This window comes from Stegostoma tigrinum, chromosome 39 (genome assembly GCF_030684315.1).
Source record: "Stegostoma tigrinum isolate sSteTig4 chromosome 39, sSteTig4.hap1, whole genome shotgun sequence".
NCBI classification, from domain to species: Eukaryota; Metazoa; Chordata; class Chondrichthyes; order Orectolobiformes; family Stegostomatidae; genus Stegostoma; species Stegostoma tigrinum.
In genome coordinates this window covers 14,026,248-14,098,336 of record NC_081392.1, presented here as the reverse complement: position 1 = coordinate 14,098,336, position 72,089 = coordinate 14,026,248, and the positions used below count along the sequence as shown (strand labels likewise).

Here is a 72,089-nt window from a genome sequence, read left to right as displayed (position 1 = left end):
GGACAGCACTGTGTGTAAAATTATCTCTCATATACCCCACAGTGTGAACAGGTACAGCACTGTGTGTAAAATTATCTCTCATATACCCCACAGTGTGAGGAGGGACAGCACTGTGTGTAAAATTATCTCTCATCTATACCCCAGTGTGAGGAGGTACAGCTCTGTGTGTAAAATGATCTCTCATATATCCCACAGTGTGAGGAGGGACAGCACTGTGTGTAAAATTATCTCTCATATATTCCACAGTGTGAGGAGGGACAGCACTGTGTGTAAAATTATCTCTCATATAACCCACAGTGTGAACAGGTACAGCACTGTGTGTAAAAGTATCTCTCATATACCCCACAGTGTGAGGAGGGACAGCACTGTGTGTAAAATTATCTCTCATATACCCCACAGTTTGAGCAGGGACAGCTCTCTGTGCAAAATTATCTCTCATATACCCCACAGTGTTAGGAGGTACAGCTCTGTGTGTAAAATTATCTCTCATACATCCCACAGTGCGAGCAGGTACAGCACTGTGTGTAAAATAATCTCTCATATTTCCCACAGTGTGAGGAGGTACAGCACTGTGTGTAAAATTATCTCTCATATACCCCACAGTGTGAGGAGGTACAGCTCTGTGTATAAAATTATCTCTCATATTATACCCCAGTGTGAGGAGGTACAGCTCTGTGTGTAAAATTATCTCTCATATATCCCACAGTGTGAGGAGGGACAGCACTGTGTGTAAAATTATCTCTCATATACCCCACAGTGTGAGGAGGGACAGCTCTGTGTGTAAAATTATCTCTCATATACCCCCCAGTGTGAGGAGGGACAGCACTGTGTGTAAAATTATCTCTCATATACCCCACAGTGTGAGTAGGTACAGCACTGTGTGTAAAATTATCTCTCATATACCCCACAGTGTGAGGAGGGACAGCTCTGTGTGTAAAATTATCTCTCATATACCCCCCAGTGTGAGGAGGGACAGCACTGTTTGTAAAATTATCTCTCATATATCCCACAGTGTGAGGAGGGACAGCTCTGTGTGTAAAATTATCTCTCATATACCCCCCAGTGTGAGGAGGGACAGCACTGTGTGTAAAATTATCTCTCATATACCCCACAGTGTGAGGAGGGACAGCTCTGTGTGTAAAATTATCTCTCATATATCCCACAGTGTGAGGAGGGACAGCTCTGTGTGTAAAATTACCTCTCATATACCCCACAGTGTGAGGAGGGACAGCTCTGTGTGTAAAATTATCTCTCATATACCCCACAGTGTGAGGAAGGACAGCACTGTGTGTAAAATTAACTCTCATATACCCCACAGTGTGAACAGGTACGGCACTGTGTGTAAAATTATCTCTCATATACCCCACAGTGTGAGGAGGGACAGCTCTGTGTGTAAAATTATCTCTCATATACCCCACAGTGTGAGGAGGGACAGCTGTGTGTGTAAAATTATCTCTCATATACCCCACAGTGTGAGTAGGGACAGCACTGTGTGTAAAATTATCTCTCATATACCCCACAGTGTGAACAGGTACAGCACTGTGTGTAAAATTATCTCTCATATACTCCACAGTGTGAGGAGGGACTGCACTGTGTGTAAAATTATCTCTCATCTATACCCCAGTGTGAGGAGGTACAGCTCTGTGTGTAAAATTATCTCTCATATATTCCACAGTGTGAGGAGGGACAGCACTGTGTGTAAAATTATCTCTCATATACCCCACAGTGTGAAAGGGAAAAAACTGTGTGTAAAATTATCTCTCATATACCCCACAGTGTGAGGAGGTACAGCACTGTGTGTAAAATTATCTCTCATATACCCCACAGTGTGAGGAGGTACAGCTCTGTGTGTAAAATTATCTCTCATACATCCCACAGTGCGAGCAGGTACAGCACTGTGTGTAAAATAATCTCTCATATATCCCACAGTGTGAGGAGGTACAGCACTGTGTGTAAAATTATCTCTCATATACCCCACAGTGTGAGGAGGTACAGCTCTGTGTGTAAAATTATCTCTCATATACCCTACAGTGTGAGGAGGGACAGCTCTGTGTGTAAAATTATCTCTCATATACCCCACAGTGTGAGGAGGGACAGCTGTGTGTGTAAAATTATCTCTCATATACCCCACAGTGTGAGTAGGGACAGCACTGTGTGTAAAATTATCTCTCATATACCCCACAGTGTGAACAGGTACACCACTGTGTGTAAAATTATCTCACATATACCCCACAGTGTGAGGAGGGACAGCTCTGTGTAAAATTATCTCTCATATACCCCACAGTGTGAGTAGGGACAGCACTGTGTGTAAAATTATCTCTCATATACCCCACAGTGTGAACAGGTACAGCACTGTGTGTAAAATTATCTCTCATATACCCCCCAGTGTGAGGAGGGACAGCTCTGTGTGTAAAATTATCTCTCATATACCCCACAGTGTGAGCAGGGACAGCTCTGTGTGTAAAATTATCTCTCATATATCCCACAGTGTGAGGAGGGACAGCACTGTGTGTAAAATTAACTCTCATATACCCCACAGTGTGAGGAGGGACAGCACTGTGTGTAAAATTATCTCGCATATACCCCACAGTGTGAGGAGGGACAGCTCTGTGTGTAAAATTATCTCTCATCTACCCCCCAGTGTGAGGAGGGACAGCACTGTGTGTAAAATTATCTCTCATATACCCCCCTGTGTGAGGAGGGACAGCACTGTGTGTAAAATTATCTCTCATATACCCCCCAGTGTGAGGAGGGACAGCTCTGTGTGTAAAATTATCTCTCATATACCCCCCAGTGTGAGGAGGGACAGCACTGTGTGTAAAATTATCTCTCATATACCCCCCAGTGTGAGGAGGGACAGCTCTGTGTGTAAAATTATCTCTCATATACCCCCCAGTGTGAGGAGGGACAGCACTGTGTGTAAAATTATCTCTCATATACCCCACAGTGTGAGGAGGTACTGCTCTGTGTGTAAAATTATCTCTCATATATCCCCCAGTGTGAGGAGGTACCGCACTGTGTGTAAAATAATCTCTCATATATTCCCCCCGTGTGAGGAGGTACAGCTCTGTGTGTAAAATTATCTCTCATATATCCCACAGTGTGAGCAGGTTCAGCACTGTGTGTAAAATTATCTCTCATGTATACCCCAGTGTGAGGAGGGACAGCACTGTGTGTAAAATTATCTCTCATACATCCCACAGTGTGAGGAGGTACAGCACTGTGTGTAAAATAATCTCTCATATATCCCCCAGTATGAGCAGGGACAGCACTGTGTGTAAAATAATCTCTCATATATACCACAGTGTGAGCAGGGACAGCACTGTGTGTAAAATTATCTCTCATACATCCCACAGTGTGAGCAGGGTCAGCACTGTGTGTAAAATTATCTCTCATACATCCCATAGTGTGAGCAGGGACAGCTCTGTGTGTAAAATTATCTCTCATATACCCCCCAGTGTGAGGAGGTACAGCTCTGTGTGTAAAATTATCTCTCATATACCCCACAGTGTGAGGAGGGACAGCTCTGTGTGTAAAATTATCTCTCATATACCCCACAGTGTGAGGAGGGACAGCACTGTGTGTAAAATTAACTCTCATATACCCCACAGTGTGAACAGGTACAGCACTGTGTGTAAAATTATCTCTCATATACCCCACAGTGTGAGGAGGGACAGCTCTGTGTGTAAAATTACCTCTCATATACCCCACAGTGTGAGGAGGGACAGCTCTGTGTGTAAAATTATCTCTCATATACCCCACAGTGTGAGGAGGGACAGCTGTGTGTGTAAAATTATCTCTCATATACCCCACAGTGTGAGTAGGGACAGCACTGTGTGTAAAATTATCTCTCATACACCCCACAGTGTGAACAGGTGCACCACTGTGTGTAAAATTATCTCTCATATACCCCACAGTGTGAGGAGGGACAGATCTGTGTGTAAAATTATCTCTCATATACCCCACAGTGTGAGTAGGGACAGCACTGTGTGTAAAATTATCTCTCATATACCCCACAGTGTGAACAGGTACAGCACTGTGTGTAAAATTACCTCTCATATACCCCACAGTGTGAGGAGGGACAGCTCTGTGTGTAAAATTATCTCTCATATACCCCACAGTGTGAGCAGGGACAGCTCTGTGTGTAAAATTATCTCTCATATATCCCACAGTGTGAGGAGGGACAGCACTGTGTGTAAAATTATCTCTCATATACCCCACAGTGTGAGGAGGGACAGCACTGTGTGTAAAATTATCTCTCATATACCCCACAGTGTGAGGAGGGACAGCTCTGTGTGTAAAATTATCTCTCATCTACCCCCCAGTGTGAGGAGGGACAGCACTGTGTGTAAAATTATCTCTCATATACCCCCCAGTGTGAGGAGGGACAGCACTGTGTGTAAAATTATCTCTCATATACCCCACAGTGTGAGGAGGGACAGCTCTGTGTGTAAAATTATCTCTCATATACCCCACAGTGTGAGGAGGGACAGCACTGTGTGTAAAATTATCTCTCATATACCCCACAGTGTGAGGAGGGACAGCTCTGTGTGTAAAATTATCTCTCATATACCCCCCAGTGTGAGGAGGGACAGCACTGTGTGTAAAATTATCTCTCATATACCCCACAGTGTGAGGAGGGACAGCTCTGTGTGTAAAATTATCTCTCATATATTCCACAGTGTGAGGAGGGACAGCTCTGTGTGTAAAATTATCTCTCATATACCCCCCAGTGTGAGGAGGTACAGCTCTGTGTGTAAAATTATCTCTCATATACCCCACAGTGTGAGGAGGGACAGCTCTGTGTGTAAAATTATCTCTCATATATCCCACAGTGTGAGGAGGGACAGCTCTGTGTGTAAAATTATCTCTCATATACCCCCCAGTGTGAGGAGGGACAGCACTGTGTGTAAAATTATCTCTCATATACCCCCCAGTGTGAGGAGGGACAGCTCTGTGTGTAAAATTATCTCTCATATACCCCCCAGTGTGAGGAGGTACAGCTCTGTGTGTAAAATTATCTCTCATATACCCCACAGTGTGAGGAGGGACAGCTCTGTGTGTAAAATTACCTCTCATATACCCCACAGTGTGAGGAGGGACAGCACTGTGTGTAAAATTAACTCTCATATACCCCACAGTGTGAACAGGTACAGCACTGTGTGTAAAATTATCTCTCATATACCCCACAGTGTGAGGAGGGACAGCTCTGTGTGTAAAATTATCTCTCATATACCCCACAGTGTGAGGAGGGACAGCTGTGTGTGTAAAATTATCTCTCATATACCCCACAGTGTGAGTAGGGACAGCACTGTGTGTAAAATTATCTCTCATATACCCCACAGTGTGAACAGGTACAGCACTGTGTGTAAAATTATCTCTCATATACCCCACAGTGTGAGTAGGGACAGCTCTGTGTGTAAAATTATCTCTCATATACCCCACAGTGTGAGTAGGTACAGCACTGTGTGGAAAATTATCTCTCATATACCCCACAGTGTGAACAGGTACAGCACTGTGTGTAAAATTATCTCTCATATACCCCACAGTGTGAGGAGGGACAGCTCTGTGTGTAAAATTATCTCTCATATACCGCACAGTGTGAGCAGGGACAGCTCTGTGTGTAAAATTATCTCTCATATATCCCACAGTGTGAGGAGGGACAGCACTGTGTGTAAAATTATCTCTTATATACCCGACAGTGTGAGGAGGGACAGCACTGTGTGTAAAATTATCTCTCATATACCCCACAGTGTGAGGAGGGACAGCTCTGTGTGTAAAATTATCTCTCATATACCCCCCAGTGTGAGGAGGGACAGCACTGTGTGTAAAATTATCTCTCATATACCCCACAGTGTGAGGAGGTACAGCACTGTGTGTAAAATTATCTCTCATATACCCCCCAGTGTGAGGAGGGACAGCACTGTGTGTAAAATTATCTCTCATATACCCCCCAGTGTGAGGAGGGACAGCTCTGTGTGTAAAATTATCTCTCATATACCCCCCAGTGTGAGGAGGGACAGCACTGTGTGTAAAATTATCTCTCATATACCCCACAGTGTGAGGAGGGACAGGTCTGTGTGTAAAATTACCTCTCATATATCCCACAGTGTGAGGAGGGACAGCTCTGTGTGTAAAATTATCTCTCATATACCCCCCAGTGTGAGGAGGTACAGCTCTGTGTGTAAAATTATCTCTCATATACCCCACAGTGTGAGGAGGGACAGCTCTGTGTGTAAAATTATCTCTCATATACCCCACAGTGTGAGGAGGGACAGCACTGTGTGTAAAATTAACTCTCATATACCCCACAGTGTGAACAGGTACAGCACTGTGTGTAAAATTATCTCTCATATACCCCACAGTGTGAGGAGGGACAGCACTATGTGTAAAATTATCTCTCATCTATACCCCAGTGTGAGGAGGTACAGCTCTGTGTGTAAAGTTATCTCTCATATATTCCACAGTGTGAGGAGGGACAGCACTGTGTGTAAAATTATCTCTCATATACCCCACAGTGTGAAAGGGAAAAAACTGTGTGTAAAATTATCTCTCATATACCCCACAGTGTGAGGACGGACAGCACTGTGTGTAAAATTATCTCTCATATACCCCACAGTGTGAGGAGGTACAGCTCTGTGTGTAAAATTATCTCTCGTACATCCCACAGTGCGAGCAGGTACAGCACTGTGTGTAAAATAATCTCTCATATATCCCACAGTGTGAGGAGGTACAGCACTGTGTTGTAAAATTATCTCTCATATACCCCACAGTGTGAGCAGGTACAGCTCTGTGTGTAAAATTATCTCTCATATACCCTACAGTGTGAGGAGGGACAGCTCTGTGTGTAAAATTATCTCTCATATACCCCACAGTGTGAGGAGGGACAGCTCTGTGTGTAAAATTATCTCTCATATACCCCACAGTGTGAACAGGTACAGCACTGTGTGTAAAATTATCTCTCATATACCCCACAGTGTGAGGAGGGACAGCTCTGTGTGTAAAATTATCTCTCATATACCCCACAGTGTGAGGAGGGACAGCTCTGTGTGTAAAATTATCTCTCATATACCCCACAGTGTGAGGAGGGACAGCTCTGTGTGTAAAATTATCTCTCATATACCCCACAGTGTGAGGAGGGACAGCTCTGTGTGTAAAATTATCTCTCATATACCCCACAGTGTGAGGAGGGACAGCTCTGTGTGTAAAATTATCTCTCATATACCCTACAGTGTGAGGAGGGACAGCTCTGTGTGTAAAATTATCTCTCATATACCCCACAGTGTGAGCAGGTACAGCACTGTGTGTAAAATTATCTCTCATATACCCCACAGTGTGAGGAGGGACAGCTCTGTGTGTAAAATTATCACTCATGTACCCCACAGTGTGAACAGGTACAGCACTGTGTGTGAAATTATCTCTCATATACCCCACAGTGTGAGGAGGGACAGCACTGTGTGTAAAATTATCTCTCATCTATACCCCAGTGTGAGGAAGTACAGCTCTGTGTGTAAAATTATCTCTCATATATTCCACAGTGTGAGGAGGGACAGCTCTGTGTGTAAAATTATCTCTCATATACTCCACAGTGTGAACAGGTACAGCACTGTGTGTAAAATTATCTCTCATATACCCCACAGTGTGAGGACGGACAGCACTGTGTGTAAAATTATCTCTCATATACCCCACAGTGTGAGGAGGTACAGCTCTGTGTGTAAAATTATCTCTCGTACATCCCACAGTGCGAGCAGGTACAGCACTGTGTGTAAAATAATCTCTCATATATCCCACAGTGTGAGGAGGTACAGCACTGTGTGTAAAATTATCTCTCATATACCCCACAGTGTGAGCAGGTACAGCTCTGTGTGTAAAATTATCTCTCATATACCCTACAGTGTGAGGAGGGACAGCTCTGTGTGTAAAATTATCTCTCATATACCCCACAGTGTGAGGAGGGACAGCTCTGTGTGTAAAATTATCTCTCATATACCCCACAGTGTGAACAGGTACAGCACTGTGTGTAAAATTATCTCTCATATACCCCACAGTGTGAGGAGGGACAGCTCTGTGTGTAAAATTATCTCTCATATACCCCACAGTGTGAGGAGGGACAGCTCTGTGTGTAAAATTATCTCTCATATACCCCACAGTGTGAGGAGGGACAGCTCTGTGTGTAAAATTATCTCTCATATACCCCACAGTGTGAGGAGGGACAGCTCTGTGTGTAAAATTATCTCTCATATACCCCACAGTGTGAGGAGGGACAGCTCTGTGTGTAAAATTATCTCTCATATACCCTACAGTGTGAGGAGGGACAGCTCTGTGTGTAAAATTATCTCTCATATACCCCACAGTGAGAGCAGGTACAGCACTGTGTGTAAAATTATCTCTCATATACCCCACAGTGTGAGGAGGGACAGCTCTGTGTGTAAAATTATCTCTCATGTACCCCACAGTGTGAACAGGTACAGCACTGTGTGTAAAATTATCTCTCATATACCCCACAGTGTGAGGAGGGACAGCACTGTGTGTAAAATTATCTCTCATCTATACCCCAGTGTGAGGAAGTACAGCTCTGTGTGTAAAATTATCTCTCATATATTCCACAGTGTGAGGAGGGACAGCACTGTGTGTAAAATTATCTCTCATATACTCCACAATGTGAACAGGTACAGCACTGTGTGTAAAATTATCTCTCATATACCCCACAGTGTGAGGAGGGACAGCACTGTGTGTAAAATTATCTCTCATATACCCCACAGTGTGAGGAGGTACAGCTCTGTGTGTAAAATTATCTCTCATACATCCCACAGTGCGAGCAGGTACAGCACTGTGTGTAAAATAATCTCTCATATATCCCACAGTGTGAGGAGGTACAGCACTGTGTGTAAAATTATCTCTCATATACCCCACAGTGTGAGCAGGTACAGCTCTGTGTGTAAAATTACCTCTCATATACCCTACAGTGTGAGGAGGGAAAGCTCTGTGTGTAAAATTATCTCTCATATACCCCACAGTGTGAGGAGGGACAGCTCTGTGTGTAAAATTATCTCTCATATACCCCACAGTGTGAGGAGGGACAGCTCTGTGTGTAAAATTATCTCTCATATACCCCGCAGTGTGAGGAGGGACAGCTCTGTGTGTAAAATTATCTCTCATATACCCCACAGTGTGAGGAGGGACAGCTCTGTGTGTAAAATTATCTCTCATATACCCCACAGTGTGAGGAGGGACAGCTCTGTGTGTAAAATTATCTCTCATATACCCTACAGTGTGAGGAGGGACAGCTCTGTGTGTAAAATTATCTCTCATATACCCCACAGTGTGAGCAGGTACAGCACTGTGTGTAAAATTATCTCTCATATACCCCACAGTGTGAGGAGGGACAGCTCTGTGTGTAAAATTATCTCTCATGTACCCCACAGTGTGAACAGGTACAGCACTGTGTGTAAAATTATCTCTCATATACCCCACAGTGTGAGGAGGGACAGCACTGTGTGTAAAATTATCTCTCATCTATACCCCAGTGTGAGGAAGTACAGCTCTGTGTGTAAAATAATCTCTCATATATTCCACAGTGTGAGGAGGGACAGCACTGTGTGTAAAATTATCTCTCATATACTCCACAGTGTGAACAGGTACAGCACTGTGTGTAAAATTATCTCTCATATGCCCCACAGTGTGAGGACGGACAGCACTGTGTGTAAAATTATCTCTCATATACCCCACAGTGTGAGGAGGTACAGCTCTGTGTGTAAAATTATCTCTCGTACATCCCACAGTGCGAGCAGGTACAGCACTGTGTGTAAAATAATCTCTCATATATCCCACACTGTGAGGAGGTACAGCACTGTGTGTAAAATTATCTCTCATATACCCCACAGTGTGAGCAGGTACAGCTCTGTGTGTAAAATTATCTCTCATATACCCTACAGTGTGAGGAGGGACAGCTCTGTGTGTAAAATTATCTCTCATATACCCCACAGTGTGAGGAGGGACAGCTCTGTGTGTAAAATTATCTCTCATATACCCCACAGTGTGAACAGGTACAGCACTGTGTGTAAAATTATCTCTCATATACCCCACAGTGTGAGGAGGGACAGCTCTGTGTGTAAAATTATCTCTCATATACCCCACAGTGTGAGGAGGGACAGCTCTGTGTGTAAAATTATCTCTCATATACCCCACAGTGTGAGGAGGGACAGCTCTGTGTGTAAAATTATCTCTCATATACCCCACAGTGTGAGCAGGGACAGCTCTGTGTGTAAAATTATCTCTCATATACCCCACAGTGTGAGGAGGGACAGCTCTGTGTGTAAAATTATCTCTCATATACCCTACAGTGTGAGGAGGGACAGCTCTGTGTGTAAAATTATCTCTCATATACCCCACAGTGTGAGCAGGTACAGCACTGTGTGTAAAATTATCTCTCATATACCCCACAGTGTGAGGAGGGACAGCTCTATGTGTAAAATTATCTCTCCTGTACCCCACAGTGTGAACAGGTACAGCACTGTGTGTAAAATTATCTCTCATATACCCCACAGTGTGAGGAGGGACAGCACTGTGTGTAAAATTATCTCTCATCTATACCCCAGTGTGAGGAAGTACAGCTCTGTGTGTAAAATTATCTCTCATATATTCCACAGTGTGAGGAGGGACAGCACTGTGTGTAAAATTATCTCTCATATACTCCACAGTGTGAACAGGTACAGCACTGTGTGTAAAATTATCTCTCATATACCCCACAGTGTGAGGAGGGACAGCACTGTGTGTAAAATTATCTCTCATATACCCCACAGTGTGAGGAGGTACAGCTCTGTGTGTAAAATTATCTCTCATACATCCCACAGTGCGAGCGGGTACAGCACTGTGTGTAAAATAATCTCTCATATATCCCACAGTGTGAGGAGGTACAGCACTGTGTGTAAAATTATCTCTCATATACCCCACAGTGTGAGCAGGTACAGCTCTGTGTGTAAAATTACCTCTCATATACCCTACAGTGTGAGGAGGGAAAGCTCTGTGTGTAAAATTATCTCTCATATACCCCACAGTGTGAGGAGGGACAGCTCTGTGTGTAAAATTATCTCTCATATACCCCACAGTGTGAGGAGGTACAGCTCTGTGTGTAAAATTATCTCTCATACATCCCACAGTGCGAGCAGGTACAGCACTGTGTGTAAAATAATCTCTCATATATCCCACAGTGTGAGGAGGTACAGCACTGTGTGTAAAATTATCTCTCATATACCCCACAGTGTGAGCAGGTACAGCTCTGTGTGTAAAATTATCTCTCATATACCCTACAGTGTGAGGAGGGACAGCTCTGTGTGTAAAATTATCTCTCATATACCCCACAGTGTGAGGAGGGACAGCTCTGTGTGTAAAATTATCTCTCATATACCCCACAGTGTGAGGAGGGACAGCTGTGTGTGTAAAATTATCTCTCATATACCCCACAGTGTGAGTAGGGACAGCACTGTGTGTAAAATTATCTCTCATATACCCCACAGTGTGAACAGGTACAGCACTGTGTGTAAAATTATCTCTCATATACCCCACAGTGTGAGTAGGGACAGCTCTGTGTGTAAAATTATCTCTCATATACCCCACAGTGTGAAGAGGGACAGCACTGTGTGTAAAATTATCTCTCATATACCCCACAGTGTGAGGAGGGACAGCTCTGTGTGTAAAATTATCTCTCATATACCCCACAGTGTGAACAGGTACAGCACTGTGTGTAAAATTATCTCTCATATACCCCACAGTGTGAGGAGGGACAGCTCTGTGTGTAAAATTATCTCTCATATACCCCACAGTGTGAGGAGGGACAGCTCTGTGTGTAAAATTATCTCTCATATACCCCACAGTGTGAGGAGGGACAGCTCTGTGTGTAAAATTATCTCTCATATACCCCACAGTGTGAGGAGGGACAGCTCTGTGTGTAAAATTACCTCTCATATAACCCACAGTGTGAGGAGGGACAGCTCTGTGTGTAAAATTATCTCTCATATACCCTACAGTGTGAGGAGGGACAGCTCTGTGTGTAAAATTATCTCTCATATACCCCACAGTGTGAGCAGGTACAGCACTGTGTGTAAAATTATCTCTCATATACCCCACAGTGTGAGGAGGGACAGCTCTGCGTGTAAAATTATCTCTCATGTACCCCACAGTGTGAACAGGTACAGCACTGTGTGTAAAATTATCTCTCATATACCCCACAGTGTGAGGAGGGACAGCACTGTGTGTAAAATTATCTCTCATCTATACCCCAGTGTGAGGAAGTACAGCTCTGTGTGTAAAATTATCTCTCATATATTCCACAGTGTGAGGAGGGACAGCACTGTGTGTAAAATTATCTCTCATATACTCCACAGTGTGAACAGGTACAGCACTGTGTGTAAAATTATCTCTCATATACCCCACAGTGTGAGGAGGGACAGCTCTGTGTGTAAAATTATCTCTCATATACCCCACAGTGTGAGGAGGGACAGCTCTGTGTGTAAAATTATCTCTCATATACCCCACAGTGTGAGGAGGTACAGCTCTGTGTGTAAAATTATCTCTCATACATCCCACAGTGCGAGCAGGTACAGCACTGTGTGTAAAATAATCTCTCATATATCCCACAGTGTGAGGAGGTACAGCACTGTGTGTAAAATTATCTCTCATATACCCCACAGTGTGAGCAGGTACAGCTCTGTGTGTAAAATTATCTCTCATATACCCTACAGTGTGAGGAGGGACAGCTCTGTGTGTAAAATTATCTCTCATATACCCAACAGTGTGAGGAGGGACAGCTCTGTGTGTAAAATTATCTCTCATATACCCCACAGTGTGAGGAGGGACAGCACTGTGTGTAAAAGTATCTCTCATATACCCCACAGTTTGAGGAGGGACAGCTCTGTGTGTAAAATTATCTCTCATATACCCGACAGTGTGAACAGGTACAGCACTGTGTGTAAAATTATCTCTCATATACCCCACAGTGTGAGGAGGGACAGCTCTGTGTGTAAAATTATCTCTCATATACCCCACAGTGTGAGGAGGGACAGCTGTGTGTGTAAAATTATCTCTCATATACCCCACAGTGTGAGTAGGGACAGCACTGTGTGTAAAATTATCTCTCATATACCCCACAGTGTGAACAGGTACAGCACTGTGTGTAAAATTATCTCTCATATACCCCACAGTGTGAGGAGGGACAGCTCTGTGTGTAAAATTATCTCTCATATACCCCACAGTGTGAGCAGGGACAGCTCTGTGTGTAAAATTATCTCTCATATATCCCACAGTGTGAGGAGGGACAGCACTGTGTGTAAAATTATCTCTCATATACCCCACAGTGTGAGGAGGGACAGCACTGTGTGTAAAATTATCTCTCATATACCCCACAGTGTGAGGAGGGACAGCTCTGTGTGTAAAATTATCTCTCATATACCCCCCAGTGTGAGGAGGGACAGCACTGTGTGTAAAATTATCTCTAATATACCCCACAGTGTGAGGAGGTACAGCACTGTGTGTAAAATTATCTCTCATATACCCCACAGTGTGAGGAGGGACAGCTCTGTGTGTAAAATTATCTCTCATATACCCCCCAGTGTGAGGAGGGACAGCACTGTGTGTAAAATTATCTCTCATATACCCCCCAGTATGAGGAGGGACAGCTCTGTGTGTAAAATTATCTCTCATATACCCCCCAGTGTGAGGAGGGACAGCACTGTGTGTAAAATTATCTCTCATATACCCCACAGTGTGAGGAGGGACAGCTCTGTGTGTAAAATTATCTCTCATATATCCCACAGTGTGAGGAGGGACAGCTCTGTGTGTAAAATTATCTCTCATATACCCCCCAGTGTGAGGAGGTACAGCTCTGTGTGTAAAATTATCTCTCATATACCCCACAGTGTGAGGAGGGACAGCTCTGTGTGTAAAATTATCTCTCATATACCCCACAGTGTGAGGAGGGACAGCACTGTGTGTAAAATTAACTCTCATATACCCCACAGTGTGAACAGGTACAGCACTGTGTGTAAAATTATCTCTCATATACCCCACAGTGTGAGGAGGGACAGCTCTGTGTGTAAAATTATCTCTCATATACCCCACAGTGTGAGGAGGGACAGCTGTGTGTGTAAAATTATCTCTCATATACCCCACAGTGTGAGTCGTGACAGCACTGTGTGTAAAATTATCTCTCATATACCCCACAGTGTGAACAGGTACAGCACTGTGTGTAAAATTATCTCTCATATACCCCACAGTGTGAGTAGGTACAGCTCTGTGTGTAAAATTATCTCTCATATACCCCACAGTGTGAGTAGGTACAGCACTGTGTGTAAAATTATCTCTCATATACCCCACAGTGTGAACAGGTACAGCACTGTGTGTAAAATTATCTCTCATATACCCCACAGTGTGAGGAGGGACAGCTCTGTGTGTAAAATTATCTCTCATATACTCCACAGTGTGAGCAGGGACAGCTCTGTGTGTAAAATTATCTCTCATATATCCCACAGTGTGAGGAGGGACAGCACTGTGTGTAAAATTATCTCTCATATACCCCACAGTGTGAGGAGGGACAGCACTGTGTGTAAAATTATCTCTCATATACCCCACAGTGTGAGGAGGGACAGCTCTGTGTGTAAAATTATCTCTCATATGCCCCCCAGTGTGAGGAGGGACAGCACTGTGTGTAAAATTATCTCTCATATACCCCACAGTGTGAGGAGGTACAGCACTGTGTGTAAAATTATCTCTCATATACCCCCCAGTGTGAGGAGGGACAGCTCTGTGTGTAAAATTATCTCTCATATACCCCCCAATGTGAGGAGGACAGCACTGTGTGTAAAATTATCTCTCATATACCCCCCAGTGTGAGGAGGGACAGCTCTGTGTGTAAAATTATCTCTCATATACCCCCCAGTGTGAGGAGGGACAGCACTGTGTGTGAAATTATCTCTCATATACCCCACAGTGTGAGGAGGGACAGCTCTGTGTGTAAAATTATCTCTAATATATCCCACAGTGTGAGGAGGGACAGCTCTGTGTGTAAAATTATCTCTCATATACCCCCCAGTGTGAGGAGGTACAGCTCTGTGTGTAAAATTATCTCTCATATACCCCACAGTGTGAGGACGGACAGCTCTGTGTGTAAAATTATCTCTCATATACCCCACAGTGTGAGGAGGGACAGCACTGTGTGTAAAATTAACTCTCATATACCCCACAGTGTGAACAGGTACAGCACTGTGTGTAAAATTATCTCTCATATACCCCACAGTGTGAGGAGGGACAGCTCTGTGTGTAAAATTATCTCTCATATACCCCACAGTGTGAGGAGGGACAGTTGTGTGTGTAAAATTATCTCTCATATACCCCACAGTGTGAGTCGTGACAGCACTGTGTGTAAAATTATCTCTCATATACCCCACAGTGTGAACAGGTACAGCACTGTGTGTAAAATTATCTCTCATATACCCCACAGTGTGAGGAGGGACAGCACTGTGTGTAAAATTATCTCTCATCTATACCCCAGTGTGAGGAGGTACAGCTCTGTGTTTAAAATTATCTCTCATATATTCCACAGTGTGAGGAGGGACAGCACTGTGTGTAAAATTATCTCTCATATACCCCACAGTGTGAAAGGGAAAAAACTGTGTGTAAAATTATCTCTCATATACCGCACAGTGTGAGGACGGACAGCACTGTGTGTAAAATTATCTCTCATATACCCCACAGTGTGAGGAGGTACAGCTCTGTGTGTAAAATTATCGCTCATACATCCCACAGTGTGAGGAGGTACAGCACTGTGTGTAAAATTATCTCTCATATACCCCACAGTGTGAGCAGGTACAGCTCTGTGTGTAAAATTATCTCTCATATACCCTACAGTGTGAGGAGGGACAGCTCTGTGTGTAAAATTATCTCTCATATACCCCACAGTGTGAGGAGGGACAGCTCTGTGTGTAAAATTATCTCTCATATACCCCACAGTGTGAGGAGGGACAGCTCTGTGTGTAAAATTATCTCTCGTATACCCCCCAGTGTGAGGAGGGACAGCTGTGTGTGTAAAATTATCTCTCATATACCCCACAGTGTGAGTAGGGACAGCACTGTGTGTAAAATTATCTCTCATATACCCCACAGTGTGAACAGGTATACCACTGTGTGTAAAATTATCTCTCATATACCCCACAGTGTCAGGAGGGACAGCTCTGTGTGTAAAATTATCTCTCATATACCCCACAGTGTGAGTAGGGACAGCACTGTGTGTAAAATTATCTCTCATATACCCCACAGTGTGAACAGGTACAGCACTGTGTGTAAAATTATCTCTCATATACCCCACAGTGTGAGGAGGGACAGCTCTGTGTGTAAAATTATCTCTCATATACCCCACAGTGTGAGGAGGGACAGCTCTGTGTGTAAAATTATCTCTCATATACCCCACAGTGTGAGGAGGGACAGCTCTGTGTGTAAAATTATCTCTCATATACCCCACAGGGTGAGGAGGGACAGCTCTGTGTGTAAAATTATCTCTCATATACCCTACAGTGTGAGGAGGGACAGCTCTGTGTGTAAAATTATCTCTCATATACCCCACAGTGTGAGCAGGTACAGCACTGTGTGTAAAATTATCTCTCATATACCCCACAGTGTGAGGAGGGACAGCTCTGTGTGTAAAATTATCTCTCATATACCCCACAGTGTGAGTAGGGACAGCACTGTGTGTAAAATTATCTCTCATGTACCCCACAGTGTGAACAGGTACAGCACTGTGTGTAAAATTATCTCTCATATACCCCACAGTGTGAGGAGGGACAGCACTGTGTGTAAAATTATCTCTCATCTATACCCCAGTGTGAGGAGGTACAGCTCTGTGTGTAAAATTATCTCTCATATACCCCACAGTGTGAGGAGGGACAGCACTGTGTGTAAAATTATCTCTCATATACTCCTCAGTGTGAACAGGTACAGCACTGTGTGTAAAATTATCTCTCATATACCCCACAGTGTGAGGAGGGACAGCACTGTGTGTAAAATTATCTCTCATCTATACCCCAGTGTGAGGAAGTACAGCTCTGTGTGTAAAATTATCTCTCATATATTCCACAGTGTGAGGAGGGACAGCACTGTGTGTAAAATTATCTCTCATATACTCCACAGTGTGAACAGGTACAGCACTGTGTGTAAAATTATCTCTCATATACCCCACAGTGTGAGGAGGGACAGCTCTGTGTGCAAAATTATCTCTCATATACCCCACAGTGTGAGGAGGGACAGCTCTGTGTGTAAAATTATCTCTCATATACCCCACAGTGTGAGGAGGTACAGCTCTGTGTGTAAAATTATCTCTCATACATCCCACAGTGCGAGCAGGTACAGCACTGTGTGTAAAATAATCTCTCATATATCCCACAGTGTGAGGAGGTACAGCACTGTGTGTAAAATTATCTCTCATATACCCCACAGTGTGAGCAGGTACAGCTCTGTGTGTAAAATTATCTCTCATATACCCTACAGTGTGAGGAGGGACAGCTCTGTGTGTAAAATTATCTCTCATATACCCAACAGTGTGAGGAGGGACAGCTCTGTGTGTAAAATTATCTCTCATATACCCCACAGTGTGAGGAGGGACAGCACTGTGTGTAAAAGTATCTCTCATATACCCCACAGTTTGAGGAGGGACAGCTCTGTGTGTAAAATTATCTCTCATATACCCGACAGTGTGAACAGGTACAGCACTGTGTGTAAAATTATCTCTCATATACCCCACAGTGTGAGGAGGGACAGCTCTGTGTGTAAAATTATCTCTCATATACCCCACAGTGTGAGGAGGGACAGCTGTGTGTGTAAAATTATCTCTCATATACCCCACAGTGTGAGTAGGGACAGCACTGTGTGTAAAATTATCTCTCATATACCCCACAGTGTGAACAGGTACAGCACTGTGTGTAAAATTATCTCTCATATACCCCACAGTGTGAGGAGGGACAGCTCTGTGTGTAAAATTATCTCTCATATACCCCACAGTGTGAGCAGGGACAGCTCTGTGTGTAAAATTATCTCTCATATATCCCACAGTGTGAGGAGGGACAGCACTGTGTGTAAAATTATCTCTCATATACCCCACAGTGTGAGGAGGGACAGCACTGTGTGTAAAATTATCTCTCATATACCCCACAGTGTGAGGAGGGACAGCTCTGTGTGTAAAATTATCTCTCATATACCCCCCAGTGTGAGGAGGGACAGCACTGTGTGTAAAATTATCTCTAATATACCCCACAGTGTGAGGAGGTACAGCACTGTGTGTAAAATTATCTCTCATATACCCCACAGTGTGAGGAGGGACAGCTCTGTGTGTAAAATTATCTCTCATATACCCCCCAGTGTGAGGAGGGACAGCACTGTGTGTAAAATTATCTCTCATATACCCCCCAGTATGAGGAGGGACAGCTCTGTGTGTAAAATTATCTCTCATATACCCCCCAGTGTGAGGAGGGACAGCACTGTGTGTAAAATTATCTCTCATATACCCCACAGTGTGAGGAGGGACAGCTCTGTGTGTAAAATTATCTCTCATATATCCCACAGTGTGAGGAGGGACAGCTCTGTGTGTAAAATTATCTCTCATATACCCCCCAGTGTGAGGAGGTACAGCTCTGTGTGTAAAATTATCTCTCATATACCCCACAGTGTGAGGAGGGACAGCTCTGTGTGTAAAATTATCTCTCATATACCCCACAGTGTGAGGAGGGACAGCACTGTGTGTAAAATTAACTCTCATATACCCCACAGTGTGAACAGGTACAGCACTGTGTGTAAAATTATCTCTCATATACCCCACAGTGTGAGGAGGGACAGCTCTGTGTGTAAAATTATCTCTCATATACCCCACAGTGTGAGGAGGGACAGCTGTGTGTGTAAAATTATCTCTCATATACCCCACAGTGTGAGTCGTGACAGCACTGTGTGTAAAATTATCTCTCATATACCCCACAGTGTGAACAGGTACAGCACTGTGTGTAAAATTATCTCTCATATACCCCACAGTGTGAGTAGGTACAGCTCTGTGTGTAAAATTATCTCTCATATACCCCACAGTGTGAGTAGGTACAGCACTGTGTGTAAAATTATCTCTCATATACCCCACAGTGTGAACAGGTACAGCACTGTGTGTAAAATTATCTCTCATATACCCCACAGTGTGAGGAGGGACAGCTCTGTGTGTAAAATTATCTCTCATATACTCCACAGTGTGAGCAGGGACAGCTCTGTGTGTAAAATTATCTCTCATATATCCCACAGTGTGAGGAGGGACAGCACTGTGTGTAAAATTATCTCTCATATACCCCACAGTGTGAGGAGGGACAGCACTGTGTGTAAAATTATCTCTCATATACCCCACAGTGTGAGGAGGGACAGCTCTGTGTGTAAAATTATCTCTCATATGCCCCCCAGTGTGAGGAGGGACAGCACTGTGTGTAAAATTATCTCTCATATACCCCACAGTGTGAGGAGGTACAGCACTGTGTGTAAAATTATCTCTCATATACCCCCCAGTGTGAGGAGGGACAGCTCTGTGTGTAAAATTATCTCTCATATACCCCCCAGTGTGAGGAGGGACAGCACTGTGTGTAAAATTATCTCTCATATACCCCCCAGTGTGAGGAGGGACAGCTCTGTGTGTAAAATTATCTCTCATATACCCCCCAGTGTGAGGAGGGACAGCACTGTGTGTAAAATTATCTCTCATATACCCCACAGTGTGAGGAGGGACAGCTCTGTGTGTAAAATTATCTCTAATATATCCCACAGTGTGAGGAGGGACAGCTCTGTGTGTAAAATTATCTCTCATATACCCCCCAGTGTGAGGAGGTACAGCTCTGTGTGTAAAATTATCTCTCATATACCCCACAGTGTGAGGACGGACAGCTCTGTGTGTAAAATTATCTCTCATATACCCCACAGTGTGAGGAGGGACAGCACTGTGTGTAAAATTAACTCTCATATACCCCACAGTGTGAACAGGTACAGCACTGTGTGTAAAATTATCTCTCATATACCCCACAGTGTGAGGAGGGACAGCTCTGTGTGTAAAATTATCTCTCATATACCCCACAGTGTGAGGAGGGACAGTTGTGTGTGTAAAATTATCTCTCATATACCCCACAGTGTGAGTCGTGACAGCACTGTGTGTAAAATTATCTCTCATATACCCCACAGTGTGAACAGGTACAGCACTGTGTGTAAAATTATCTCTCATATACCCCACAGTGTGAGGAGGGACAGCACTGTGTGTAAAATTATCTCTCATCTATACCCCAGTGTGAGGAGGTACAGCTCTGTGTTTAAAATTATCTCTCATATATTCCACAGTGTGAGGAGGGACAGCACTGTGTGTAAAATTATCTCTCATATACCCCACAGTGTGAAAGGGAAAAAACTGTGTGTAAAATTATCTCTCATATACCGCACAGTGTGAGGACGGACAGCACTGTGTGTAAAATTATCTCTCATATACCCCACAGTGTGAGGAGGTACAGCTCTGTGTGTAAAATTATCGCTCATACATCCCACAGTGTGAGGAGGTACAGCACTGTGTGTAAAATTATCTCTCATATACCCCACAGTGTGAGCAGGTACAGCTCTGTGTGTAAAATTATCTCTCATATACCCTACAGTGTGAGGAGGGACAGCTCTGTGTGTAAAATTATCTCTCATATACCCCACAGTGTGAGGAGGGACAGCTCTGTGTGTAAAATTATCTCTCATATACCCCACAGTGTGAGGAGGGACAGCTCTGTGTGTAAAATTATCTCTCGTATACCCCCCAGTGTGAGGAGGGACAGCTGTGTGTGTAAAATTATCTCTCATATACCCCACAGTGTGAGTAGGGACAGCACTGTGTGTAAAATTATCTCTCATATACCCCACAGTGTGAACAGGTATACCACTGTGTGTAAAATTATCTCTCATATACCCCACAGTGTCAGGAGGGACAGCTCTGTGTGTAAAATTATCTCTCATATACCCCACAGTGTGAGTAGGGACAGCACTGTGTGTAAAATTATCTCTCATATACCCCACAGTGTGAACAGGTACAGCACTGTGTGTAAAATTATCTCTCATATACCCCACAGTGTGAGGAGGGACAGCTCTGTGTGTAAAATTATCTCTCATATACCCCACAGTGTGAGGAGGGACAGCTCTGTGTGTAAAATTATCTCTCATATACCCCACAGTGTGAGGAGGGACAGCTCTGTGTGTAAAATTATCTCTCATATACCCCACAGGGTGAGGAGGGACAGCTCTGTGTGTAAAATTATCTCTCATATACCCTACAGTGTGAGGAGGGACAGCTCTGTGTGTAAAATTATCTCTCATATACCCCACAGTGTGAGCAGGTACAGCACTGTGTGTAAAATTATCTCTCATATACCCCACAGTGTGAGGAGGGACAGCTCTGTGTGTAAAATTATCTCTCATATACCCCACAGTGTGAGTAGGGACAGCACTGTGTGTAAAATTATCTCTCATGTACCCCACAGTGTGAACAGGTACAGCACTGTGTGTAAAATTATCTCTCATATACCCCACAGTGTGAGGAGGGACAGCACTGTGTGTAAAATTATCTCTCATCTATACCCCAGTGTGAGGAGGTACAGCTCTGTGTGTAAAATTATCTCTCATATACCCCACAGTGTGAGGAGGGACAGCACTGTGTGTAAAATTATCTCTCATATACTCCTCAGTGTGAACAGGTACAGCACTGTGTGTAAAATTATCTCTCATATACCCCACAGTGTGAGGAGGGACAGCACTGTGTGTAAAATTATCTCTCATATACCCCACAGTGTGAGGAGGTACAGCTCTGTGTGTAAAATTATCTCTCATACATCCCACAGTGCGAGCAGGTACAGCACTGTGTGTAAAATAATCTCTCATATATCCCACAGTGTGAGGAGGTACAGCACTGTGTGTAAAATTATCTCTCATATACCCCACAGTGTGAGCAGGTACAGCTCTGTGTGTAAAATTATCTCTCATATACCCTACAGTGTGAGGAGGGACAGCTCTGTGCGTAAAATTATCTCTCATATTCCCCACAGTGTGAGGAGGGACAGCTCTGTGTGTAAAATTATCTCTCATATACCCCACAGTGTGAGGAGGGACAGCACTGTGTGTTAAAGTATCTCTCATATACCCCACAGTGTGAGGAGGGCCAGCTCTGTGTGTAAAATTATCTCTCATATACCCCACAGTGTGAGTAGGGACAGCACTGTGTGTAAAATTATCTCTCATGTACCCCACAGTGTGAACAGGTACAGCACTGTGTGTAAAATTATCTCTCATATACCTCACAGTGTGAGGAGGGACAGCACTGTGTGTAAAATTATCTCTCATCTATACCCCAGTGTGAGGAGGTACAGCTCTGTGTGTAAAATTATCTCTCATATATTCCACAGTGTGAGGAGGGACAGCACTGTGTGTAAAATTATCTCTCATATACTCCACAGTGTGAACAGGTACAGCACTGTGTGTAAAATTATCTCTCATATACCCCACAGTGTGAGGTGGGACAGCACTCTGTGTAAAATTATCTCTCATATACCCCACAGTGTGAGGAGGTACAGCTCTGTGTGTAAAATTATCTCTCATACATCCCACAGTGCGAGCAGGTACAGCACTGTGTGTAAAATAATCTCTCATATATCCCACAGTGTGAGGAGGTACAGCACTGTGTGTAAAATTATCACTCATATACCCCACAGTGTGAGCAGGTACAGCTCTGTGTGTAAAATTATCTCTCATATACCCCACAGTGTGAGTAGGGACAGCTCTGTGTGTAAAATAATCTCTCATATATCCCACAGTGTGAGGAGGTACAGCACTGTGTGTAAAATTATCTCTCATATACCCCACAGTGTGAGCAGGTACAGCTCTGTGTGTAAAATTATCTCTCATATACCCTACAGTGTGAGGAGGGACAGCTCTGTGTGTAAAATTATCTCTCATATACCCCACAGTGTGAGGAGGGACAGCACTGTGTGTAAAATTATCTCTCATATACCCCACAGTGTGAGTAGGGACAGCTCTGTGTGTAAAATTATCTCTCATATACCCAACAGTGTGAGTAGGGACAGCACTGTGTGTAAAATTATCTCTCATATACCCCACAGTGTGAACAGGTACAGCACTCTGTGTAAAATTATCTCTCATATACCCCACAGTGTGAGGAGGGACAGCTCTGTGTGTAAAATTATCTCTCATATACACCACAGTGTGAGTAGGGACAGCACTGTGTGTAAAATTATCTCTCATATACCCCACAGTGTGAACAGGTACAGCACTGTGTGTAAAATTATCTCTCATATACCCCACAGTGTGAGGAGGGACAGCTCTGTGTGTAAAATTATCTCTCATATACCCCACAGTGTGAGCAGGGAAGGCTCTGTGTGTAAAATTATCTCTCATATATCCCACAGTGTGAGGAGGGACAGCACTGTGTGTAAAATTATCTCTCATATACCCCACAGTGTGAGGAGGGACAGCACTGTGTGTAAAATTATCTCTCATATACCCCACAGTGTGAGGAGGGACAGCTCTGTGTGTAAAATTATCTCTCATATACCCCCCAGTATGAGGAGGGACAGCACTGTGTGTAAAATTATCTCTCATATACCCCACAGTGTGAGGAGGTACAGCACTGTGTGTAAAATTATCTCTCATATACCCCCCAGTGTGAGGAGGGACAGCTCTGTGTGTAAAATTATCTCTCATATACCCCCCAGTGTGAGGAGGGACAGCACTGTGTGTAAAATTATCTCTCATATACCCCACAGTGTGAGGAGGGACAGCTCTTTGTGTAAAATTATCTCTCATATATCCCACAGTGTGAGGAGGGACAGCTCTTTGTGTAAAATTATCTCTCATATATCCCACAGTGTGAGGAGGGACAGCTCTGTGTGTAAAATTATCTCTCATATACCCCACAGTGTGAGGAGGGACAGCTCTGTGTGTAAAATTATCTCTCATATACCCCACAGTGTGAGTAGGGACAGCACTGTGTGTAAAATTATCTCTCATATACCCCACAGTGTGAACAGGTACAGCACTGTGTGTAAAATTATCTCTCATATACCCCACAGTGTGAGGAGGGACAGCACTGTGTGTAAAATTATCTCTCATCTATACCCCAGTGTGAGGAGGTACAGCTCTGTGTGTAAAGTTATCTCTCATATATTCCACAGTGTGAGGAGGGACAGCACTGTGTGTAAAATTATCTCTCATATACCCCACAGTGTGAAAGGGAAAAAACTGTGTGTAAAATTATCTCTCATATACCCCACAGTGTGAGGACGGACAGCACTGTGTGTAAAATTATCTCTCATATACCCCACAGTGTGAGGAGGGACAGCTCTGTGTGTAAAATTATCTCTCATACATCCCACAGTGCGAGCAGGTACAGCACTGTGTGTAAAATAATCTCTCATATATCCCACAGTGTGAGGAGGTACAGCACTGTGTGTAAAATTATCTCTCATATACCCCACAGTGTGAGCAGGTACAGCTCTGTGTGTAAAATTATCTCTCATATACCCCACAGTGTGAGGAGGGACAGCTCTGTGTGTAAAATTATCTCTCATATACCCCACAGTGTGAGGAGGGACAGCTGTGTGTGTAAAATTATCTCTCATATACCCCACAGTGTGAGTAGGGACAGCACTGTGTGTAAAATTATCTCTCATATACCCCACAGTGTGAACAGGTACAGCACTGTGTGTAAAATTATCTCTCATATACCCCACAGTGTGAGTAGGGACAGCTCTGTGTGTAAAATTATCTCTCATATACCCAACAGTGTGAGTAGGGACAGCACTGTGTGTAAAATTATCTCTCATATACCCCACAGTGTGAACAGGTACAGCACTCTGTGTAAAATTATCTCTCATATACCCCACAGTGTGAGGAGGGACAGCTCTGTGTGTAAAATTATCTCTCATATACCCCACAGTGTGAGTAGGGACAGCACTGTGTGTAAAATTATCTCTCATATACCCCACAGTGTGAACAGGTACAGCACTGTGTGTAAAATTATCTCTCATATACCCCACAGTGTGAGGAGGGACAGCTCTGTGTGTAAAATTATCTCTCATATACCCCACAGTGTGAGCAGGGACAGCTCTGTGTGTAAAATTATCTCTCATATATCCCACAGTGTGAGGAGGGACAGCACTGTGTGTAAAATTATCTCTCATATACCCCACAGTGTGAGGAGGGACAGCACTGTGTGTAAAATTATCTCTCATATACCCCACAGTGTGAGGAGGGACAGCTCTGTGTGTAAAATTACCTCTCATATACCCCCCAGTATGAGGAGGGACAGCACTGTGTGTAAAATTATCTCTCATATACCCCACAGTGGGAGGAGGTACAGCACTGTGTGTAAAATTATCTCTCATATACCCCCCAGTGTGAGGAGGGACAGCTCTGTGTGTAAAATTATCTCTCATATACCCCACAGTGTGAGCAGGGACAGCTCTGTGTGTAAAATTATCTCTCATATATCCCACAGTGTGAGGAGGGACAGCTCTTGGTGTAAAATTATCTCTCATATATCCCACAGTGTGAGGAGGGACAGCTCTTTGTGTAAAATTATCTCTCATATAACCCACAGTGTGAGGAGGGACAGCTCTGTGTGTAAAATTATCTCTCATATACCCCACAGTGTGAGGAGGGACAGCTCTGTGTGTAAAATTATCTCTCATTTACCCCACAGTGTGAGTAGGGACAGCACTGTGTGTAAAATTATCTCTCATATACCCCACAGTGTGAACAGGTACAGCACTGTGTGTAAAATTATCTCTCATATACCCCACAGTGTGAGGAGGGACAGCACTGTGTGTAAAATTATCTCTCATCTATACCCCAGTGTGAGGAGGTACAGCTCTGTGTGTAAAGTTATCTCTCATATATTCCACAGTGTGAGGAGGGACAGCACTGTGTGTAAAATTATCTCTCATATACCCCACAGTGTGAAAGGGAAAAAACTGTGTGTAAAATTATCTCTCATATACCCCACAGTGTGAGGACGGACAGCACTGTGTGTAAAATTATCTCTCATATACCCCACAGTGTGAGGAGGTACAGCTCTGTGTGTAAAATTATCTCTCATACATCCCACAGTGCGAGCAGGTACAGCACTGTGTGTAAAATAATCTCTCATATATCCCACAGTGTGAGGAGGTACAGCACTGTGTGTAAAATTATCTCTCATATACCCCACAGTGTGAGCAGGTACAGCTCTGTGTGTAAAATTATCTCTCATATACCCCACAGTGTGAGGAGGGACAGCTCTGTGTGTAAAATTATCTCTCATATACCCCACAGTGTGAGGAGGGACAGCTGTGTGTGTAAAATTATCTCTCATATACCCCACAGTGTGAGTAGGGACAGCACTGTGTGTAAAATTATCTCTCATATACCCCACAGTGTGAACAGGTACAGCACTGTGTGTAAAATTATCTCTCATATACCCCACAGTGTGAGTAGGGACAGCTCTGTGTGTAAAATTATCTCTCATATACCCAACAGTGTGAGTAGGGACAGCACTGTGTGTAAAATTATCTCTCATATACCCCACAGTGTGAACAGGTACAGCACTCTGTGTAAAATTATCTCTCATATACCCCACAGTGTGAGGAGGGACAGCTCTGTGTGTAAAATTATCTCTCATATACCCCACAGTGTGAGTAGGGACAGCACTGTGTGTAAAATTATCTCTCATATACCCCACAGTGTGAACAGGTACAGCACTGTGTGTAAAATTATCTCTCATATACCCCACAGTGTGAGGAGGGACAGCTCTGTGTGTAAAATTATCTCTCATATACCCCACAGTGTGAGCAGGGACAGCTCTGTGTGTAAAATTATCTCTCATATATCCCACAGTGTGAGGAGGGACAGCACTGTGTGTAAAATTATCTCTCATATACCCCACAGTGTGAGGAGGGACAGCACTGTGTGTAAAATTATCTCTCATATACCCCACAGTGTGAGGAGGGACAGCTCTGTGTGTAAAATTACCTCTCATATACCCCCCAGTATGAGGAGGGACAGCACTGTGTGTAAAATTATCTCTCATATACCCCACAGTGTGAGGAGGTACAGCACTGTGTGTAAAATTATCTCTCATATACCCCACAGTGTGAGCAGGTACAGCTCTGTGTGTAAAATTATCTCTCATATACCCTACAGTGTGAGGAGGGACAGCTCTGTGTGTAAAATTATCTCTCATATACCCCACAGTGTGAGGAGGGACAGCTCTGTGTGTAAAATTATCTCTCATATACCCCACAGTGTGAGGAGGGACAGCTCTGTGTGTAAAATTATCTCTCATATACCCCACAGTGAGAGGGGGGACAGCTGTGTGTGTAAAATTATCTCTCATATACCCCACAGTGTGAGTAGGGACAGCACTGTGTGTAAAATTATCTCTCATATACCCCACAGTGTGAACAGGTACACCACTGTGTGTAAAATTATCTCTCATATACCCCACAGTGTGAGGAGGGACAGCTCTGTGTGTAAAATTATCTCTCATATACCCCACAGTGTGAGTAGGGACAGCACTGTGTGTAAAATTATCTCTCATATACCCCACAGTGTGAACAGGTACAGCACTGTGTGTAAAATTATCTCTCATATACCCCACAGTGTGAGGAGGGACAGCTCTGTGTGTAAAATTATCTCTCATATACCCCACAGTGTGAGCAGGGACAGCTCTGTGTGTAAAATTATCTCTCATATATCCCACAGAGTGAGGAGGGACAGCACTGTGTGTAAAATTATCTCTCATATACCCCACAGTGTGAGGAGGGACAGCACTGTGTGTAAAATTATCTCTCATATACCCCACAGTGTGAGGAGGGACAGCTCTGTGTGTAAAATTATCTCTCATCTACGCCCCAGTGTGAGGAGGGACAGCACTGTGTGTAAAATTATCTCTCATATACCCCCCAGTGTGAGGAGGGACAGCACTGTGTGTAAAATTATCTCTCATATACCCCACAGTGTGAGGAGGGACAGCTCTGTGTGTAAAATTATCTCTCATATACCCCCCAGTGTGAGGAGGGACAGCACTGTGTGTAAAATTATCTCTCATATACCCCCCAGTGTGAGGAGGTACAGCTCTGTGTGTAAAATTATCTCTCATCTTCCCCCCAGTGTGAGGAGGGACAGCACTGTGTGTAAAATTATCTCTCATATACCCCACAGTGTGAGGAGGGACAGCTCTGTGTGTAAAATTATCTCTCATATATTCCACAGTGTGAGGAGGGACAGCTCTGTGTGTAAAATTATCTCTCATATACCCCCCAGTGTGAGGAGGTACAGCTCTGTGTGTAAAATTATCTCTCATATACCCCACAGTGTGAGGAGGGACAGCTCTGTGTGTAAAATTATCTCTCATATATCCCACAGTGTGAGGAGGGACAGCTCTGTGTGTAAAATTAACTCTCATATACCCCCCAGTGTGAGGAGGGACAGCACTGTGTGTAAAATTATCTCTCATATACCCCACAGTGTGAGCAGGTACAGCTCTGTGTGTAAAATTATCTCTCATATACCCCCCAGTGTGAGGAGGGACAGCACTGTGTGTAAAATTATCTCTCATATACCCCACAGTGTGAGGAGGGACAGCTCTGTGTGTAAAATTATCTCTCATATACCCCACAGTGAGAGGGGGGACAGCTGTGTGTGTAAAATTATCTCTCATATACCCCACAGTGTGAGGAGGTACAGCACTGTGTGTAAAAGTATCTCTCATATACCCCACAGTGTGAGGAGGTACAGCACTGTGTGTAAAATTATCTCTCATATACCGCACAGTGTGAGGAGGTACAGCACTGTGTGTAAAAGTATCTCTCATATACCCCACAGTGTGAGGAGGGACAGCTCTGTGTGTAAAATTATCTCTCATATACCCCACAGTGTGAGGAGGGACAGCACTGTGTGTAAAATTATCTCACATATACCCCACAGTGTGAACAGGTACAGCACTGTGTGTAAAATAATCTCTTATATATCCCACAGTGTGAGGAGGGACAGCACTGTGTGTAAAATTATCTCTCATATACCCCACAGTGTGAGGAGGGACAGCACTGTGTGTAAAATTATCTCTCATATACCCTACAGTGTGAGGAGGGACAGCTCTGTGTGTAAAATTATCTCTCATATACCCCACAGTGTGAGGAGGGACAGCTCTGTGTGTAAAATTATCTCTCATATACCCCACAGTGTGAGGAGGGACAACTCTGTGTGTAAAATTATCTCTCATATACCCCACAGTGTGAGTAGGGACAGCACTGTGTGTAAAATTATCTCTCATATACCCCACAGTGTGAACAGGTACAGCACTGTGTGTAAAATTATCTCTCATATACCCCACAGTGTGAGGAGGGACAGCTCTGTGTGTAAAATTATCTCTCATATACCCCACAGTGTGAGCAGGGACAGCTCTGTGTGTAAAATTATCTCTCATATATCCCACAGTGTGAGGAGGGACAGCACTGTGTGTAAAATTATCTCTCATATACCCCACAGTGTGAGGAGGGACAGCACTGTGTGTAAAATTATCTCTCATATACCCCACAGTGTGAGGAGGGACAGCTCTGTGTGTAAAATTATCTCTCATCTACCCCCCAGTGTGAGGAGGGACAGCACTGTGTGTAAAATTATCTCTCATATACCCCCCAGTGTGAGGAGGGACAGCACTGTGTGTAAAATTATCTCTCATATACCCCACAGTGTGAACAGGTACAGCACTGTGTGTAAAATTATCTCTCATATACCCCACAGTGTGAGGAGGGACAGCTCTGTGTGTAAAATTATCTCTCATATACCCCCCAGTGTGAGGAGGGACAGCACTGTGTGTAAAATTATCTCTCATATACCCCACAGTGTGAGCAGGTACAGCTCTGTGTGTAAAATTATCTCTCATATACCCCCCAGTGTGAGGAGGTACAGCTCTGTGTGTAAAATTATCTCTCATATACCCCACAGTGTGAGGAGGGACAGCTCTGTGTGTAAAATTATCTCTCATATATCCCACAGTGTGAGGAGGGACAGCTCTGTGTGTAAAATTATCTCTCATATACCCCCCAGTGTGAGGAGGTACAGCTCTGTGTGTAAAATTATCTCTCATATACCCCACAGTGTGAGGAGGTACAGCACTGTGTGTAAAAGTATCTCTCATATACCCCACAGTGTGAGGAGGTACAGCTCTGTGTGTAAAATTATCTCTCATATACCCCACAGTGTGAGGAGGGACAGCACTGTGTGTAAAATTATCTCTCATATACCCCACAGTGTGAGTAGTGACAGCACTGTGTGTAAAATTATCTCTCATATACCCCACAGTGTGAGGAGGGACAGCACTGTGTGTAAAATTATCTCTCATCTATACCCCAGTGTGAGGAGGTACAGCTCTGTGTGTAAAATGATCTCTCATATATCCCACAGTGTGAGGAGGGACAGCACTGTGTGTAAAATTATCTCTCATATATTCCACAGTGTGAGGAGGGACAGCACTGTGTGGAAAATTATCTCTCATATACCCCACAGTGTGAACAGGTACAGCACTGTGTGTAAAAGTATCTCTCATATACCCCACAGTGTGAGGAGGGACAGCACTGTGTGTAAAATTATCTCTCATATACCCCACAGTTTGAGCAGGGACAGCTCTCTGTGCAAAATTATCTCTCATATACCCCACAGTGTTAGGAGGTACAGCTCTGTGTGTAAAATTATCTCTCATACATCCCACAGTGCGAGCAGGTACAGCACTGTGTGTAAAATAATCTCTCATATTTCCCACAGTGTGAGGAGGTACAGCACTGTGTGTAAAATTATCTCTCATATACCCCACAGTGTGAGGAGGTACAGCTCTGTGTATAAAATTATCTCTCATATTATACCCCAGTGTGAGGAGGTACAGCTCTGTGTGTAAAATTATCTCTCATATATCCCACAGTGTGAGGAGGGACAGCACTGTGTGTAAAATTATCTCTCATATACCCCACAGTGTGAGGAGGGACAGCTCTGTGTGTAAAATTATCTCTCATATACCCCCCAGTGTGAGGAGGTACAGCACTGTGTGTAAAATTATCTCTCATATACCCCACAGTGTGAGTAGGTACAGCACTGTGTGTAAAATTATCTCTCATATACCCCACAGTGTGAGGAGGGACAGCTCTGTGTGTAAAATTATCTCTCATATACCCCCCAGTGTGAGGAGGGACAGCACTGTTTGTAAAATTATCTCTCATATATCCCACAGTGTGAGGAGGGACAGCTCTGTGTGTAAAATTATCTCTCATATACCCCCCAGTGTGAGGAGGGACAGCACTGTGTGTAAAATTATCTCTCATATACCCCACAGTGTGAGGAGGGACAGCTCTGTGTGTAAAATTATCTCTCATATATCCCACAGTGTGAGGAGGGACAGCTCTGTGTGTAAAATTATCTCTCATATACCCCCCAGTGTGAGGAGGTACAGCTCTGTGTGTAAAATTATCTCTCATATACCCCACAGTGTGACGAGGGACAGCTCTGTGTGTAAAATTATCTCTCATATACCCCACAGTGTGAGGAGGGACAGCACTGTGTGTAAAATTAACTCTCATATACCCCACAGTGTGAACAGGTACAGCACTGTGTGTAAAATTATCTCTCATATACCCCACAGTGTGAGGAGGGACAGCTCTGTGTGTAAAATTATCTCTCATATACCCCAAAGTGTGAGGAGGCACAGCACTGTGTGTAAAATTATCTCTCATATACCGCACAGTGTGAGGAGGTACAGCACTGTGTGTAAAAGTATCTCTCATATACCCCACAGTGTGAGGAGGGACAGCTCTGTGTGTAAAATTATCTCTCATATACCCCACAGTGTGAGGAGGGACAGCACTGTGTGTAAAATTATCTCTCATATACCTCACAGTGTGAACAGGTACAGCACTGTGTGTAAAATTATCTCTCATATACCCCACAGTGTGAGGAGGGACAGCACTGTGTGTAAAATTATCTCTCATCTATACCCCAGTGTGAGGAGGTACAGCTCTGTGTGTAAAATTATCTCTCATATATCCCACAGTGTGAGGAGGGACAGCACTGTGTGTAAAATTATCTCTCATATATTCCACAGTGTGAGGAGGGACAGCACTGTGTGTAAAATTATCTCTCATATACCCCACAGTGTGAACAGGTACAGCACTGTGTGTAAAAGTATCTCTCATATACCCCGCAGTGTGAGGAGGGACAGCACTGTGTGTAAAATTATCTCTCATATACCCCACAGTTTGAGCAGGGACAGCTCTGTGTGCAAAATTATCTCTCATATACCCCACAGTGTGAGGAGGTACAGCTCTGTGTGTAAAATTATCTCTCATACATCCCACAGTGCGAGCAGGTACAGCACTGTGTGTAAAATAATCTCTCATATATCCCACAGTGTGAGGAGGTACAGCACTGTGTGTAAAATTATCTCTCATATACCCCACAGTGTGAGGAGGTACAGCTCTGTGTATAAAATTATCTCTCATATTATACCCCAGTTTGAGTAGGTACAGCTCTGTGTGTAAAATTATCTCTCATATACCCCACAGTGTGAGGAGGTACAGCTCTGTGTGTAAAATTATCTCTCATATATCCCACAGTGTGAGCAGGTACAGCACTGTGTGTAAAATTATCTCTCATATATCCCACAGTGTGAGGAGGTACAGCTCTGTGTGTAAAATTATCTCTCATATATCCCCCAGTGTGAGGAGGTACCGCACAGTGTGTAAAATAATCTCTCATATATCCCCCCCGTGTGAGGAGGTACAGCTCTGTGTGTAAAATTATCTCTCATATATCCCACAGTGTGAGCAGGTTCAGCACTGTGTGTAAAATTATCTCTCATGTATACCCCAGTGTGAGGAGGGACAGCACTGTGTGTAAAATTATCTCTCATACATCCCACAGTGTGAGGAGGTACAGCACTGTGTGTAAAATAATCTCTCATATATCCCCCAGTATGAGCAGGGACAGCACTGTGTGTAAAATAATCTCTCATATATACCACAGTGTGAGCAGGGACAGCACTGTGTGTAAAATTATCTCTTATACATCCCACAGTGTGAGCAGGGACAGCACTGTGTGTAAAATTATCTCTCATACATCCCATAGTGTGAGCAGGGACAGCACTGTGTGTAAAATTATCTCTCATATCAGACAGAATGAGGTTCCGTTCATAGGGCACTGGCACCAGGACTGGGGCAAATAGGGGAATATAATGGTAAAGAGCCAAAATGAATAGCTGTTTGCTTAACTGTGTGTAGTATTCAGAATGAAATAAATGAATTAATAGCACAATTACAGAATAAGTGGGATGAAGTTACACCCATTTGGGAGACAAAGCTACAAGGAGCTCAAGCTGGGAGTGACATATTCAGGCACCTGGGACTTTGTGAAAGCACAGACAGGAAGGAGAGAGTGGTGGGAGGATTAGTGCTGTTAGTACCGGATGGAATAAGTAGGAAAGCAAGAAGTGGTTTTGAATTGGAAGATGCGGAACCGAGGGGCCCCACCCAGGGTCGAGATTTTTCACAGGTAAGGGTGTGGAACGCCCTGCCTGCCAATGTTGTCAACTCAGCCACATTAGGGGCGTTTAAACAGTCCTTGGATAAGCAGATGGATGACGATGGGATAGTGTAGGGGAATGGGCGGAGATTAGCTCACAGGTCGGCACAACATCAAGGGCCAAAGGGCCTGTTCTGCGCTGTATTGTTCTATGTTCTATGTTCTATGTGGGTGAATTTGAAAGAAGACAGTGATAGGAGTCGCCTATAAACCCCTTAACAGCAGCTATACAGTGGGATAGAGAATAAATCAGGAGATAATGAGGGAATGTAACCAAAGCGATACATTAATCATGGCTGACTTTAAATTTCATGTCGACTGGGATCGTGAGAATGGCAGGGGAACCCGTGAGGAAGAATTTGTAGAGTGTTTGTGGGACAGACCCCAGGAACAATATGTTGTGGATCTGATAGGGGTCAGGCTATTTTGGATCAGGTGATGTGTAATGAGGCTGGTTTAATAAATGAAATCAGAGTAAAAGATCCTCTTGGAAATAGTGACCATAGCAAGGTAGAATTACCATTCAGCTTCAAGAGAGAAACCTAGGTCAGAAACAACTGAGCTAAACATCAATAAGTGTAAGGGCAAAGGTTACAGATAGCTACAGTGAACCAGAGGGGTTTAGCAGTAAAGATGGCTGAAGAACCAGGAAGACATTTAAGAAAATTATCCATGACTCACAACAAGGATATATCCCAGTGAGAAAGGAAAATTCTTGTAAGGGTATAAACTAATTATAGTTAATGAGACAATTGCATCAAATTGAAAAATAAGCACAAAATGTGGCAAAAATTTGTGGTAAACCACATTTGTGATAAAAGATTAGCAAAGTTTTGAAAACCAACGAAATGTGACCAAAAAATAAAAGAGATGAAGTAAACAATGAGGACAATTGAGCAGCTAATATAAAAATTAATGTCTTGAAGTGGAGCTGCTTGAAATATATAAATAAGGTATTGAGAGACCAAAGTGAACTTAGGTCTCTTCGAGAATGAGGCTGGGGAAATAATTTATGAGGAATCAGGAAATGGCAGTAGAAAACACGAGTTACATCCCAAAATTACTAAATATCGAAGGGGCAAAAGGAGGAGAGGAATTAAACACAGTAACTATTACTAGAGAAAAAACTGTTAGGGAAACTAATATTTCTAAAGATCAATGATTCCCCTGGACCTGAAGGATATATTCATTCATGAAGTCGGGAGGTATGGGATACAGGGTGATTTGGCTGTCTGGATTCAGAATTGGTTGGCTGACAAGAGGCAGAGAGTGGTTGTCGATGGTAAGTATTCTGCCTGGAGGTCAGTGCTGAGTGGTGTCCCGCAGGGCTCTGTTCTTGGGCCTCTGCTCTTTGTAGTTTTTATAAATGACTTGGATGAGGAGGTTGAGGGGTGGGTTCGTATGTTTGCTGATGACACAAAGGTTGGAGGTGCCGTTGATAGTATTGAGGGCTATTGCAGGCTTCAGCGAGACATTGACAGTGTGCAGAGCTGGGCTGAGAAATGGCAGATGGAGTTCAACCTGGATAAATGCGAGGTGATGCATTTTGGAAGGTCGAAGTTAAATGCTAAATATAGGATTAAAGGCAGGATTCTCGGCAGTGTGGAGGAACAGTGGGATCTTGGTGTTCAAGTGCATAGCTCCCTCAAAGTTGCTACCCAGGTGGATAAGGTTGCTAAGAAAGCTTATGGTGTTTTGGCTTTCATTAACAGCGGGATCGAGTTTAAGACCCGTGAGGTTATGCTGCAGCTCTACAAAACCCCGGTGAGACCACACTTGGAAAATTGTGCCCAGTTCTGGTTGCCCTAGTATAGGAAAGATGTGGAGGCTTTGGAGAGGGTGCAAAGGAGGTTTACCAGGATGCTCCCTGGACTGGAGGGCTTGTCTTACGAGGAAAGGTTGACTGAGCTCGGACTTTTCTCTCTGGAGAGAAGGAGGAAGAGAGGTGACCCCCTGATCGAGTTGTACAAGGTAATGAGAGGCATAGATAGAGTCGATAGCCAGAGACTTTTCCCCAGGGCAGGATTGACTGCCACGAGGGGTCATAGTTTTAAGGTGTTAGGAGGAAGGTATAGAGGAGATGTCAGAGAGAGGTTCTTCACCCAGAGAGTTGTGAGCGCATGGAATAGTTTACCAGTGGTAGTCGTGGAAGCGGAGTCATTAGTGACATTTAAGCGACTGCTGGACATGCACATGGACAGCAGTGAATTGAGGGGAATGTAGGTTAGGTTATTTTATTTTTGGATTAGGATTATTCCACGGCACAACATCGTGGGCTGAAGGGCCTGTACGGTGCTGTACTTTTCTATGTTCTATGTTCTATATATCCCCCAGTGTGAGGAGGTACAGCACTGTGTGTAAAATTATCTCTCATATATCCCACAGTGTGAGCAGGTAGAGCACTGTGTGTAAAATTATCTCTCATATACCCCACAGTGTGAGGAGGGACAGCACTGTGTGTAAAATTATCTCTCATATATCCCCCAGTGTGAGGAGGGACAGCACTGTGTGTAAAATTATCTCTCATATATACCCCAGTGTGAGGAGGGACAGCACTGTGTGTAAAATTATCTCTCATACATCCCACATTGTGAACAGGCACAGCACTGTGTAAAATTATCTCTCATATATCCTCCAATGTGAGCAGGTACAGCACTGTGTGTAAAATTATCTTTCATATATCCTCCAGTGTGAGCAGGCACAGCACTGTGTAAAATTATCTCTCATGCATAGCACAGTGTATAAAATTATCTATCATTTACCCTACTTTCTGAGTAGGTAACTCTCATACACCCCACTGTATGAGGAAGAAACTCTGAAATACCACACTGTGCGAGCATGCAACTTTCATGTCCTTCACTGTGTCTGCAATTAACTCTCATATATGCCAACGTGTGTGCAGGTAACTCTTATATACCCCACTGTGTGTACACGTAACTCGCATATAGCCCAATCAGTGTACTGGTAACTCTCATAACCCACTGTGTGTGCAAAAAACTCTAATGTACGCCACTGTGTGAGTCCAAAACTCTCCTGTACCTCACAATGTGAACAATTAACTCATATATCCCACATTGTGAGTAAATAACTCTCGTGTACTCCACTGTGTGTAATTAACTTCCGTCTACCACAATGTGTATACAGGTAACTCTCATATACCTCATTGCGCAAAAAACTCTCATAAACCCCACTATGTGAGCAAGCAACTCATATACCCACTGCCTGTGCAATTAATTCTCATATACCCCACTGTGTGAGCAAGTGACTCTTATGTACCTCATTGTGTCAGCAAGTGACTCTTATGTACCTCATTGTGTGAGCAAGCAACTCTCATATACCACATTGTGTGTGCAATAAACTCTCATATACCCCACTGCGTGTGCAATAAATTCTCATATACCCCACTGTCTGTGTGTAGTAAACTCTCTTGTAGCCCTCTTGTGTGCACATTAAACTTAAATATACCCCAATTTGAATGACTAGGATGTAAATTTTGGAGGTATGGTTAACAAATTTGCATTTGACTCCAAAATTGGTGTTGTACTGGACAGTGAAGATGTTTATCTTGGAGTACAACATGATCTTGATCATATGGGCTAATGGAAAGGAAGATGGAGTTTAATTTAAATAAATGAGGTAATGCATTTCAGTAAAGCAAATGAGGGCAGGACACTTAATGTAAGGTCCTGGGGAGTGTTGCCAAACAAAAGAGACCTTGGAGTTTAGGTTCATAGCTTCTTGAAAGTAGACTCACAAGTAGATAGGATAGTGAAGAAGGCATTTGGTACGCTTACCTTTATTGGTTAATGCATTGACTATAGGAGTTGTGAGGTCATGTTGCAGCTGTGCAGGACATTGGTTAGACCACTTTTGGAATACTGTGTTCCGTTCTGGTCTCCCAGCTGTAGGAAAGATGTTGTGAAACTTGAAAGTACGCAGAAAAGATTTATAAGGAGAGTTTGAGCGAAGGGGAGGTGCTGAATAGGCTGGGGCTATTTTCCCTAGAGCATTGTAAGCTGAGGGGGTAACCTTACAGAAGTTGGAGGTGAATAACCAAAGTCTTTTACCCAGGGTGGGGGAAGTCCAAAACAAGAGAGCATAGCTTTGGGGTGAGAGGGGAAAGATTTATAAGGATCCTGAGGGACAACATTTTCACCCAGATGGTGGTGCGTGTATGGAATTAGCTCCCAGAGGAAGTGATGGAGGCTGATACAATTACAGCATTTAAAAGGCATCTGGTTGGGTACATGAATAGGAAGGGTTTATACAGTTATGGGCCAAATGCTGGCAAATGGGACCAGATTAATTTAGGATACATTGCCACAACAAATATTTCAGTTTCATTCATTCTTGAACTAGCCACATCACTGTCAAATACTGTTGCCCTTTGGGAGGGTGGAGTTGGCGAGCTGCGTCTTTGCACTGCTGCAGTCTGTGTGGTTGAGATACACTCACAGGCCATCCAGTTCAGGATGATGGGTGCATGTGGTTTATTGAGGAGCTTGGAGAGGACAGCAGTCCCAAACATCAGCTGTCCCTGTTCCTCTCGATAATAGAGCGGATGCAGTGGTGGTGGTGGTCTTGGGTACAGGTGGAGGAGCCTTGACAAGTTGCTGACTTATTACACAAAATGCTATGAAGGACTTGTATGAATGGACTGACCCAAAGCTGTCCCATGTTGAACTAGGCCCAGAGCCTAAATATATGAGATTTGCAAAGTTATTGGAGACAGCTCTGCCGTTTCAGTACATAGGAATTTTTTTTAAAATTAACGGTATTTTTAAGGAGCTGTTTACTAAAACAAACACATGGCAATGAAAATTAATTACATATTTTAAACAAATATATGGCAAATTACCAAATGTCTCCAGTAGAACACATAATTGTACACAGTACATTTTATGTATTGCTAAAATAAAATACATTTTGTCAAATCTTTGCATCTTGCACTCATCAATACATTTCACACTGTAAGGAAAAAATATTTTTATACAGTCAACTCTATTGTAAAGCGTGTTCCAGTAACACAAATTGGTTGTAATGTGATTGATGAATAGGGGAGTGTTATTGCTAAAATGCGATCTAGTGTCAGCTATAACATAGCTCCATCGCTGCATGGAGGACTACGCATCCACGTCACATGATTGTTTTGCAGGCAATGTTAGCACAAAAGATTGTCCACACCAGCATCATGTGATCATTTTGCAAGCTTTGGTGTGAAGTGCTTTCTATGAGAGGCACAGTACAACCTCCTCTCCCATCACATCATCTTGACATTTTTATTTCATCATTGGATATGAATTAAACATTTATGCAAATTGTGCTAAGCTTTGTGTTAAGCTTTTGAGTGTTTTTATTTTGGCGACTGTCCCTCACCCAGCTTTTCCCATAGGCCCTGTTATTTCTATAGCGTGATGTCGCACAGGAACATAACCATCGGGTTATAGTACAACCAACTCTACCATATGAAGAGACTGAGTTGATTAACAAGTGGACTTGGATTGACTGAGATGTTGCTATGGACAAGGCATTAGTCAAATGATGACTGACAGTTAACTGCCAAAAACAGAAACAAATTGCCGGAGAAGCTCAGCAAGTCTGGCAGCATCTGTGGAGAGAAATCAAAATTAAAGTTTCGGGTCCAGTGATCCTTTCTCTGAGAGCAGAACAGAATTTCCAACAGCAGTTCTTTTGGTTTTTAGTTAACCACCAAACTTTGGTTCAATTTAAGGTGGGCACATTGACTCTGATTGGCCAAGGCATTGTCCTGAGGGATGAACCAGCGAATGGCTGTCACTTGTGTTGTTGAGTTGAAACTGGCACGGTGCATGGACATGTTCTTTCTGTCTACAAAGACAAAGGCCCGTGTACTAACATATGTTGCTTCCATTATGCAGAAGTGTGTGTATATATCCAGAGGGCAGCATGGTGGCACATTGGTTTGCACTGCTGCCTAACAGCACCAGGGACCCAGGTTTGATTCTATCTTTGGGCAACTATGTGTTTAGAGTTTGCACAGTCTCTCTGAGTCTGTGTGGGTTTCCTGCCATAGTCCAAAGATATGCAGGCTAGGTAGATTAACCATGGCCAATACAGGGTTACAGGGATAAGGTTGGAGTGGGTCTGGGTGGGATACTGTTTGGAGAGTCACTGAGGACTCGTTGGGATGCATGGCATGCTTTCACACCTTAGGGATTCTATGTTGGGTGTATATCGAAATATCACTAGGCTATCGCCTGCCTGGTTATGTATTATCACTATGCTATTAATCCAGAAACCCAGCTAATGTTCTGGAGACCTGTGTTCGAACCCCACCATGGCAGATGGTGGAAATTGGATTCAATAATTAGGGGGGAAAAGGTCTAGAGTTAAGAATCTACTGATCACCATGAAATCATTGCCATTGTCATAAAAACCCATCTGGTTCACTAAAGTCCTTCAGGGCAGGAAATCTGCCACCCTCACCTGATCTGGCCTACATGTGACTCCAGACCCAGTGCAACGTGGTTGACTCTCAGTTGCCCTCTGAAAAGGCCTAGCAAGCCACTCAGTTGTACCAATCACTACAGTCTCAAAGAAATGAAACTGGACGGATCACCTGGCATCAACCTCGGCACTGGAAGGGACAATGGCAGAAACAGCCCTGTCGACCCTGCAAAGTCCTCCTCACTAACATCTGGGAGTTGGTGCCAAAATTGGGAGAGCTGTCTCACAGACTCCCAGACACCATCATCACCATCTCTGGATATCTCCTGTCTCACTGGCAGGACAGACCCAACAGAGGGGGTGGCGCAGTGGTGTACAGTCAGGAGGGTGTTGATATGGGAGGCCTCAACATTGACTCTGAACCCCATGAAGTCTCACGGCTTCAGGTTAAACATGGGCCAGGAAACCCCATCTCCTACCTACTAGCCTTATCCCGCCCCCTTGACCTGTCCATCCTCCCTGGACTGACCTATCCCCTCCCTAACTCTCCACCTACACTCAGCTTTAATGGCTCCAACCCCGCCTCCTTGACCTGTCTGTCCCCTCTCCACCTATCTTCTCCTTTATCCATCTTCTATCCCCCTTTTCTCCCCATTTCAGAATCCCCTTCCTCTCCCCCATTTCTGAAGAAGGGTCTAGGCCCAAAACATCAGCTTTCCTGCTCCTCTGAGGCTGTTTGGCCTGCTGTGTTCCTCCAGCTCTGTACCTTGTTATCAAAGAAACCTCCTACTGATTACCACATATAGTCCTCCATCAGCTGATGAATCAGTACTCCTCCATGTTGAACAACATTTAGAGGAAGCACTGAGGATGGCCGGGGCACAAAATGTACTCTGGGTGGGGCACTTTAATGTCCACCACCAAGAGTGACTTGGCAACAGCACCATTGATCGAGCTGGTCGGGTCCTGAAGGATATAGCTGCTGGACTGAGTCTGGTGAGGGAACCAACAAGTGGGAAAAGCGTACTTGACCTTACTAATCTGCCAGCTGCAATTGCATCTGTACATGACTGTTTTGGTAAGAGCGACCATTGCACAGTCCTTGTGGAGATGAAGTCCCGTCTTCATATTGAGAATAACTTTCATCGTGTTGTGTGGCACTATCACCGTGCTCAATAGGACAGATTTAGCAACTCAAGACTGGGCATCCATGAGGCACTGCGGGCCATCAACAGCAGCAGAATTATATTCTAGCACAATCTGTAACCACAGGGACTGGCATATCCCCCTCTCAACCATTACCATCAAGCCAGGGGATCAACCCTGGTTCAATGGAGAGTGCAGGAAGGCATGCCTGAAGGTGAGGTATCAACCAGGTGATGCCACCAAACAGGACTACTTGCACACCAAACAGCGAAAGCAGGAGGTGATAGATAGAGCTAAGTGATCCCACAACCAATGGATCAGACCTAAGCTCTGCAGTTCTGCCACATTCAGTTGTGAATGGTTCAAAGATTCATAGAAGCCCTACAATGTGCTAACAGGCCCTTCAGCCCAACAAGTCCACACTGACCCTCATAGCATCCCACCTAATCTACACATCCCTGAACACTACATGGTAGAATCGAACCCGGGTTCCTGGTGCTGTGAGGCAGCAGTGATGGATAATTAAACAACTCACTGGAGGAGGAGGCTCTACAAATATCCCTATCCTCAGTGATGGAAGTCACCAGCACATCAGTGCAAAAGATGAGGCTGAAGTTTTCGCAGCAATCTTCAGCCAGAAGTACCAAGTGGGTGAATTATCTCGGCCTCCTCCAGTGGTCCCCAGATACCAGTCTTCAGCCAATTCAATTCACTCCACATGATATCAAGAAATGGTTGGAGACACTGGATATAGCAAAGGCTATGGGCCCTGACAACACTCCGGCAATAGAACTGAAGACTTGTGCTCTGGAACTTGGCGACCCCCTAGCCAATCTGTTCCGGTACAGTTACAACACTGGTATCTACCCGACGTAGAAAATTGCCCAAACGTGTCCTGTATACAAAAAAAAACCAGGAAAAAACCAATTAAAATCCAATCCAGTCAATTACCGCCCCATCAGTCTACTCTGCGTCATTAGTAAAGCGATGGAAGATGTCATCAATAGTGCTATTAATGCAGAACCTGCTCAGTGATGCCCAGTTTGGGTTCCGCCAGGATCACTCCGTTCCTGACCTCATTACAGCCTTGGTTCAAACATGTACAAAAAAGGGCTGAATTCCAGAGGTGAGGTGAGAGTGACAGTCCTTGATATCAGGCTACAATCGACTGAGTGTGGCATCAAGGAACCCCAGCAAAACCGGAATCAATGGGAATCGGGGGAAAATGCTCTGATAGTCGGAGTCGTACCAGATACATAGGAAGATGGTCGTGGTTGTGGGAGGTCAATCATCTCAACTTCATAACATCTCTGCAGGTGTTCCTCAGGGTCGTGTCCTCAGCCCAACCATCTTCACTGATTCATCAGTGACCTTCCCTCTATCATCAGGTCAACTGGAGTGCAGTTAGCTTGCACCATAGACCACCATAACTCAATATTAAGTTCAATAATTTTAGGGCCTAAACTCTTCCATGTCCAGCCCCCTGCCCCACCCACCAGGCCTTGTAACGACACACCACCTGTTTTTATTCACTAATAGTCCCCATCAACAACTATTCACCCTCCCAGCCAGATCATTACCAACTCTATCTGTCCAACTGCTCTTCTCTCTCTTTCGGCTCTATCCTATCATTTACTCCCTAGCCCATCCACCTCCCTCTTTTCTCTGCATATAAACTGACGTTTTCCCAACCACCATCAGTTCTGAGGAAGAGTCAGCGGACCCCAAACATTAACTCTGTTTTTCATTGACAGATGCTGCCAGATCTGCTGAGCTTTTACAGCAACTTGTTTTTGTTCCACAGTTAGCTCAGTTGGCAGGTTTGCAGCGCCAAGTGACACAAGCAGTACGGGGTTCATTTCCCACACTATCTGAGGTTACCATGAAGGCCCCACCTTTTTAACTGCAGTGACAGTCAGGGTAAACTCGCTACCAGTTATCTCTCTCTAATGACAGGGCAGCCCTATTGGAGTCTGGCAACTTTACTTTTGCTTGAATCTGACTAACTGTTACCCAGGCCAGTGAGCATTTTGAAAATGCAGTCCAGCCTTTGATTTAAATCAATCTATTTAGGGATTGTCATGCACACCATCTGGAGCAGGTGGGAGCCAAACCCACTCTCAGAGCAACCACTGCATCACAAGAGCCCTGAGAACACAGTCTAAGGCCAGTCAAACAATCTAATCTCTGCAATAAGAGATAACCAGGTGTAGAGCTGGATGAATGCAGCAGGCCAAGCAGCATCAGAGGAGCAGGAAGGCTGACGTTTCGGGCCTAGACCCTCCTTCAGATATGGGGGAGGGGGAGAGGGTTCTGAAAAAAATGGGGAGAGAGGGGGAGCTGGATAGAAGATAGATAGAAGAGAAGATAGGTGGAGAGGAGACAGACAGGTCAAAGAGGCAGAGATGGAGCCAGTAGAGGTGAGTGTAGGTGGGGAGTTAGGGAGGAGATAGGTCAGTCCAGGGACGACAGACAGGTCAAGGGGGCAGGATGAGGTTAGTAGGTAGGAGATAGGGGTGGGGCTTCAGGTGGGAGGAAGGACAGGTTAGGGAGGCAGGGATGAGCTGGGCTGGTTTTGGGAGGCGGTAGGGGGAGGGGAGAGTTTGAAGCTTGTGAAACTCTGCAAGGGCTGGGTGTTAGTGAGAGCTAAGAGGATTCGAGATAATGACACCTGCTCATACAAACACATGCACATTCGATGAGTCATTATTCAAATGATCACTGGCAAAACTAGTCACAAGCTGGAAATAGCCCAAAGCATGAGGTCACCTTGACATCAGGAGCAACACATTAACACGTCAGTCATAAATATAGCCAGTTGGTGCAGGATCTCTGAAAAATGTCCTGAAATCCTTGACGATTAAGATATAATCTCCTTGGTCTGCTGGCCAATGGGTGGGTCATCGGACAATTTAACAGCATCCGCACCTGAAAATAAATATCTGTTTCATTTAAGTTAGTTGGAAATGGAGAGATTGGTTGGCCATCCAACTACAATCAGGAACCCTGATTTTACATTCACAGCATCCCCTTCCTTTGGGTTCGGTTTGGTCTCCCTGCTGTTGCAAGGATGTTTGGAACTTGAAAGGGCTCAGAAAAGATTTACAAGGATGTTGCCAGGGTTGGAAGGTTTGAGCAACAGGGAGAGGCTGAATAAGATGGGGCTGTTTTCCTTGGAGTGTCGGAGGCTCAGGGATGACCTTGTAGAGGTTTATAAAATCATGGGGGGCATGAATAGAGTGAATGGCCAAGGTCCTTTCTCCCCAGGATAGGGGAATCTAAAACTAGGGGCATAGGTTTAAGGTGAGAGGGGAAAGATTTAGAAGGGATCTAAGGGGCAACTTTTAATGCAGAGGGCGGTGCGTGTGTGAAACGAGCTGCCAGAGGAAGTGGAGGAAGCTGGTACAGTTACAACATGTAAAAGGCATCTGGATGGGTACATGAAGGGCTTAAAAGGATATGGGCCATATACTGGCAAGTGGGACTAGATTAATTTAGGATATCTGGTCACGATAGAGAAGTTGGCTGAAGGGTCTGATTCTGTGCTGTACATCTTTATGAATGTAACTCCATTGTCCCCCTCTTAGTTTCTCTTTCGACAGAAGATGGTGAATATTGCAGGGGTACGGTTCAGAGGATGTAGTTTCAAACCCTACCCCCACTCCTCTTTGGCAAGAACCTAGGGTCCAAATGGCTGACTATCAGGTGACAGTGGGCTAAACGACTCCATCTTTCACATCATCAGTCGGTCTGGGGCAATGGTGAATATAGAACTAAGAAAGGGCAAATTAACAAAGTATGGGGGAGTGAGAGACCTGGAGGGGGTAACTGACAACTTGTTTGAGAATTATGGGTTTGGTGGTGAACCTTTAGAGGGAGACAGACAAGTGAAGGGGCTTGAGCAGGAAATCCTGATATAAAATGAGCCACTTGGTTGTACACAACTTGAATCTCACTGAAAAGACAGCATTGCTCTCAGCAGGACCCATGCAAGAATGTCAGATTTCAAACAATCACAGCCATTGACATTCCAGGAGGACAACAATAATTCAGAGTCAACTTGTGAAATAATCAGCAGCCTTTTTCTCCCTGCCCCCATTCCCGTTTTGTGTAAATAAAATGTTCAAGCCCTGTGTGCCTTGTTCAAATTATCCAAATTCAGGAAGTCGATAATTCTCCATTGGCAATGTATTAGCCAATCAGACTCCACTTGTCAGCCAATTATCACCTTTCCACTAGGGTCATATAAATTTTTGTAATCCCTTTGAAATGTTATTCTTATGTCTTTAAGCCAAAAAACCTTGGCAACAAAGCTGTGCAGGTTAGGGAGGATGGGCCGTGCTAAATTGCCCCATTGTGTCCAGGGATGTGCAGGCTCAGTTGATTGGTCACTCTAAATTTGAGGTTATGGGGATGGCGTGAGAAGGGATGATGGCAGCTCGGGTCAGGGTGGGGTGCTCTTTGGTGGGTCAGTACAGACTTGATGGACCAAATGGCCTCTTTCTGTACTGCAGGGATTCTACCATCACAGCACTCTTTTGAGCAAAGTTCACTACACAGATGGTGGAGAATGGACAGTAGGGAGAACTGTGAAGCGTTAATGGCCAGATAATCTGTCTTGGTCTTGGTGTTGGTGAAAGGATAAATATTGAATAAGGCTTCTGGGAGAGTTTCTCTGCCATTTTGTCGTGGGGCTTAAACCCAAGTTCAGTTGATATGAACATGGATGTATTATCCACCAATTCACAGGAATTTTATTCATTCATGGGACATGGATGTCATTGGCTTGGCTAGTATTTAACACCCAGCCCTAATTGCCCAGGGGGCAGTTAAGTGCCACTGTTAGGCCAGACCAGGCAAGGATGGCAGTTTCCATTCCTAAAGGACATTAGTGAACCAGATGGGTTTTCCCAACAATCAACAATGGATTCACGGTCTTCATTAGATTCTTAATTTCAGATTTTTATTGAATTCAAATTCTATCATCAGGATTCGAAACATTACCTGGATGAATAGACCTCACCTCCCCTTGTGCTGAAGATCCAAAGGAAATCAAGGCCCAAGTAAGACAGGGAACGAGAATAATGCAGTGCTGGAGGAAGGGGGTTGCTCCGATTGGAATGGGGTAAGGTCACAGGGGTTTGAAGATTACATGGGGGATTAAGACAGTGAGAATGAGGCGATGAGCAGGAGGCCACATGGTGAAGGAACTGCTGAGAGTGGAGGTGAGAGATGCGGGCATGCGAAACAGTGTTGTAGATCTCAGCATACCAAGTGTGAATGGAGACACTATGTCGACGTTGGATAAGCGACAGTCTTAGCAATGGCCCCTGTACAAAGTAGAACAGCAACATGCAGTTTGTTGAGTGAATGGCCTCTTCCTGAGTCATCTATGGATTATTGGGGCATCATTGCAGTTCTCACTCTCTGCCTCATGAGGCCATGCCTGATGGCACATTTGCTCAAGACAGTATAGGTTTTCTCGGCCAGTTCCCTTCCCGCTTTTAAATACAACTGCAATAAATGCTCAAGTGTAGGATTTGGAAAGTCGGCACCATTTTGTGCCAACATTGCAACAAACTCCATGTTACCAGAAGATTCGGGGCACAGCACAAACTGGAGTTGGCAGAGCTAGGTTTGGCTGATATGGTTTGTCAGGGAGGAGGGTGGTAACGGGGTCGGGGTGGTTGCGGGGGCGGGGTGGTGGTGGTGTCTGAACTGATGTACCATCTAGGCAGAAAGGTGGAGTGGGAGCTAGCTGCCACCACCCAAGGGGCCTAGACAGAAGGCTTTGCCAGCGAGCATGGAGAGTGGGGAAGGGGATGGGGGACGCAGAGGTGGTGACACAGAAAACCCTGGGGCTCCCCCAATTCCCATTGTTGGCCAAACTCTCAGATCAACTCGGCCTCAAGAGCAGAGGCCGCGAATCTCCACCTCTGACCCTTTAACTGTCCCTACCCAGTCACCATGTCAACCACATTTACAGGTCCTACCAGGCCTGGCAGAGAGAGGCCCCAGCCTCTGGTTCTCTCACCGATCGCTGGGGGGCAAAATGGAATTGTAGGAAGGTGGTTTGGAGTGGTTGAGGGGTTGGGGACCAGCTTTCAGCCCATTGAGCTGGAGGGAGGGTTGGGGGCCTGTTGAATCTGGGACAAGCTCCTCATCCTCCTCTTCGTCGTCATCAGCCAGAGGGAGGTTGAAAATCTGCATCAGGACGTGCAAGCCCACTGCCTTCTGGGATGTCTGGATGAGGAGAACCATCATGGTGAGGCCGCACAGGAGGTAAACTGCAAGAGATACAGGTGTACAGTTATTTTCTAACTCCTCCACGCAGAAATCAACATCATTCCTGTCAAACCCATATTCGCGACTGCCACTCGCTCCCTCAGGCACTTTACTGAGTCTAGAGGTCATGGCTCAAGTCTTGTTCCAGAAGCTGTGAGCAATAAAACAGTGCAAAACTGAAGGGTCAGCCCCGTGGGAGTGCCGCACTGTCGGAGGGTCAGCGCTGAGGGAGCGCCGCACTGTTGGAGGGTCAGCGCTGAGGGAGCGCCGCACTGTCGGAGGGTCAGCGCTGAGGGAGCGCCGCACTGTTGGAGGGTCAGCGCTGAGGGAGTGGGCACCGGAGGGTCAGCGCTGAGGGCGCGCTGCACTGTCGGAGGGTCAGCACCGAGGGAGCGCCGCACTGTTGGAGTTATCTCCCTCAGCCGAGACCCTCAATCAATTCACTTAGTTGGACACAAAGGAGCCTGCAACACTCTTTGCCATTCAGCCCATCAAGTCTGCAATGAGAGCATGGCTGATCTAATAATCCTAAAATCCATTTTTCCGACCTTTCCCCCATGATCCTTGAGTCTATCATTGATTAAAACAAATGAATCGGTTTGTGGGATCTCTCCGTGTACAAACCAAGTGCAGTATTTATCTCCATAACATAGCACTCATTTTCAATGTTTTGTATCTTTAAAGGCTCCATATAAATGCACATTCCCACAAGTATCTCATAGGCTTTAAAAATGGGAAGTCCCAAGGTTGTGGTCGGTGCTATATGAATGCAAGTTCTTCCTTTAGCAAAATAAGTTGGGCTGACAAATGGTGATGGGTTGATTCACCAAACTTCCTCCACAGCTGCGTTCCTGCTCAGACCCTGTACTTGCTGCTTTGTTCAGCCACGTCACCAACTCCAGCCCCTGGGGTAACACTGAGTCAGATTGTGGGATTAGAGATTCAGAGAGGTTTCAATTAACACCATGAGGGAGCTCCACATGGGAAATCGGTAGAGAAAGAGAGAAATAATGAAAGAAGGAGTGATGGGGAGAGGGAGAGAGAGAGATGCACAGAGAAAAACAGGGAAAGGGAGAGATGGAGGGAGAGAAAAGCAGAGAGAGGGAAAGGCAGCAAGAGGACACAGGAGAGAAAGAAGATGGGGGGGTGTCAAAAGAGAGAGAGAGAAGCTGGAGGGACAGGAGGGTGAGAGAGAGAGAGATGCAGTGAAAGGAAGACAGTGAGAGTGGGAGACAGATGGTGGGAGAGAGAGAGCAAAGCACAGAGAGAGGGAGAGAGAGACACACACACACACATACACAGTGAGACTGAGAGCCAGAGAGAGTGACCGAGAGACAGAGAGACAGAATGTGAGAAGGAGAGAGAGTGTGAGACAGAGAGACAGAGTGTGAGATGGAGAGACAGGGTGTGAGACGGAGACAGACAGAGAAGAAAGAGAGAGTGTGAGACAGAGGGAGAGAGTAGGAGGCAGAGAGGAAGAGAAAGGAGAGCAAGAGAGGAAGAGACACAGAGATAGAGAGAGATTCCAGCCTGACATGTGAGTCAGTAGGGTACTGGTGAGGAGCTGTTACTCACAGGTGACTGACATCTTGTAAAGTGGCCGCAGGGTCTGGTTATTTTGCTCTCCAGGAACGTAGTCCCCCAGACCAATAGTGCTGAGGGAGGTGAAGCAGAAATAGAAGGCATTGAGGTAGGTCCAGTCCTTCTCGATGGCACTGAAAATGGCAGCGGGAATGAGGAAGAAGCTGATGAAGGCGAACAAGAACATCACAAAGCAGTGCACCTGGGTCAATCGCTGCTTCGAGTAGCCAAACCTCTTCTGCAGTGCCCGGATTGGCTGATCTGTCAGGTAGATCATCAGCCTCTGCACGATGACAGCGAGAAGCAGCATGGTGAAGAGGACTCCCAGGGCAGCGAAGAAGATGGAGAAAGCCCTGCCCCTGTCAGAGATTGGGGTTGTGTGGCCATAACCTGAAGAGCAGACATTCCCCATTTCAATTTCAAAACATACAGAGAGCACAAATGTCCGTTTATAAAGTGGCTTTCACATCCCTAGGACATTGGCTGCAAAGTGCTTTGCAATCAATTACATTTTACTGGGGGAGAGCAGTCAGCATTTCAATGTTGTTTCAGAGATAGTAGGAACTGCAGATGCTCGAGAATTTGAGATAACAAGGTGTGGAGCTGGATGAACACATCAGGCCGAGCAGCATCTGAGGAGCAGGAAGGCTGACGTTTTGGGCTAGACCGTTCTTCAGAAAAAAGACCCTTCTGAAGAAGGGTATAGCCCTAAAATGTCAGCCTTCGTGCTCCTCAGATGCTGCTTGGCCTGCTGTGTTCATCCAGCTCCACACCTTATTATCTTGGTTTTAACGTGGCAGCCCAATTGTGCACAGCAAGCTCCCACAACTTGATAACAACCACATCATAATTTTCAGGAATAAATATTAACCAAAACCTAATTGTTCTGTACTGAATGATCTGCTAAAAAGAACAAACCCCGTTCTGTGACCGTTTGTTGCAGTGTCCTTTCTTAAGGAAGGAGATCAAAGCCGTACCAAAGTCTATAGATTTTTGGTTAAGAGTCCTCTCATCCAATAACTCTTTTAAACACCTGCAGACCCTTGGAACACCCCAGAGGACCAGTTGGAAAACTGATGCTGCTGCTGTTGTTGGTGACATTTAATTGCTCTGAGGTGAGCACATACACACTCGCACAAACACACACATTCCTACAAGCATATACACTCGCACACGTGTATAGACACTCACACAAGCACCTTGCATATGCGCACACATGCACTCACATGTGCACACACACCCACACATGCACGCTCACATGTATGCACCAACACTCATGCACACACACTTGCACGTGCAGGCTGGTATCTGTGCACACACACTTGCACACAGTCACATGTGCACACGCGTACATTCATATATACTAACACTCACACATGAATACACTTGCATACTCACTCATGTGCCCATTACCTCGTATATGTCCTGATAATCACACCTCAAAGCACCGCGCATTCTCAAATACAAACACTGGAATGTGCACACATTCACACACATATTTACAGTCATGCACCATCGCTTTGCACTTACTAATGTTTCAAGTCTGGTTGATTCAATTCTCAGGAAGAGTCAGACCAGACTCGAAATGCTGACTGTTTCTCCATCTCCACAGATGATGTCAAACCTGCCGAATTTCTCCAGTAACCTCTGTGTTTGTGTCAATCATACATTATGTTGTGTTTCTGAAATTTGACAGGACTGCATTTCAGACGCTTTAAATACTTGTTGGAGGCCCTTGTTACTTTGTACATAGCCAACGTGGCAGACAGGACCTTTTCTTTATAGATCTCATCAGGAACAAACTGTTATTCCTGTTGACTGGTTTCCCTACGCAGGAACAGTGGGAGGTACTGTATCGTGAGCTAACTGGAAAGATTGGAATATTAACCCAAGAGCGTCTGGTGTTCCGAACATTCTCGAGATGTCAATGACCACAAATGCAACAAAAACTAATCGCATTGGAGGACGTGCAATGGTGATTCACCAGGATGTTGCCTAGTCTGGAGCCATTCAGCAATGAAGACATTGGTAAGGCTACATTTGGAATACCGTGTTCGGTTCAGGTCTCCTTACTACAAGAACGATGTTGAAAGGGTTCAGAAAAGATTCACAAGCATGTTGCCAGGGTTGGAGAGTTTGAGCTACAGGGAGAGGCTGGATTGGCTGGGGCTATTTTCCCTGGAGCGTCAGAGGTCGAGGGGTGACCTTATAGAGGTTTATAAAATCATGAGGGGCATGGATAGAGTGAATAGACAAGGTCTTTTCCCCAGGGTGGGGGAGTCCAAACTAGAGGGCGTAGGGTTAAGATGAGAGGGGAATGATTTAAAAGGGGCCTCAGGGGCAACATTTTCATGCAGAGGGTGATGTGTGTATGGAATGAGCTAGAGTCACAGAGATGTGCAGCACAGAAACAGACTCTTCAGTCTGAATGTCCATACCAACCAGATATTCTAAATTCATCTGGTCCCGTTTGCCAACATTGGCTCATATCCCTCCAAACCCTTCCTATTCCTAACACAACCAGATGCCTTTTAAATGCTGTAACTGTACCAGCCTCCACCACTTCCTCTGGCAGCTCATTCCATACACGCACCACCTTCTGTGTGAAAAAGCTGCCCATTGGTTCTCTTTTAAATCTTTCCCCTCTCACCTTAAACGAATACCATCTAGTTTTGGACTCCCCCACCCTGGGGAAAAGACCTTGACTATTCACCCTATCCATGCCCGTCATGATTTTATAAACCTCTATAAGGTCTCCCGTGATCCCGTTGTATTCTTAATTAACATTCTTCAGTGTCCAATTTTGGGATCAATGCAAACTTAATAACCAGCCTTCCTAGGGTAACATCTAAATCATTTATAAAAATATGTCGAGAAGCAGTGAACCCAGCACAGTGGAAGTGGTGGAGGCTGGTACAATTACAACATTTAAAAGGCATCTGGATGGGTACATGAGCAGGAAGGGTTTCGAGGGATATGGACCAAATGCTGGCAAATGGGACTGGATGAATTTGGATATCTGGTCAGAATGGACGAGTTGGACCGAAGGGTCTGTTTCTGTGCTCTACGTCTCGGTGACACTAGGACTCTCTGAGAGATCAATAGGCTGGGGATGTTTTCCTTATAATAGAGAAAGCTGGGGGAAGCATCTGATTTTGATGTACAAAGTTCTGAGCAGCATAGACAGCTTGGATACAGAGAAACCTTTCCCTTCAGTAAAGGGGTCGATAAACAAGGGGTAGGGGGCACAGTTTTAAGGTTAGGAGCAGAAACGTTTGAGGGGATTTGAAGAAAGACTTTTTTTTTCCATCCAGAGGATAGTGGGAATAGGCAACACATTGACCAAAAGGATGGTAGAGGCAGGAACCCCGAAGACATTTAAGAAATATTTAGATGCATACAAGGTTATAGGGCCAAAAGCTGGGGACTGTGATTAAAATAGATGGAAAACCGAAATTGTTGGAGAAACTCAGCAAGTCTGGCAGCATCTATGAAGAAAAATCAGAGTTAACGTTTTGGGTCCAGTGACCCTCAGAACTGATGGTAGTGAGGAAAATGTCAGTTTAATGCAGAAGATAGGGTGTGGGGAGGGGGTAAGGAGTAAATGATAGGTGGAGATAGAGCCCAAAAACAGAAGGGAACTGAAGGCAGACAAAGGAATGGATAACGATCTGGCTAGAAGGGTGAATAGCTATCAATGGACGCTGTTAGTGACTAACCTCTGATGAAGGGTCTAGGCCCGAAACGTTAGCTTTTGTTCTCCTAAGATGCTGCTTGGCCTGCTGTGTTCATCCAGCGCCACACTTTGTTATCATGGGATTCCTCCACCATTTCTTCTGCATTAACCTGACAATTTCCCAGCTACCATCAGTTCTGAGGAAGGTCACTTGATCCAAAATATTAACTCTGATTTCTCTCCGCAGGCTTGCTCAGCTTTTGTAGCAATTTTTATTTTTGTTTTCAATTTCCACCATCCGCAGTTCTTTCAGTTTTAATTTAAAATAGATGGATGTTTAATGACCAGTGCAGACACGATGGGCTGAAGGGGATCTTTGGCTGCTGTAAAAACTCCATCAGTGTATGAAATCTCCAGGAATACATCCTCCCAGAGTTAAAAAAACTGAGGATGACGTGGTACAGGGTGGCATGGTTGCTCAGTGGTCAGCACTGGCGCCAGGGACCCGGGTTCGATTCCAGCCTCTGTGCGGAGTTTGCACATTCTCCCTGCGTCTGTGTGCCTTTCCTCCCACAGTCTAAAGATGTGCAGGTTAGGTGGATTGGTCGTGCTAATTTACCTCTTAGCGTCTAAGGTGGAAAATGTAGGGAGTGGGTCTGAGTGGGATGCTCTTCAGAGGGTTGGTGTGGACTCAATGGGCCGAATGGCCTGCTTCCATGCTGTAGGGATTCTATCCTAAGTCCACCCGACCCAGGGGAGCATGTTCCTGTGTGAGGAGGAGATTGGTGAGGGATGGCTGGACAGATCTGGTTTGGGCAGGAGATACACGCAGGATCTGAAGTGGGGATGCACCAACAGAATGTAGGTGAACAAAAACAGTTGCATTTGTCCCTCAGCCTTGTGGCCGCAAGCCCCACTCCAGTTCCTTGAGCAGGTAACCCAGGGTGCAACTGTTAATGCACTATGGGAAAGAATGCTGTACTCTCAGAGGAGTCTAATTCTGTTTGAACAGGTGCCTCACATCCTTGTGGCCTTTCGAGACTAATATGACTCCTAAACCACACCCATTCGCTCTACACTCCTACAAGTGGCATGCCATGCTTTGGTCACAAACTGTTTGCCCCATTTGGAGTCATATAGTACTGAAACAGACCATTCGGTCCAACCTGTCCATGCCAACCGTTATCCCAAACTAAACTAATCCACCTGCCTGTGCTTGGCTCATGTCCCTCCAAACATTTCTTATTCATGCACTTAACCAAATGTCTTTTAAACATTTGTAATTGTACACACATTCAACACTTCCTCTGGAAATTCATTCCACGTGAGCCACTCTATGTAAAAAAAAAACTTTCCTATATTTCAACTTCAGAAAGTTTTCAAGTGGCTCTGAAACACTTTGGTACATCCCGAGATTGTGAATAGCACCAGATGATACAAATCTTTAGTTTCCACTTTAATGTATAAAAGTTGTGGCAGTTTTAACTGGCTAGAGGCGCTCTCTCTCTCTCTCTCTGTCATCAGAGAGAGATGACTGCTGGTGGTTTCACCTGAGGGACACCACATCTAAGGCAAAGGGAGAGTCATGGGGTTATACAGACCCTTCAGTCCAACACATCCAGGCCGACCAGATATCCTAAATTAATCTAGTCCCATTTGCCAGCATTTGGCCCATATCCCTGTAAACCCTTCCTATTCATGTCCCCATCCAGATGCCTTTTAAATGTTGTAACTGTACCAGCCTCCTCCACTTCCTCTGGCAGCTCGTTCCATACACGCACCACCCTCTGTGTGAAAAAGTTGCCCCTCAGGTCCCTTTTAAATCTTTCCCCTCCCAGCTTAAACCAATGTCCTCTAGTTTTGGACTCCCCCCCCCGAGGAAAAGACCTTGGATATTCACCCTATCCACGGCCCTCATGATTTTATAAACCGCTATAATATCACCTCTCAGCCACCAATGCTCCATGGAAAATAGCCCCAGCCTATTCAGTCTCTCCCTATAGCTCAAATCCTCCAACCCAGCTAAAAGAGGTTGAGGAGGGGAGTCCTTTATGGCAACTTCAGCCAGTGAAGGAATTGAACCCATGCTGTTGACATCACTCTGCATCACAAACCAGTCAAACAAATGATATGGCAAAGCAAGAGGCCATTCAGCCCATGTCTCTACTAGCTCAATGCAAGAACTCATTTTCCACAGCCCTATAAATATTTCCTCTTATGTATCTCGTTCTTTTTTGACTTATTGGACCTGCTTCCTCTACCCGCTCAGTCAGCACATTGCACATGGTAGCAATCACTACTTATAAACAGCCTCGTCACCTCCCAGTTGTTGAAAGGCAAAAATTCATTGTTCAAATGTATGTAAACACTTCTAAGGAAACTTAAGAGCTTTTTTAAAAGCACTGGAAAACATTTTAAGAAGTTTTTTCCAAACATTGGTGAAAAGCTTTTAGTGAGTTTCTCAATGTTCAAAGAAAGCTCAAATAAACTTATGAAATTACTTATTCTGCAAAACTCCTAAATGTTGAAAATAGATTATAAAACCTTTTTCCGAAAATAAAACTTAAATAAACTCTAAAATATTGAAAACAATAAAAAACGGTTTTCAAACGATTGATTTGACCAAATGTTGAAAAACATTTTAAACAAAATATACACATGTTGGACAACTTTCTATAAACTTTATGAATTGCTGAAAATGTGGAGCAGCATGGTAGTTCAGTGGTTCGCATTGCTGCCTCACAGCCTCAGATAATTATCTGTGTGGAATTTGCACATTCTCCAAGTCTAGTTTCCTCCGGGTGCTCGGGTCTCCTCCCTCAGCTCAAAGATATGCAGGTTGGGGTGGATTGGCCGTGCTAAATTACCCACAGAGTCCAGGGATGTGTAGCTACCTGGTTTAGCCATGTGAAATGCAGGGTTACAGGAATAGAGAAGGGGGATGGGTCTGGGTGGGATGTCCTTCAGCAGGTCGGTGTGGACTTGTTGGGCCCAATGGCCTGTTTCCACGCTGTGGGGCTTCTCTAAGAAAATGTTGGACAATTTTTAAAAACTTTATAAATTGTTGAAAACATTTCTTTAAATAGAAGTTGAACAACTTTTAACAACTTGATTAAATCTCAACAACTATTTTAAAAACCTTTTCAAATGCTGGACGACATCTTAAAAAACTTTATCAATTGTTTTCCAAAAGAAACTTTTTCAAATGTTGAACAACGTTTAACAACTTGATTAAATATTGAACTTTAAAAAAAACCTTATCCTATTGCTGAAAGTCATTTAAAATAACTTCTTAATCGTTGAATTTTTTTTCAAATGCTGAACAACTTGATTAAGTGTTAATTTCTTTTGTTGGAACTTTTTTCAATGTTGGACAACTTTTCTGAACGTATTAAAAAGTTTACGTTCACCATCTCGAAATGTTATCGATAGACATTTTAGAAATAATAATGTTTTTACACACACCTACTGTGGTGACCAAGGTGCCAGCAAAGAAGAAAGCAGAGGCGAAGTCCCAGTTGGTATGCGATGCGTTGCTCAGGACGGAGACACCGTATCGATGGGCCTCCAGTATCCGCACCAGGAAGCGTTCGAGGTCGGGTTCGGCTAAGCAGGGGTTCCGGTTCAGAAACCCAAACTTCAAGGAGCGCAGCTTCTCCCGAAGGCTACGTTCGGAGGGTCGCTCTATCAGGGACACGACCACGGCCCCCAGCAGTAGGTAACACAGGTAGGAAAGAGCCACCCAGAGGCAACCAGACTTGGCCATTCCCCTCTCGCAGAGCCCAGAGAACGCACCGAACCCAGAACTTTGCCACAGCTTTCCGCTGATCTTGAGAAGCTCAGGTCTGAACTCCAGCGGCGCTGTGACACTGAGGAAAATGCCTTGAACAATCTCACCTTTCCGGTAATTTTAAACACAGTGTAGCATAATCTTCCTGTAACTTACATCCTACTGTACATCTTTCTATAATACACACTGTGTAATACATTCTTACTGTAAAATTCAGTGTAAATCATCCTGTAATATACACCCTGTAATATACACTCAGTGCAAACCTGTACATCCTGTAATATACGGAAAGCATAAATATCCTTTAATGTACACCGTAATATAAGTGTAAATCATCCTATAATGTACACTCTCTTATATACAGACTGTAAATCATCCTATAATATACACCCTGTAATACACATCCTGTAATATACACTCAGTGCAAACCTGTACATCCTGTAATATACGGAAAGCATAAATATCCTTTAATGTACACTGTAATATAAGTGTAAATCATCCTATAATGTACACTCTCTTATATACAGACTGTAAATCATCCTATAATATACACCCTGTAATACACATCCTGTAATATACACTCAATGCAAACCAACCTGTAATATACGGACAGCATAAATATCCTTTAATGTACACTCTGTAATATACAGTGTAAATCATCCTGTAATATACTCTCTTATACAGACAGTGTAAATCACCCTATGATATACACTCTATAAACTACATCCTGTGATATATACTCAGTACAAATCATCCTGTAATATACTGTCTGTACATTACAGAGTGTATAAATATCCTGTAATATACACTTTGTAATATGCAGACAGTATAACTATCCTGTAATATACACTCTCTAACATACAGACATAATAAAGCATCCTGTAATATACACTCTGTAATATGCACAATGGAATAGACACTGTGTTTGTCTATTACAGGATGATTTCACTGTCATAAAGTAGCCATACATGCGGAGAATCAGGGGCTGCTGTCTCATTAGAGAGAGATATATGCTGGTGTGTTTTACTTGAGGACCACCTCATCTCAGGCAAGGGGAGTGGTTGAGAAGGTGGGCCTTTTGTGGTAACCACGGTTGGTGATGGGAATTGAACTCATTCTATTGGTGTGCCTCCGCCAACTGGGCTAGCAACCCCACACCGTGTATACTATCCATCCTGTAACATAGACTCAATGCAATATATGCTTATTATAACGTATCCCTTCTACAATATGTAAGACTTCTGGCAATATACACTCATGATAATATAGCCCTTCTGTAATAACACTCATTGGGTGGCATGGTGACTTAGTGGTTAGCACTGCTGTCTCACAGTACCAAGGACCCATGGATGTGAGTTTGCTCGCTGAGCTGGAAGGTTAGTTTTCAGATGTATGTTTGACCCATGTTTGATTCCACCCTTAGGTGACTATGTGGAGTTTGCAGAATTCTCCCCGTGTCTGCGTGGGCTTCCTTTGGGTGTTCCGATTTCCTCTCACAGTCCAAAGATGTGCAGGTTAGAGTGGATTGGCCGTGCTAAATCGCCCCTAGTATTCAGCTTAGGTGGGTTATAAGGGGATGGGTCTGGGTGGGATGCTGCAAGCGTTGGAGTGGACTTGTTGGTCCGAAGGGCCTGTTTCTACACTGTAGGAATTCTATGTAACAAACCTCTTGTGAAGTACACTTCGCACATATTCCTTCTGTAGTATACACTCTGTGTAATATATTCTTTCTGTAATGTATATCTAGTGTAATATTCACTTCCTGTAAAATACTGCCCCATCAGTCTACTCTTAATCATCAGTGTAGCGATGGAAGGTGTCACCAACAGTTCTATCAAGCAGAACCTGCTCAGTGATGCTCAGTTTGGGTTCGGCCAGGGCCACTCAGCTCCCATTACAGCCTTGGTTCAAACATGGACAGAAGAGCTGAATTCCAGAGGTGAGCTGAGAATGACATCCTTTAACATCAAGACTATGTTTGACCGAGTGTAGCATTATGGAGCCCTAGCAAAATTGGAATCGGCGGGGGGGGAGTGGTGTCAAACTCTCAGGTAGTTGGAGTCATACCTGGCACATTGGAAGATGGTCATGGCTATTGGAGGTCAATCATCTCGGCCCCAGGGCATCTGTCCAGGAATTCTTCAGTGCAGAGCCCTAGAACCCACCATCCTCAGCTGCTTCATCAATGATCTTCCCTCCATCATTAGGTCAGAAGTGGGGATGTTCACCAATGATTGCACAATGTTCAGCAATGTTTGTAACTCCTCAGATACTGAAGCAGACCATGCTTGAATGCAATTTCCAGGCTTGGGCTGATGAATGGCAATTAACATTTGCGCCACACGAATGCCAGACCATGACCATCATCAATAAGGGATAACAAATGCACCTCAATATCCAATGCTGTTACTGTCGCTGAATCCCCCACTATCAATATCCTGGGGGTTACCATTGACTAGAAACTCAACTGGACTTGCCACATTAACACAGCGGCTACAAGAGCAGGTCAGAAACTACGAATCCTGCAGCGAGTAATTCACCTCCTGATTCCCCAAAGCTTGTCCCACCATCTACAAGGCAGAAGTCAGGAGTGTGATGGGATACACCCCACTTGTCTGGATGAGTGCAGCCCCAACAACACTCAAGAAGCTCAACACCACCCAGGACAAAGCAGCCCCCATTTGATTGCTATCACATCCCACTCCCTCCACCACTGACACTCGGTCGCAGCACTGTGTACCATCTATAAGATGCAGAAATTCACCAAAGGTCCTCAGTCAGCACCTTCCAAACCCACTGCTGCTTCCATCGGGAAGGACAAGGGGCAGCAGATACATGGGAACACCACCCCCCTGCAAGTTCCCCTCTGAGCGCCTCACCATCCTGACTTAGAAATATATTGCCGCTCTTTCAAGGTCAAAATCCTTGAATTCCCTCCCTAAGGGAATTGTGTGTCAACCCCCAGCAGGTGGACTGCAGCCATTCAAGACGGCATCTCACCACTCCCCCCCCCCCCCCGCCCCTTCTCAAGGACAACTAGGATTGGGCAATAAATACTGGCCTATCAGTAACGCCCATGTCTAATGAGTGAATTTAAGAGCGTAATATATCCCTTATATAATGTGCCCCCCATTGTGTAATTCATATTCTGCTTGTAATATACCCCATTGAAATAAATCGTCCCGTAATAAATACCTGTGTATGTCCTCCTATAATATACAGCCTTAGAATATATCTATCATGTAATATATACTCAGTGTGATAGGTGCTTACTATGATATACAGTGTCATATGTACTTAATGCAATATTTGCTTCATTAATATCAGTGAGTGTAATATATCTCTCATGTCATATGCACCCAGTGGAATAGGTTATCCCTATAAGATATGCTCAGTGTAGTATATTCTTACTGTATTGTATATTTAGTGAAATATATATCTTCTGTACTATGATGTACCCTCCCCAGTTGGGAGCAAACAAGGAAGTGGAATTAACAAGGTGTAGAGCTGGACGAACACAGCAGGCCAAGCAGCATCGGGGAGCAGGAAGGATGACGTTTCGGGCCTAGACCCTTCTTCAGAAATGGGGGAGGAGAAGGGGGTTCTGAAATAAGTAGGGAGAGAGGGGAAGGTGGATAGAAGATGGATAGAGGAGATGATAGATGGAGAGGAGACAGACAGTCTAAAGAGGTGGGAATAACAATACAGCACAGGAACAGGCCCTTCGGCCCTCCAAGGCTGTGCTGACACATTTTGCCCTTCCATACTAAAACAGGCTCCACTTACAGGATCTGTAACTCTATATTTCCTTCCTATTCCTGTATTTGTCCAGGTGTTTCTTGAAAGCTGCTATTGTGTCCTGAAGAAGGGTAGTTCCGAAATGTTGGCTGCTCCTTTCCTCCAGATGCTGCCTGGCTTGCTACGTTCTTCCAGCCTCCTCTTTGTCTACTTTGGGCTCCAGCATCTGCAGGTTTTACTGTCTCTGATCGTGCCTGCTTCCACCACGTCCTCCGGCAGCACGTTCCACACTCTCATCACCCCTTGTGTGAAAAGCGCGCCTCACACATCAGTTTTAAACATTCCCCCCTCCAACCCCCCCACCTTGAACTCATGTCCTCTAGTAACTGAGCCCCTCCATCCTGGGAAAAAGGCCTCATACTTTCCTCTCTCCACGCCAGTCACAATGTTACAAACTTCTAGCAGGTCGCCCCTCAACCTCCCAAGGTCCAGTGAAAACAAACCTAGTCCATGCAAACTTTCTTTATAGCTAAAATCATCCATACCAGGCAACATTCCCCGGACTGATCTATCTCCTCCCCACCTCCACTCTCAACTTCACTGGCTCTAACCCCGCTTCCTTGGCCTGTCTGACTCCTCTCCACCTATCTTCTCCTCTATCCAGTTTCTATCCACCTCCCCCTCTCTCCCTCTTTATTTCAAAACCCCTTTCCCCTCCCCCATTTCTGAAGAAGGGTCCTGACCTGAAACGTCAGCCTTCTCGCTCCTCTGATGCTGCTTGGCCTGCTGCGTTCATCCAAGCCTACACCTTGTTATCTAAATTTCTGGTAACCTTTTTCTGTACGCTCTCCAAAGCATCCACATTTTTCTGGTAGCATGGCGACCAAAACTGTACGCAATATTCCAAATGTGGCCTAACTAAAGTTCTATAAAGCTGCAGCATAACTTGTCTATCCTTATACTCAATCCCCCTCCAATGAAGCAGGCATGCCATGGGTCTTTTTCACTGCCTGATCTACTTCCTTTGCCACCTTCAATCATTTGTGGACCTGCACACTCCGATCCCTCTGCCTATCAATACTGCGATTCATTGTATAATTTCCACCAGTACTTGACCTTCCAAAATGCATCATCTCATGTTGTCCAGATTAATATACACCTCATGGAAAATACTTTCCTCCTGTAACATACCCCTCATTTAAAATACACTTGTTATTTATTTCTCCTGTAATACACAGACAGTCCAATATATTCTTCCTGCAATGCATACTTAGGGTAATATTCACTTCTGCAATATACTAAGAGTGTAACATAGCCCTCACTAATAGTTTCAGTTTCTGCAGGGAAGTGAAGGCACTTGTGGTGCTGTGGTAGTGGCCCTTCCTCTAGGACAGGAGGCCCCCTTCAAGTCCATCCTTCTCCAGAGACTGCATTATAACATCCCTGCACGGAATTTTTTTTTTTAATTACATGCATGGGATGTGGGCACTGCTGATCTGGCCAGCATTTGTTGTCCATCCCTACCTAGAGAGTCAGCCACATTGCCGTGGGTCTAGGGACACATGTAGGCCAGACCAGGTAAGGATGGCAGATTTCCTTCCCTAGAGCACATTAGTGAACGAGGTGGGTTTTCCTGACAATCAATAACAGTTCCATGGTCAACACAGTGTGGAGCTGGAGGAACACAGCAGGTCAGGCAGCATCAGAGGAGCAGGAAAGTAGACATTTTTGGATCAGGACCCTTCTCCAAACGGTTTTGAAGAAGCATCCTGACCTGAAATGTTGACTTTCCTGCTCCTCTGATGCTGCCAAACCTGCTGTGTTCCTCCAGCTCCACGTTGTGTTATCTCTGACTCCAGCATCTTCAGTTCTTGCTGTCTCACAGTTCCATGGTCGTTATTAGACCCTAATTCTTGACGTTTTAATTGAATTTAAATTTCACCATCTGCCATGGCGGGATTTGAACCAGTAGGCCATGACCTCCCCTAAATGATTAGGCAAATGTCCACGAGAGGCAAAAACACTACAACAGTGAGTTGCTTTGTTTATTTTCAGAAACAAGACATCTTGCCTTACAGAGTAGTAGAGACAAGCAGTCTCAACTTTGAGAAGAATCTGGATGAGCACTTGAATTGCTGGCGGCATAACTGGCTATGGACCAAGTGCCAATAAGTGAGATCAGCATAGTTTGGTTTTTGTTGGTTCGCATAGACATGATGGGCTAAAGGGCCTTTTTCTATTTTGTGTGACTCTTGAGTTATCTGAGAATTATTGGTGCTATGGACCTGTTGGGGCAACATCGGTTGGGCCACTGAGCATAAAAGTTGGCAAGTCATTTTGCCACTGTTTAAGAGTTTAGTTTGGCCATGTTTGGAATACTGTTCTGGTCCCTGCACTACAGAAAGGATGGAAAGGTTTTGGTGAGGGCACAAAGGAGATTTATCGGGGTGTTGCTGGGGATTGGAGTGTAGGAGCAAGAAGGGGAGGTTCGATAAACTTGGATAGTTTTCGTTAGAGTCTCAGAGGCTGACGGACAACTTGAAAGAAGTATAGAATATGGATAGGTGGATAGTCGGAGTCTTTCTCCCCAGAGTGGAAATGTCAATTACTTTGGCGGGGGGGGGGGTGCAGTTCTAAGGTGAAAGGGGAAAGTTTAAAGGAGATGTGGGAGCAAGGTATTTTATGCAGAGGGTGGTAAATGCCTGGAATGCACTGCCAGGGGAGATGGTGGAAACGGCCCTGATAGCAACGATTAAGATCCATTTAGACATGAAAAGGAAGGGAATAGAGGGATATGAACCACGTACCATGTGCAGGCAGCTGGGATTAGTTTAGATTGGAGACTGGAAGGTTTGAGTTATAAGGAGAGGCAGGATAGGCTGAGATTTTTCCCCCTGGAGTTTAGGAGGCTGAAGGGTGACTTTGTAGAGGTTTATAAAATCACAGAACATAGAATATAGAACAATACAGCGCAGAACAGGCCGTTCGGCCCTCGATGTTGCACCCACCTGTGAACTAATCTAAGCCCCTCCCCCGCACTATCCCATCATCATCCATCATGAGGGATGTAGATCAGGTAAATTGCAAAAGGTCACAGGGTAGGGGAGTCTAAAGAGTATTGGCTTAAAGGTGAGAGCGGAAGGATTGAAAAGAGACCCGAGGGGAAACATTTCCACGCAGAGGGTGATGTGCAGATGGGACGAGCTGCCGGAGGAAGACGGGAGGTGGGCACAGTTACAACATTTAAAAGACATTTGGGCAGGTACATGGATAAGGGAAGGTTTAGACCGATAGGGGCCAAACACAGGAAAATGGAGCTAGATCAGATCAGGAAACCCAGTCAGCATGGACAGGTCGGGCCAAAGGGCCTGTTTCCGTGCTGAACAGCTTTACAATGGCGCCATGGTCAGCACAGGCATGAAGGCCCGAAGGGTCAGTTTCTGAGCCACACCGATTCCCTGGACGCGGTTGCGATGGGCCGATGGGGCCTGTTTGCACGCGGGTTAGTTTCGGCGTTTGGCGCGGCACACTACACCAGCCTCCTGCCCGCGCGAGCAGCTGTGTTTCCCCAGGGGCCCATGGTGGCACCGCAAGAGGCTTCTCTCTGTGCCCTCACACCTCACGCCGTCCAGGACGATGGGCAGACTGCTGTGCCCGAACTCCGACTTGCCGGCTGCCCTGGCCACACCCCGGTAGCCCAGCTGGCGGCAGACCACCGCCGCAGACCTGGAGTCCCAGGAGCCACTACAGATGGTACCCCACCGCCCACTGATGTAGACCTCGACTCTCCCTTCGCCCAGCCGCCTCCTCCTCCCCTGGTGCTGACCCCTGCTCCCGGCCAGCCGCACCGTCCCCTCCCGCGGACGCCTGCGCCTCCTCTTTCCTGCCTTTGGCCCCTGACCCCCGGCCGCTCCCGGCCCCCGGCCTCTCTCCGCCTCCGTTGGCGGCCTCTGGCTGCGGGGCGGGGGTTTGGTGGTCAGTGGGCCTGGCTTCTCCCAGTGCCAGCTCAAAGTAGGAGGCCGAGGGGCCGGCGTGGCAGTGATGGTCATGATCGTTCTGGCCTGGCTTTTCCCTTTCCGACCTGCCTTGGGCCTGTGCGTTGAGGCCCCAGTTGGCCTAGGCCTGGGACTGACTGCAGTCGGGGTGACTGTTGTGGCTTTCATCTCCAGGATGAGTTCTGCAGGAGACAAGGAGAATGGATTCAGGTCAAAGCCTCACTCACCTGTGGGTAGCCCTCTGTCCCGTCCGCACCCCCACCCTGTCAATAGTGACACCACGGCTTTCCCTGAGGCCCATGCTCCAGCCCCTTCACTCTGGGCTGGCCTCCTCAGTATTTCTTGTCTCGCATCACCTTCCCTCTTCCATTCCATACTCGCTGTCATTTCACATTGATCCCTTCAAGAAATTGTGACAGCATAAACTGTAACAGTGCAGAGTGGGAGAATAAGTATGTGACAGGGCAGGGAATGCGACAGGGCAGGATGAGAGAAAGTGTGACAGGGCTGAGAGAGGGAGAAGGTGTGACAGGGCTGAGAGAGAGAGAGAGAGAGAGTGTGAGACAGGGCTGAGCGAGAGGGAGAGAGAGAGAGAGAGAGTGACAAGGCCGAGAGAGGGAAAGTGTGACAGGGCCGAGAGAGAACGTGTGACAGGGCTGAGGGAGAGAGAGTGACAGTGCAGAGAGAGAGAGAAAGTGTTACAGGACTGAGAGAGAGAGAGAGTGATAGGGCCGAGAGAGAGAGTGTGACAGGGCCGAGAGAGAGAGTGTGACAGGGCCGAGAGAGAGAGTGTGACAGGGCCGAGAGAGAGAGTGACAGGGCCGAGAGAGAGAGAGAGTGTGACAGGGCTGCCGAGAGAGAGAGTGACAGCGCAGAGAGAGAGAAAAAGTGTGACAGGGCTGAGAGAGAGAGAGTGACAGGGCTGACAGAGAAAGTGTGACAGGGCCGAGAGAGAGAGTGTGTGACAGGGCCGAGAGAGAGAGAGAGTGACAGGGCTGAGAGAGAAAGTGTGACAGGGCCGAGAGAGAGAGTGACAGTGCAGAGAGAGAGAAAAAATGTGACAGGGCCGAGAGAGAGAGAGTGACAGGGCTGACAGAGAAAGTGTGACAGGGCCAAGAGAGAGAGAATGACAGCGCAGAGAGAGAGAGGAAAAAGTGTGACACGGCCGAGAGACTGACCGATCAGAGAGTGATAAAGTGTGACCATGCAAAGTGTGAGAAAGTGTGACAGGGCAAAGAGTGACAGAAAACCTGTGACAGCGAAAGATGGAAATGCGCTGAGAAGTAACAGTGACATTGAGAGGAGAATGTGCAGTGTACATCTCAGAGAGCCGTGGAGATGGGCTGTGATTACACTCACTCTCTTTCGGCCGAAATGGCAGTAACTTTCCTTTCACAGTGACAGGCTGCAGTTTGTAGCGACACTTCCCTGGTGGTGCTCTCCTTGAAGAAGATGAACAGGAGGTGGTCCCCCATTAGAAATGACAACATTAGGGGTAAGAAGCAAAGCTGAATATAATTTACAGGATAATGGATTGATCGGATTAAACCTGCCCTGGCGTCAGCATCTATGTGACAATTTCATTATGTTTGTGCTACAATTTAAGAAGAGCATTTTTGTACATTCCCAGGAACAGGCAACTTTTGTCATGACGGATTTAGATTAGATTCCATACAGTGTGGAAGATTACAGAAGGAATGGAAAACCAGAGGGCACTGATAATGGCCCAAAGATGGAATGGCAGCACAAAGGGAAGCTTTTTGTAAATCCCGACAGTGCAGAAAGAGGCCATTTCACCCGTTGAGTCTGTACTGACCCTCCAAGGAGCAATATCCCTGTAACCCTATATTCCCCCTGGCTAATCCACCCTAACCTGCACATCTTTGGACTGTGGGAGGAAACGCAGAGCACCCCCACACAGACACAGGGACAATGTGCAAACTCCATACAGACAGTTGCCCGAGGGTGGGACTGAACCCAGGTGCCTAGTGCCGTGAGGCAGCATTGCTAACCACTGAGCCGCCGTGCCATCCCAAGCAGTGTCTGAGAGTTTGGTGGAGGTAGATTCAATTTGGGACGTTGGATTCATGGCTGGAAAGGAAGAAAGTTGGGGGGGATTACAGGGGGATTGCCTGGGGTCTGCCTGCAACACACAGACTGCAGAGGTTTCGGAAGGCAAGGGGGCAACTAGGGATGGGGCAATAAATGCTGGCCCACAAGAGAATAAAGGAGAGACAGTAGAGACTGAATGGGTTGAATGGCCTCCTTCTGACATCTAATAATTCTGCATTCTGCAGGGTATTGCATGAAACTAAACTGCTTTCTGTGGTTCAGATTCGTACTCAGTCAGCAGCAGTGGCTTTGGATTGTCTGGGTAGAGTCATAAAGGTAATTATCCCCGATTTAATCAGCCTCTAGTCACACTGCTGCTGGTATTTTTCTGTGAGATGGGCTGAGTGGTCTTTTTCCTGCTCTTGATTGCAGGATGGATGGTGGGGATCTCTTTCACTGATTGGACATCCCGAACTGTCCACTGGAAGGCAGCATCAGCCAGAGATTTAACAAACAGAATGAGGGAGGGAGTAGGCCATTCAGCCCCTTGAGCGAAACTATTCCATCACGCACGACTGACCTGCAACCTAACACTTGCCTTTACCCCAAATCCCTTCACGTTTTTGGTTATTGGTCAATCTCTGGTTTAAATTTGATCAAGCATAGATTGTTGTGGAATCCTCAAAAGTACAGGGGCAGGTCATTCAGCCCATGCCAACCCTCCAGAGAGTGTCCCATCCACATCCATCTCTTCCCTGTATTTCCCGCACGGCTAATCCACCTAACCTGCACGTATTCTGCTAACATGGACAGTGGGAGGAAACCCATGCAGACACAGGAAGAACGCAAGCTCCAAACAGATAGTTGCCTGAGGGTGGAATTGAACCCAGGTCCCCAGGACCATAAGGCAGCAGGGCTAACCACTGAGCCACAGTGCCACCCATTTGTGGGAGAGAGTTCCAAGCCCTGGCTTGGACTCCCCAGCCTCCAGAGTTATTTCTCTCGACCTACCCTTCTCTGATCTGCCCAAATATCTTGAAAATGTCAGTCAAATCCCCTCCTGCTCTCCATTCCTGGCTTCGTCCCCACAAATCATCTCTTTCCAACCCACCGCCCCTTGCTCCAGTGCAATTGGAGGAATGAAGGGTAACCTCAATAAAACTCTCAGATTCTTCAAGAACATGGCAGGATGGAGACAGTCGAAATGTTAACCGCTGGCTGGTGAGTCGAGAGTGAAGGGAAACACTCTCAGGATTAGAGTCTCAGCGTTTGGGACTGAGAGAAGCAGGATTTCCTTGACCCAGTGGAATTCTGTACCCCACAGGCTGCAGAGCTCAGTTATTGAGTACATTCCTTTATCAGTCGTGGCATGGATTATGCGATCAGGGAGGTCATTGTTGGAGCTGTACAGGATTTTGGGGTTGGTCACAGCTGGAGCACAGTGGACAGTTCTGTATCACCACATTATAGGAAAGTTGTAATACAAGAGCAGAAATCGCTTCGAGAAACTCAGGAAGTCTGGCAGCATCTGTGGAGAGAAGGCAGAGTTAATATTTGTGCTCCAGTGACTCTTCAGAACATTGGAGAGGTGCGATTGCAGTGGAAGGAGTAAAATGAGGTTCACTAGTATGTTGCTGAAACACACAGAGAAGCTGGATGAACACACCAGGCCAGGCAGTGTCAGAGGAGCAGGAAAGCTGACATTTTTGGTTGGGACCCTTCTTCAGAATTTCTACTCAAAATTCTGCTCCTGCTTCTCTGATGCTGCCCGGCCCATTGTGTTCCTCCAGCTCCGCACTGCGTTATCTCTGACTCCAGCATCGGCAGCCCTTGCTATCTCTCACCAGCGCATTGCCCGGGCTGGAGTATTTTAGCTCGGAAGAGAGACCCCACGAGATTTTCCTTCACAGATGCTGCCAGACCTGCTGAGCTTTTCCAGCAACTTCTGTTTTTGTTCTGGGACAAGCTTGCGTTTTGTTTTAAGAATGGCGGACTGAAGGGGGTGATGCCTGACAGAGGGGTAAAACATTATACGGGACATATAGGATAGAAGCTGTTTCCCTCAGTGAAAGAGTCATTAACAATGGGGTTTAATTTTGAAGTGAACAGTGGGAGGTTTGGAAGGGATTTGAGGAAATTGGGAATCTGGGAGGGTAGAAGAGGCAGAACTTTTAAAAAGTACGTGGAAAGGTTCTAGATATCCTGGTAGTGTCCCCTCTCTGGGCCAGGAGACCCATCTTCAAGTCCCACCTGCACCAGAGGTGCGTCAATACATCACTGAAGAGCTTAATTGATAAAAGAAATGTGGATGAAAACATGAAATGTCATAACATTCAATGCTACAAGCCAAGTGGGATTAGTGCAGATGGGTTAGCACAGACTCAGGGGCTGAAGGGCCCCTTGTGAGCTATATGAGTCGATAACAGAGATTGATAGGGTTTTTTAATTCCTTCATGGGATGAGGGGATCTCTGGCGAAGGAAGCATTTACTACCCAGAGGGCAGTTTAAGAGCCAACCATATTGCTATGTGTCTGGAGTCACATGTAGGCCCAGACCAGGTAAGGATGGCAGTTTCCTTCCCAAAAGGACATGAGGGAACCAGATGGGTTTTTCCCAACAATTGACAATGGATTCACAGCCATCATTAGATTCTTAATTCCAGATACTTTTTACTGAATCCAAATTTCACCATCTGCCCTTGGTGGGATTCGAACTCTGGTCCCCAGAACATTACCTGTGTCTCTGGGTTAATAGTCCAGCGATAGTACCACTCAGCTCCCCATGATAGGTTTGTATCCATTAAAGATATCAAGGGATACTGTGGGAAAGCAATGCTGACGCAGAAAATCAGTGACCATCTTACTGAATGGAGGAGCAGTCTTCCTGCTGAATGCCCTACTCCTGATCCTACTTCCCACCTTCCTCATCTCTCCCCGTAATCCAGACATCATTCCGAGTGAGCCTGGGATTGGGATTCCAGCCCCGGTTTATGGGACACAGAGTGCTGGTCAGGGCTGAGAAAATTTAGGCTGGCCTTGATTCTCAAGAACGCGAGGATTATTCGCGAGTCGCATTGTAGAAGGAGAATGCTGACACTCACCGAGAAGGGTCGATCAGTTTATACACAGTTCCTGCGGGGACGTAGGCACTGGGATTCCCACTGGACATGAAGTACAGCTCACCTGCAAGAACAGGGATGGGAGGCAGACAGCAGCTGTGTTAGCCTTCGTCCTGGCTTATATACTCCACGGAGATAGTACCACATTGACCGAAGCCCTGTCTTTCCACCCCTCACCCACAGAAGGAGGCCTTTCAGCCCATCTGATCTGAGTGCATTCTCTGCAAGACCAATCCGCTTGGTCCCACTCTCCCACTGTTTGTCTGGAGGCCAGCTTTTTTTTTGGGTTTCTCTCTCCATATGTTCATAAGAAATAGGAACAGGAGCAGGTGCCTTGAGCCTGTCATTCAGCAGGGTCATAGCCGATCTGACGTTGCTCACTTTCCAACACTTTTCCCATCACCCTTAATTGCCTTCCTGGACAAGAATCTACCTCAGCCTTAGATATGCGCTAGAACGATGGTCATCAGATAATGATCCCATTTCTCTTTGAAAGGCCCAATTGTAAGAGTCTACACCAGACTCTCAGGCAGCGCATTCCACACCCTGACTGCTCACTACACAAAAAGATCTTTTCCTCATGTTTCCTTTAGTTCTATCAGCAAACAACTTTCATTCAGTGTCCTCTAGTTCTTGACCCATTGCCACAAGCAACAGTTTCTGCCTCCTCTGGGTGATAGGATGGAAACTCAGCCATAGTTGAGAGACCAAGTGTATTTCGCCGCTAGAGAGAGAAAGAGAATTGGTATGGCTTGAGGAATACCCCTCTGCATCAACCGTAGGGCAAAATGAGAAGATAAGGCATCCCACACATAACCAACAACATTTGAGAAGCTCGACACCATCCAGGATAAAGCAGCCCCCACTTGATTGGCACCACATCCAAAAACATCCCGCTCCCTCCCCCACCAATGCTCAGTCACAGCAGTGTGTACCATCTACAAGGTGTCCTGCAGAAATTCACCAAAGATCCTCAGACAGCACTTTGCAAACCCACGACCACTTCCATTGAGAAGGACAGGGGCAGCAGATACATGGGAACACCGCCCCCTGTAAGTTCGCCTCCGAGCCCCTCCCCATCCTGACTTGGAAATATATCGCCGTTCCTTCAGTGTCACTGGGTCAAAATCCTGGAAGTCCCTCCCTCAGGGACATAATGGGTTGACCCACAGCACATGGACAACAATGGTTCAAGATGGCAGCTCATCACCACCTTCTCAAGGGGGCAACTAGGGATGGGAAGTAAATGCTGGGCCCAGCCAGCGATGCCCGCAGCCTGTGAACAAACAAAAACAAAAGAGCAGTGCAGATTTTGGAAATGGTTGAGGTGAATGCCATTGATAAGGGAATCTTAATAGCATCATTGCAGTTCAGAAAGAGGCCGTAGAGTTCTTGCTGGCGCTCTGTACAGCAATCCTATCAGTCCCATCCCCCTCTCTCCCATAGTCCCCGCAAATTGACTTCCCACAAGTGTCTATCCAATTGCTTTTTGAAATCATTCATTTTCTGCCTTTTAGGCAGACAACTCACTCACTGGGTAAGGCATGTGTATCCTCACCTTCCCCCACTATCACAGAATTGTTACAGCACAGAGGAAGCCAAATGGCCCATCATCCCTGCACTGACTTTATGAAAAAGCACTTAGAGCCACAGAGACGTGCAGCAATGAAACAGACCCTTCGGTCCAACTCGGTCCATGCCAACCAGATATCCTAAATAAATCTAGTCCCATTTGTCAGCATATAGCCCATATCCCTCTAAACCCTTCCTATTCATGTCCCCATCCAGATGCCTTTTAAATGTTGTAATTGTACCAGCCTCCACCACTTCCTCTGGCAGCTCATTCCATACACACACCACCCTCTGTGTGAAAACGTTATCCGTCAGGTCCCTTTTAAATCTTTCCCCCCTCACCTTAAACCCATGCTCCTCTAGTTTTGGACTCCCCCACCCTGGGGAAAAGACCTTGGCTATTCACCCTATCAATGCCCCTCATGATTTTATGAACCTCTATAAGGTCACCCCTCAGCCTCCGACACTCCAGGGAAAATAGCCCCAGCCTATTCAGCCTCTCCCTGTAGCTCAAATCCTCCAATCTTGGCAACGACCTCATAAATCTTTTCTGAACCCTTTCAAGTTTCACAACATCCCTCCTATAGCAGGGAGACCAGAATTGCACGCAGTGTTCCAAAAGTGGCCCTAACCAATGTCCCGTACAGCTGCAACATGACCCTTCTAACTCCTATACTCAATGCATTGACCAATAAAGGCAAGCGTACCGAACACCTTCCTCACCGCCCTGTCTACCTGCAGCTCCACTTTTGAGGAACTATGCACCCCAATGTTCCAATCTCCTGCTCTGCCCCTATAACCCTACGCATTCTTCCTTTACAGGTTAAAGTCTAATTCTCTTCTGGAGGCTCCATTTGAACCACCCTAATTAAAAAACTGAACGATCTGCAGATGCTGTGAATCAGAAACTAAAAAAGAAGTTGCTGGAAAAGCTCAGCAAGGTCTGGCAGCATCTGTGGAGAGAAATCAGTTAACATTTCGGGTCTGGTGACCCTTCGTCACACTCTACACTCTAA

The 72,089-nt window shown here is 45.3% G+C and overlaps 2 protein-coding genes across 11 annotated transcripts in view; both read right to left on the bottom strand.

Annotated features, from left to right (window-relative positions):
• Window positions 1–38,512: 38,512 nt before the first annotated feature.
• kcnk6 (potassium channel, subfamily K, member 6) lies at window positions 38,513–56,687 on the bottom strand. 6 transcript variants are annotated; one of them, XR_009443044.1, is made up of 4 exons: window positions 56,273–56,687; window positions 49,126–49,521; window positions 43,740–47,552; window positions 38,513–40,648 (listed from the first exon to the last, which is right to left on the bottom strand). XR_009443044.1 is itself a non-coding variant. In XM_048522199.2 (4 exons), the coding sequence occupies exons 1-3, from the start codon at window positions 56,571–56,573 to the stop codon at window positions 47,296–47,298; spliced, it is 954 nt and encodes a 317-aa protein (XP_048378156.1). In that variant the 5' UTR covers window positions 56,574–56,687; the 3' UTR covers window positions 38,513–44,193; window positions 47,259–47,295. The 6 variants fall into 6 exon arrangements, 3 of the variants coding, with proteins under 3 accessions (XP_048378156.1, XP_048378157.1, XP_048378155.1); XR_009443043.1 differs by having other exon boundaries at window positions 38,513–42,160; window positions 44,035–47,552; XR_007246580.2 differs by having other exon boundaries at window positions 38,513–42,160; window positions 46,289–47,552.
• Window positions 56,688–62,366: 5,679 nt separating this feature from the next.
• The window catches only part of LOC125447639 (HHIP-like protein 1), a 45,147-nt gene continuing 35,424 nt past the window's right edge, over window positions 62,367–72,089 (bottom strand). For 2 of the 5 annotated variants that reach the window (XM_048522220.2, XM_048522221.2), the window contains 3 exons: window positions 69,484–69,565; window positions 65,690–65,772; window positions 62,367–64,512 (listed from right to left, as the gene is read on the bottom strand). In XM_048522220.2, the coding sequence (XP_048378177.1) occupies window positions 63,839–64,512; window positions 65,690–65,772; window positions 69,484–69,565 (839 nt within the window). In that variant the 3' untranslated portion in view covers window positions 62,367–63,838. Of the gene's footprint in view, window positions 64,513–65,689; window positions 65,773–67,721; window positions 67,911–69,483; window positions 69,566–72,089 lie in introns of those variants that run through there. The other 3 variants (XM_048522222.2, XM_048522223.2, XM_048522224.2) reach the window with 3 other exon arrangements.

What these genes read in the sequence shown, in the direction of transcription:
- kcnk6 (XM_048522198.2), bottom strand. Translation starts at nt 56,573, where the DNA reads ATGGCCAAGTCTGGTTGCCTCTGGGTGGCTCTTTCCTACCTGTGTTAC. An exon ending in CACCTTGGTCACCACAGTAG is followed by an intron (nt 49,522 to 56,272) that starts GTGTGTGTAAAA and finishes TCTGCTCTTCAG; the next exon opens with GTTATGGCCACACAACCCCA. An exon ending in TTACAAGATGTCAGTCACCT is followed by an intron (nt 47,553 to 49,125) that starts GTGAGTAACAGC and finishes TATCTCTTGCAG; the next exon opens with TTTACCTCCTGTGCGGCCTC.